This window comes from Coptis chinensis, chromosome 4, assembly GCF_015680905.1.
Source record: "Coptis chinensis isolate HL-2020 chromosome 4, ASM1568090v1, whole genome shotgun sequence".
Classification (NCBI taxonomy): domain Eukaryota; kingdom Viridiplantae; phylum Streptophyta; class Magnoliopsida; order Ranunculales; family Ranunculaceae; genus Coptis; species Coptis chinensis.
In genome coordinates, this window is record NC_141459.1 from 22,599,300 (window position 1) to 22,671,388 (window position 72,089).

General features: G+C 37.4%; 1 protein-coding gene, 1 long non-coding RNA gene, 1 other non-coding gene and 1 pseudogene across 5 annotated transcripts; 1 reads left to right on the forward strand and 3 right to left on the reverse strand.

Annotated features, from left to right (window-relative positions):
- Positions 1 to 33,352: 33,352 nt before the first annotated feature.
- On the forward strand, positions 33,353 to 38,393 carry LOC147502663 (uncharacterized). 3 transcript variants are annotated; one of them, XR_015220035.1, is made up of 6 exons: positions 33,353 to 33,487; positions 33,566 to 33,617; positions 36,647 to 36,710; positions 38,028 to 38,090; positions 38,179 to 38,217; positions 38,297 to 38,393. It is a non-coding gene; the product is annotated as an uncharacterized LOC147502663 (long non-coding RNA). The 3 variants fall into 3 exon arrangements; XR_015220036.1 differs by lacking the exons at positions 36,647 to 36,710; positions 38,028 to 38,090; positions 38,179 to 38,217; positions 38,297 to 38,393 and adding exons at positions 36,058 to 36,217; positions 36,305 to 36,355; XR_015220034.1 differs by lacking the exons at positions 33,353 to 33,487; positions 33,566 to 33,617; positions 36,647 to 36,710 and adding an exon at positions 37,419 to 37,446.
- A 6,844-nt stretch (positions 38,394 to 45,237) lies between these two features.
- LOC147502664 (small nucleolar RNA R71) lies at positions 45,238 to 45,343 on the reverse strand. The gene has a single exon (XR_015194057.1). It is a non-coding gene; the product is annotated as a small nucleolar RNA R71 (small nucleolar RNA).
- Positions 45,344 to 49,988: 4,645 nt separating this feature from the next.
- LOC147502665 (alpha-1,3-mannosyl-glycoprotein 2-beta-N-acetylglucosaminyltransferase-like) lies at positions 49,989 to 57,835 on the reverse strand. Its single transcript, XM_086607499.1, has 12 exons — positions 57,677 to 57,835; positions 57,547 to 57,598; positions 55,715 to 55,816; positions 54,958 to 55,120; positions 54,767 to 54,871; positions 54,121 to 54,529; positions 53,730 to 54,004; positions 53,074 to 53,136; positions 52,947 to 52,985; positions 52,695 to 52,867; positions 50,450 to 50,510; positions 49,989 to 50,305 (listed from the first exon to the last, which is right to left on the reverse strand). The coding sequence occupies exons 8-10, from the start codon at positions 53,125 to 53,127 to the stop codon at positions 52,727 to 52,729; spliced, it is 234 nt and encodes a 77-aa protein (XP_086463625.1). The 5' UTR covers positions 53,128 to 53,136; positions 53,730 to 54,004; positions 54,121 to 54,529; positions 54,767 to 54,871; positions 54,958 to 55,120; positions 55,715 to 55,816; positions 57,547 to 57,598; positions 57,677 to 57,835; the 3' UTR covers positions 49,989 to 50,305; positions 50,450 to 50,510; positions 52,695 to 52,726.
- LOC147502666 (serine/threonine-protein kinase GRIK2 pseudogene) lies at positions 56,230 to 57,122 on the reverse strand (annotated as a pseudogene).
- Positions 57,836 to 72,089: the final 14,254 nt, after the last annotated feature.

Genomic DNA, 72,089 nt, shown 5'->3' on the forward strand with positions numbered 1-72,089 from the left:
GAGTGTAGTAGGGCATGAAATCGAGCCCGAAGTTGATTGATTCGGCGAAAATGGAGGCGAAAAACGGGAATCGGGTGTGAAGGGTGCGTGATGGAAGTTAGATGTAGTGTGAGTTGTGAGTGTAGAATGTATGAAGTTTATATAGGTTTTAAGTTGCTAAAACGGATCGGGAAGTTGCCAAAAAGTATTAACGGCAGTTTCCGGAAATCCTAAAATTTCCAAACCCGAAAACGGAAACAACTCATTTTCTTGATTCTAATTCAAACCCAGTATCTTTTAGGTTGATTTTATGATTGAATGTACCTATTTAATATAGATTTCATCCTACAATGATTCTCAATCATAGATATGCCTAAACGGCCATATTTTCACCTTACTCCGCAATAAATTCTAACACTAGGGTTATATAAAAATAAAGCTTGAATTGATAAAACTACCCCCAAACAAGTTGGGAAGGTGGGATCAATATGAAACAACCACACATACTGAAAATAACCCCTTGTATTAAAATTTTCATTCGAGTACCTTTCACTACAAAATTCAAATTACTTAAAAAATAAAAGTTACATTACAATAAAACAACAAAAATAAATAAAACAACAACCACTATCAATCCTCACACTCTCTAAACACCTCGCCATCGGTGGGCGGAGGGCACACTCTCTAGTGGTGGCTCCCGGGCTCCCGAAGGTCCAAAGAAGATAGTCGTCCTTCGTCGACGACGCCATGCCTCAGAAGCCGAGTCCTCGGCGAGTCCGTATGAGGTGGGAAGCGTGCAAGCATATCCACTCTAAAATTGGGGGCTTCCCATCCATACCGCTTTGTTCCCATCTCTCATCATCTCTCCAGGTGCGGATCTCGAAGTTGTGATGAATAGTCGCCTGTCGAAGTCCGGAGGTCCGCAGACAGATAGTGTTTAGTGAACGATGCCCCTATGAAGCACGGCTATGCGTCGTGCATCGACCAACACCTCTCGGAAGGCATCCGTATCAAAGCAAGTCACGCCCTCCTCATCATCCTCCTCCGAAGTCATCCTCATCCTCTTCCTCTACCTCATCCCGTTCCCTATCCTCGGGCAATTGCGGTGTTGTTGGACACACTCCCTATAGATACGCGGGTTACGGTGCGGGGTAATGTAAAAATCCTATCGACGGAGTCGCTTTCATCTTCAAAGATGATCTTGGTAATTAACACGGAAGAGGTGCCAAAGACTTTCCGACCCCTAATCATCATGCAAGAAAAACTCAAAGATACAGAAATCGTACTTACGCTCCGGAGTACCCATAAGATGTGGAGGCAGGTCGGACCGATGTCAATCGACCTTGTCCTTCCCTAGGACATTCCGAATTAATCCAGCCGAAATGTAACCCACCGGTTGGTCCCGAGGGATGTCCGGCGAACACAATGGGAGTTTGTATTGTAGCTCCCATTGATGACGATCACGCCCATCAAAGGCTCTACCCCGTCAAACCGGGGCTCTGTAAAGTGGCATCCTAGATGGATTCTAGGCGGAATGCCTAGAATCTCACAGCCAAACGATCGATGAGTCAACTCCTTCCTCTTCTTCCTTACCAACACAAAATCCTACTCCCCTCCAACTCTCTCGGTGTTGTAGAACCGTCGGACCAAGTCTTCGTGGTAGAAGGCTTCGGTCGAAAGTACCATAAACTACTCCAGTCTCTACTAGCCATTTTCGTCACCGTAAAAAACGGCGAAGTGGTCGGCAAATGAAAACTTGCTCTCGGTAAAATTCGGGCGTTGTTGAGCCATTTGAAGTTTGAATACGGTTTGGGGTTTGTAGAAGGTGTAGGAGTAATGAGGAAAGACCTTACCGATAAAAACGATGGTGGTGGTGGTGATGTAGTGGCGCAAAGACCAAATTTTGATTTTTCGGTGGTTTTGGTGGTTTGAATTAGTGGTGTTTGTGGTGGGTGGAGTTTGGAGTCGATTTGGGTTGGGATTTGATTTTGGGTGGGTTTATTGTATTTTCTTTTTAATTTTTATTTTGTTTTAGGTTTTGGTTTAAGCTTTGGCGTTAATGGCGGAATGGAGGAAGAAGAAACGCGAATCGTGGAGGTAAAGAGAGCGCTGAAGCGTCCGTGTGTCCGGGTTTGGCCCCAAGCCCAAAATCGAAATTTTTGATTATTTTTATTTTTTTTTTCGATTTTTTCGCGAACTTCAAATCAAAATTGCCGCTTCGTTACCGGTCCGATTTTTGCGAATGAGATATGGAAATGATCAGGAGAGAATTTCCTATCCAATGATCCATAAAACACTCTATTCCGACTTCAGATGACATACGAGATAGTGGAAAATGCCTCGAAGTGCGTGCATGACGTAAGTTATGCGAACGAATGAACTCTAAATTAATAGATTATGTCAATCCGAATCGTAATACAATAAAACGGCCTAAGCAACTCTAATGGGACATAAAACATTTTAGTACGGAAACACGAACACCCCACCCCCAAACAAATTTTTTACGATGAAGCTTAGAAAATTTGTTTTTAGCAGTGGGTCTTTTAAAGTCAGATTCCCGAGACTTCCTAGATTACTATGTGTATTTTTATTTTTTATTTATTTTTTATTTATTTATTTTTTTATTTTAGAAGGAAAAACAATAAGCAATAAAGACATAATTCACACCATAGAGAAACATGACTCAAAAATCCGAGAAAAACATGCAAGAGTGGAAAACGTGAACTATGTGAACCGTGGACTTAGGATCCGGTACTTACAGCCACACACTCCATAGGGAGGGCCCGGTTACCCTAATGGTGCACTCACCAATATATTAAAGTGAAAGGAAGTGCACAAAACACAGAAATTGAGTCGTTTATAGTCAGATACTCGAGACTTTACCTAAAACATATGTATGAACATGCAGTTGATCATATATCAACAACCGAAATAGTTGTGGATCATTCCATAAATAAATATCACAGAAAACATATCCAAACACAATCAAGCACCAAGATTTCCTAGGACGCTGTGACCTAGTGGAATCCAAACTAAGTCGGATAACCCTATTGTGTAACCTATCATGCACCTTCTTTTTAATTTTTGAATGCGTGGGTGTTTTAGTAAATAAGTGTGGAAAAGTGAATGGTTGTGGAGAATATGGTGGATATGGATAAGTTGTAGAAAAGACAGCCTGCATAACAATGAGGATGTGGTTTTAGCAACCGAACTCATTCATCAGGTGTGGTAGGGACTGCCTCAATTCTGAAAATGAAGGTGTCAAATAGTTTGTCCTTTCAAGTATCCGTTTGCTAGGAGGATTTAAAAAATTATGAAGCACAGGAGAAACAAAAGGATCGAGTGCAAACTCGAGATTCCTTTGAAAGGGTGGAAGGAGGGGAATCGAGGTGGATGTTGTGCAAGGTAGATCTTGATAGGGTGAATCGTCACCTACCGAAGAAACTCATCAATTCCTCATCTAGATTGGTCATATCCACATTACTATGGTAGTCCTCTACATCTTTGAGAAAGTCATCTATCCCGTCCTCATCAATAATATGTGTATCGACTAGTGTAGGGATGAAAATGTTGGAGTCTGACTTTCCAAAGGAAAGAATTTTGGGCATATGACTATCAGGGAACGTGTTGTTGAAATAATCTCGGCTAAGCTCTCGATCATGCTAACCTCTCCATCCATAGACGAATCGGGTAATCGCGGTCCTTGTTTTTAAAACATTGACTTCAACAGCAAGATGGCCAAAAGACATGGACATTGAACCATCACGGCAATTAATGAGCGCGATTGGCGGTTGCCGGAAAGGACGCTTCTAAAATGATCGGGACAGAGTCGTTAGCGACTTCTCAGATCGAGGACTACAAAATCAGCCGGATAGTAGAAATCCCGAACTTTTACCAAAGACATTTTCGACTACACCCTTAGGATACTTAATAGACCGATCAGCTAATTGCAACGCCATTTTAGTGGGTTGCATCTTGTCTAGACCTATTTGTCTATACAAATAAAATGGGAGTAAGTTAACACTAGCCCCCGTGTCTAATAACGCGGTCGTCAGATAGGAATCTCCTAAGGTGCATCAGACAAGAGGATCGACCAGGGTCCTTTGTACTTAACAATTCCATTATGTTCAGATAAGGTTGGGAATTGTTCCGTTAAAAAAGCGCTTTTGGTATATTTGTCTTACGCCTAGTAGTACACAATTCCTTAAGAAACTTAGCATGATGTGGTAGCTTTTAATAGCTTTGAGGAAGGGAAGGTTTATAGTTAGATTCTTGAAAACGCCCCTAATCTCCTCGTAATTTGTATCCCTAGTTAACATGGCTAATTTTTGTGGAAACGGTGGTTTCGTCTATATTTAGCAATGGTATCACCCCGGATGTTTAACCGTGGCTTTCTCGTTTCTTAGGTTGTGTTGAATCGGTACCTCTGGTGGTAGGCTGGCAGCTCTTCTTCTATTTCGTATCTAGTAAAATAGTAGGTGTAGGGGTTATTGGTGGGGTAACTATAGGCATAGTTACCTTGTTATCAACCACTCTTCCGAACGGAGAGTGGTGATGGCATTTATCTCACCTACATTTTCATATTCATTACTAGTATTATCGGTTACCTCAAAGGTCGTGGTTTGTTGTTTTAGGATTAGGTATTGCGTGACTGCAACACACCTTTGGTTTGGGCTTTATCTTGAGCCAACTGTTGGGTTAAATTATTAACGGATTGTAGAATTTTGTTGGTTAGATTGAGCCATGGTTTGGAAAAGTTTTGGCTCACTTGTATGAAAGTGTCAAGGCGATCCGGTTGTGTGGGTGTAGTAGTCACGGGTGGTGTGGATCGAACTATTTCACGGAATTATTTATGGGTGGATTTTGATAATTATTATTGACCGAACGATACCTCTATTAGCATTATAATTATTATAATTACCTTGACCTTGTGCTTGACCTTGTCGAGGTTGCACTTGGTTGTTATAATTATTAAAATTACCCCGACTCGCCCTTGTCGTGGGTGGAGCTTGGTTAAAGCCGTGCGTGGGCCTAACATATTGATTATTGTACCCTTGAGGTGTGACTTGTTGGTTATTTCTCCAACCGAGTGGGATTTTGTCTCCGCGGGCGTTAGGTTCACTATTAATGGAACAAGCCCTGCTCATAGGCTATGTGACGTGGGAGTCGGGATGCTCGTAACTCCAACGTAAACTACATGGGTTTGAATTTACATTCATGACGGGATTGCTTTTTGTTGTACAGAAATGGCCTCTACCTTTTTGTGAGGGATTCAATTAGAGTTTTAAGCTCGGGATCTGATTTAACCTCAAACATACTGGTAGCCTTAACTGTTGAAGAAGAACTAGCGGAGCGGGAGTAATCGTCACTACCTCCCCAATTATTATTACGCTTAGTCTGGTCCTCTAAAAATTTATAAGCCTCCGAGGCTCCTTTGCTTAAGAAACTACCCCCATTCATTATGTCAAGGACTTCTTTATGGTGATGTTGAAGTCCTTTGAAAAAGGCAATTTAACTAACGGTCTTTTGCTAGGTTATGGTGTGGACACTCTATAAGCAGATCGGTGAAACGATTCCAAGCCTCGAAAATGATTCATGAGGATTTTGTCGAAAAGAAATGAATCTTGGAAAGCATCTCATCCGCTTTAGGGGTGGGTAAAAATGTTTCATAAACAATTTGAACAAGTTTAGCCCACGAGTCCACAGTAATTAGCGCTTTGGGCAAGTTAACCAAGACGCCGCCTTTATCGGGCTAAGGTGAAAGGGAATACCCTTAATTTAATTTGTTCCGCATCAACCGTAGGATGGTGGAATGTTGTTAGGACTTGTTCAATCCTACGCGATGTAGCCGATAAGGTTTTTCATGGTCTAAACCATGAAAAACGGGTAACAAATTAAAAATATTTGAGGGATTCTCAAATCCCACTGGTCCGCTAGAACGATGCAAGATTTGGGGCTATCGCCAAGGCTTTGTAGAAGTCCGAGAGAGGAGTCTCTTTCTTCCCCATTATATCGTGGTGTGTGTGAAATAGTAGCTAGAGGTGTAGTGTGTGGTATACTAGATAGACTTGTTTATTGTTGTTGTTGTATTTACGCTAGGTGTTTTGTTCGACTGGACCTTAATCTCATGCAAGACTAAGTCGAGCTTAACTAACATGCAACACTCCAAACAATTTCGATATACTAGTATAAACCTCTAATAGGAGATGCGAGGGTGTGGAAGAAAGGAATACCGACAAGGCCCTTGCTTCGCTTTATGAATAACGCCTTGTTTACGCTTTGTTCGTGTATAGAGCAGGTTAGAACACTGAAAAATATGAAAGATCAAAGTTTGAATCAAAACTATCGAAACGAAAAATTTAACATGGCTGGTCGCGCCAGATAGGGCTGTCGCCCGAGTAATTTTCAAATTACAGTGTTTTTAGCGCGGTCGCTCAGTGTAAATTTGAATTAATTGGTGGTTTGAGCTGGTGGTCGCTTTTGGTATGCTGGCGCTGCCATTGGGTAGACTAAATTCCAAGAACTTAGCTGGTCGCGCTCCTCTCATGGAGGGGCGCTCGTGATATTTTCTCGCTGAATTTGTCAAAGCTGAAATGGGCAACCACAAGATGAAACAAACCAAGGGTGGGTGGGTTTAATGGGACTTAAAATGACTACTTCTACTATGAAAACAATGCTAAAGTGCAACTAAGATGGCAATACGCCATTTGATAAATGTAAAATGAATAGTTTACCTATTTAAATGAACGATGAATTCAACCGTAAGTAAACTAAAACCGATCTTTTATCTCAATTATCAAAGCTTCTACTCTCGATGCGAATTCCACTAAGTGGAGTAGGAAGTTCGTTCCACTCCTAGTTCCCTAGCATGGATTGTTTTCTAAGTCTAATTAGTCAGTCTTAAGTCAATGAGAGCTTTACGAAGGGGAATTATACTACGATGCAATATGAAATTGATTATTTGAATTTAAACTACGAATGCTACGGAAATACGATTGTTTGAATCTAGATAAAGAAATCAGAGGGGAATTGAATCCACCTCGAATCCAACTTAACAACCTAGCGTAGAATGTTGTATCTCAATTCTCACGTTCTTACGGCGAGAATTTTGAGTTCTAATCCCTAGTGTTCATGGCATTCCTACCGGATACTAACTAGCATGTGAGGTCGTCCACCCATTCTCATGGCTTAAACACGACCTTCTAGAGTGGAATAGATTCTACAACCAATTCTATACTAACCACTGAGTTTTCATCAAGGCTTCATCAACCCCCTCTAATGGAGGTTTTAGCCTTGAGTCATTACGCAATCATTTCCATTTAGATTAAAACTAAACATAATATAGAGCATTGAAATTTACTGAATTAAACAATAATGAAATCTAATTTAATGACTAAAATGAAATAAACACAAGAATTGAAATTAGATCTAGAAATAGAAATGACAAAAATCGAAATTAACTACTAGCTATTTATTTATTAATACTAATGAAGAACTATGATTCTAATATTTTAATCTAAGACAAGAATTTGATTTGAAACTAAACTTAAGTAAAACAATTCAATAAAACTAGATCTAGAAGCTATTTTAATGGCTACTTTCTATTTTAAGCTATCTACCCTAATTCCCTACTAAATAATCTACCATTAACAAAGAGCTAAGCTTTTGTTTTTATACATCCAGATCCAAAAATCGTGCATGGGCTTGGAGCCATGTTTTGGGCCAGAGAATCAAGCCCAAAACCCAATTCTTTCAGTCCAAAAAGGCCTCTTCAACTAGATTCGGCTTCAACAGACTTTTCGTCCACTTTTGCTCCTCTGATTGGGTCAAGGCTTGGACCATTGCAAAGCTCTTTCCGAGCCGGTCGTTTTGACGTAAGGTAGGCCCAATTCCGAGGTCTGAGTCCAAAGATATGGCACTCGAAGTTCTGCTGACTTTTGCTCCTTTATCTCGCTAAAGTGGCACATTTCTGCACATAATGGACTTTGAAGCCTGAAATGCATAACAACACGTAATCAGTATTAACTCTTACTTATTCTTCACATAATTGGTCTAACAGTATGATTATTAAGGGGTTAAAACTACAGTTTTGGGCTCTTATCATCAGCCACCACATTTTCAACTCCTTTTTTATCTTTAATCTCTTATGTGAATTCTTGTAGGAGAAGGATCCATCGGATTAATCTCTGTTTAGCATCCTTCTTCGCGAGAAGGTACCTAAGTGTTGCATGATCGGATTAATCTATGACGAAACTTGTCTAAAGCATAAATAATGGCTAAAAATTCTTTTTTGGTGGTTGTATAATTCTGTTGAGCTTCATTTAACATTTTACTTGCATAGTAAATAACCTGCTGCATGCATTATCATGTTTTGACCCAAGATGGCCAACAAAGATAGTCGCTAAGGCCACACATGAGTTCGAATGGTTTCGACCAATCAGGAGGTTGAATTATAGGAGCCGTTATTAAGGCGTCTTTCAAAGTTTCAAAAGCCTATATGTATTCTGAATTAAACTCAAAGGGTGTATCTTTTATGAGAAGATTGGTTAAAGGTTTAGCAGTTTTTGAGAAATTTGAATGAATCTTCTATAAAAACCAGCATGGCCTAAAAAGGCTCATATATCATGGATATTCTGCGGATTAGGTAGAGTAGAAATTTTATCTATTTTAGCTTTATTGACCTCTATACCATTTTTAGAGACTATGTGACCTAACAATATTCCCTTTTTTACCATGAAGTGACATTTCTCCTATTTGAGGACTAGATTCTTTTCCTGACAACGCGTTAATACTTTAGAAAGGTTGGATAGACAATCGTCGAAGGAATCCCCATAGAGAGAAAAATCATCCATAAATCTCTCCACCATATCACTAAAAATGTGTAACATGCAGCATTGAAATGTGGCAAGTGCATTGCAGAGACCGAAGGGAATACGTGCATAATCATAGGTTCTGAAAGGGCAAGTGAAGGTGGTCTTTTCTTGATCAGTTTCATCAATTAAAATCTGAAAATATCCTGAGTACCCATCCAAGAAACAGTAATAAGCATGTCCTACTAGGCGTTCAAGCATCTGATCAATAAACGACAAGGGAAAATGATCTTTCCTTGTGACAACATTGAGCTTCCTGTAATCAATACTAATCCTCTACATGATAGGAATTCATTCTGGAATTAACTCTCCATCTGCATTACGAACCATAGTAATCCCAGATTTCTTTGGTACCACATGGATAGGACTAACCCATTCGCTATCAGATATTGGATAAATGATTTCAACATCTAGTAATCGTAAGATCTCTTCCCGCACTACTTCTTTCATAGCTGGATTTAACTGACGTTGTGGTTTACTAGAAGTTTTAGAATTCTCTTCTAGATGAATTCTATGAGTGCAAATATTTGGATCAATTCCTTTTATATCATCGAGAAACCAATCAATTGCAGAACGATGTTTTTAAATAACTCTAATAAGATGCTTTTCTTCCTTTTTTTGTTAACTGGGATGAGATTATTATGGGATGGGTGCCAACAGAATCAAGATAAATGTATTTTAAGTCAGGAGGAAGAGTTTTTAGGTCAGTTGTGGGTGATTTGGGGTAAATGTGGTTTCCATGTGTTTTGTTCTTCCACAAAGGAACACTTGGGGGCAGTGGGTTTTCTTTATGTTTGGGTAGATCATCATCCGAATTGTACAAGGGAACGGATGCCAAGATGTTACTAGTCTCTTCCATATAATGATCTATGTCAAAATTAAAGTCTCCAAAGAATAAGAATTGATGCACATCATTTTCTGGGAAAATTTTGTCGCAATATTCTTGGACAACATCTTCTATCATACTCACTACTCCTTCTAATTCCTCTTCCATATGATGCATCATCATCTTGAAAATATTAACTTCCACTGAAAGATCTCCGGAAGACATGGTCATAGATCCATTACGACAACTAATAAGGGCGTTGGCTGTTGCCAAAAAGGGACGCCCTAGAATGATAGGTATTGAATCATGAGCTACTTCGGTGTCAAGGATGACGAAATCCACAGGGTAGTAAAAATCTTTTACTTTAACTAAGAAATTTTCAACTATGCCTTTTGGGTATTTAATTGAGCGATCGGCTAATTGTAATGTCATAGTTGTAGGTGCAAGCTCACAGAAACCGAGTTGTTTAAACAGGTAGTAAGGAAGGAGGTTAACACTTGCTCCAAGATCGAGCAGAGCAGTAGTTGTGTACTTATCTCCTATAGTGCAAGGAACGGTTGGATGACTAGGATCTTTATACTTGACGATTCTATTGGTTTCTGTGAGGGATGGAAATTGTTCTGTAAGGAATGCATCTTTTGGAATGTTAGTTCTTCTTTTGTTGGTGCACATATCCTTGAGAAATTTGGCATGTTTGGGTAAATGTTTGATGGCATCTAGAAATGGTAGATTTATGGTTAGATCCTTGAATGTCTCTCTGATTTCATCAAAATTTTCATCATCCTTGGGTGTCATCAGGTGTGCTAGAAATGGTGCCTTTGGTTTATATTTCTTAACTAGGTAAGGTGTGGGAGATGATGGTTTAGGAACTAGAATTTCTATAGGGACATTGGGAGGTATCAGTTTTTCAGATTCTTGTTCTAGTAATATAGGTATTGCAACGGGTATTTCTATAGGTGCAGGATTTTTATTCAAGATTACTTTATTGTTAACTATTTTGCCCGAACGTATAGTTGACATGATTTGTGTTTGTTATTTCATCAAAGATAACATCATCTCTGATGTTTTATCTAATGGGACATTAGTAGGTTGGGCAACTGGAACTAAGTCTCTTTGGTTGTTGATTGGTGGATTTTGGTAGTTCTGGTTAAAGTTAGATGGAACCATTGCTCTATTCAGATTGTTGTAGGTACCTTGTCCTTGTCTGAACTGATTGAATGTAGTTTTTGGTTTGACATGATTTATGAACCCTGGAGGTGGTTGGTTTTGTGGATTAGTATTCCATTGAAAATTTGGGTGTTGCCTCCACAGTGCATTTGGTATGTTGATATCACAAAATTCTTCTAGTTAAAGTGATGTTATGTTGTTGAACAAGGGACAATGGGTAGATACATGATTTAGATCTAGACAGAAAGTGCATGGTGTTATATCAATGTTCATGACTAGTTGGGGAGTATGGTCTTTTTGTTTGGTTGCAAGGGAATCTATCTTTCTTGTGAGGGTTTCGATTAGTGTTTTCATCTCTGGATCAGATTTCACCTCAAATATACCATTGGCTTTAGAAGTACTGGGCTGGGATGTTCTGGAATTATTTGTGTCGTCCCAATGAGTACTCATTTCAACTTGGTCTTCTAGAAAGGTTAGAGCTTCTGTAACACCTTTATCTAAAAAGTTTCGATTATTCATGATATCCAGTGTGACTTTGTGTTCTTGGAGAAGACCTATGAAAAAATATTGGACAAGAGTGGATTTTTCTAGTTTATGATGAGGACATGAATGGAGCAGGTCAGAGAATCTATCCCATGCTTCAGAGAATGTCTCACTCAGACTCTGTCTGAAGAACTATATCTTGCTTACTATCTCCTCTTTTTTCTTCGGTGGAAAGTACTTCTTCATGAAAGAGAACACTGCCTTTTCACATGTATCGAATGAATCAGGCTTCTACGATAGAAGCCATGTGTGGATCTTGCCAGCTGGAGTGAAGGGAAACACTCTCAGTTTAACCTGAACATCAGAAATGCCATGATGATTGAACGTACTGCAGACCTCATGTATCCAGCGTAGGAGTTGGTATGGTAACTCGTGTTCGAGACCATGAAAGACGGTTAAGACATTGAACATGTTCGGTGGGATGCGGAAATCGCTATTGAGCTATATGAGTCGTATACAAGATGGAGGATCCATCTTGTAACGGTGTGTAGAAACTAGAGAGAGGCTTAAGGCTCTTCAGTTCATCCACCATCCTAGTAGTTGGGGGATGAAAAAAAGGAGAAAGTCGAGATCTACGTGCTCTCCTACGTGGGTAAGTTTTAAACACGCTAAGCTTTGTATAGCCTGAGCTTAGTCTCATGCACGATTGCGAAACTATTTTAGAATCTACTTACATGCGCACACAAATGTATTGGATGCTCAAACAGCGAAATTCATTTGTACATTTGAAGTTTTTGAAAAGTTTGCATGCAATGTTTATAGATTAGATACTATGCCCTGTTTGAATTTAACAGTAGGTGCGAAACTGTATTTTGGGAACTACACGCATCGAGGGAGAAGATCACTACTTTACCAGATGGTGTGCCACCAAGAATCTCACCCACGGTATTTCTGAGGGAGGGGAGTGAGGAAGGTGGTTGGTTCACTGGAATCTGGTAGTTTACTACTCTCTTTGTTTGTGCTAGATGTTTGTCTTAATGGATATGACTAAATTGGCTATGCTTGATTGATTTTATCTTTTTAATTTGGTCTATGTAACAAACATTTCACGCAACGTTCATTCTAAAGTGGGGCTTAATCCCACTTTTTGTTCTGTTAGGGCTCGGGTTTAGCCTTATCGTTAAATGTAAAGACGAGACTAAAATGTAATTCACACAATCATCCAAGCATGCATAGTAACTCACAAGTATCCTCTTACACTTTGTAGTGAGGAGGGTTAGAAATTACCACCCAAGGTGTGCGTACACGACCCTTGGGGTGAAGGCGGCATGGTGGGGTTGACGAAGTGTTTGGTGTCTTGCGTGTCAACCCCGCATTCGAGCTTTTCCTAACGGTTACAAATTTATTCTAACTAAGACCCACAAGTCGGGTCAAAATGTTGGCAAAACCAATAAGTTGCAATTGGTTGCCTTCGTAGGCCTAAAACAAATTTGCCTTTGTGGGCTTAAACTATGAAAGCCGTAAACACGAAAATTTAATTACGTTTAACTAATTAACTATTCCCTAATGATTAATTAAACAAAATACATAAAAGCTTGGAAAGTGTTCGTCAAAGATTGGAACTCCAACCCCCAAGTTGGGTTGTGATGTGCGAGTGTGGTACTACTCTTTCGTGCCTCGCACATCCAACCGGTCCAAGTTGGTTGAATCCCCAACTCTTGGTAAGTAAACTTAAACCAAAATACTAAACTTTCAAAACTTAAACTATTTTGTATTTATCCTAATTTTTATTTTATTATTATTTTAATACTAAAAAAATAAAAATAAAAAAACATAATAAAGATAATGTTAAACTATGATATTATCCTAAAAATCTAACGTTTTTCAAATAGTGAAAATTAACTAATTTTTATATGTTTTTTTACTTTTTTTTTTTAACTAAAATATGATATTATCCTAAGGTAATCTCTTTCCTTTTCTTCATACTTTGATGACAAAGCATATTTTTGTTTGGGGGTGGTATAGTAATATTTCGCAAAAACTAGGCATTTATTATATAGCATTTCTTATATTTGATAGATTTTCTATATTTCTTTCTTTCTTAAAATATTTTGAAAAGACCAAAAATATTTTTTTGTTTAGTATTAAAAGTCTTGTTTTCCTTTTTATATGATGAATAAAAGGTTTAGAAGTCTCATTATAGCAATGGAGTAAAGATTAGTTCTTCGAACTCAGACTAATATACATACAATAGTTTCTACACCTTTTCATGAATGGTATGCATTAGCATTTGATTGTATATAGCAGTGAGTTTCTGAGACCAAGGTTAGAACAGTTAAGTTCTATTTCCTGTGAGAATCTAGCCAAAAGCCTAATCTGAATGATTATTGAGTGATGACATAAGGATGTCCGGATAGAAAGATAACACGTCCACTTGCTTGATCACTATGCCATATCCTAGGAGAGAATTTAGGCCCTTTTTGGATCGATATAGCCAAATAAACGTTAAAAACCCAAAAAGATAGTTTTTCTCTAGTTACCCCCCCTTGAGCCTTCACCAATTTCTAAAAACCTTTTTATTTCTTCGCCATCAATCCCTGAACCGTTACTACACACACAATAAAAAGCTTACCCAGTTGACGAGTTGAGAATTGGATGAAATGTAAAAAGAGAAGAGAAGGCCTTATACAAAAATAGAATAGTTAGAAGCTTTAAAAAAAAAAAAAAAAAAAAAAAAAAAAAAAAAATCAAAGATGGAAATCTCCCAAAAGTTCAAAATCAAAATGAGTTGATTTCAAAAGAAACAAAAACAAAGTTAGAACTCCCAAAAATCAAAATCATATGGAGTCACAAAGCCAAAGGGCTAAAGAATGAATCACAAATTCGGAAGCAAAAGAACAAAACGAGGTTCTTCTCTAGTTACAAATATCTTGAAGACCTAATTTCTCAACTTATCAAAGTTTGTTTTTTCTTCCTTTTTATTTCTAAACCACTACCTTAGCCCCCGTAATTCCTAATAAAATACCTCTAGCTCCACTAGGAATAGGATGGTGTGAAAGTAAGTGGATATTGTGATTAATCGACCCCGATTTCTTTGGACATCATTCAAGTATGTGAGGAATATAAGTGCCCTCTACACTTGAGAAAACGAAACTTGAGTGAATCTATCAGAGAGTTGTGATTGCAACACACCCCTGTGAGAACCCAACTTAAGGACGCTCTCCAAAAGTTTCGAAAACCACTCTGCTTTTCCATTTCACCGCTCATGTTTTGCACGTTTATCTTTAGATGATTAAACTACTGTATATATATTATTCTGAGTTCAAATGAGTTTTTCTTTATTCCCCCGCTAATGAGATGTATAAACCTCTGAGAATAAATAAGGAAACGAGACCCCTTGTACTAAATAGAGGAAATTTGTGAGTGCGTTCTCTAGAAAACTCTCACAAGGTTTAAGCTCGTCCACTAGGTAAGTCCTAGTGGTTTAAGGCCTTGTTGCTTATGGTCAATGCAATCGCACTCCGCGAAACGAGACTAGTATAATAAATCACACATTTGTGATCTTAGTTTTTTCTCTCTCATATTTTGCTTGAGGACAAGCAAAATGCTATTTGGGGATAGTTGATTAGTCTCCAAATGTACGTTTTATTACCTTTATAATCCTTCAAATATGACTTTCTTATGCTTAATGAACAGACAACTTATAGCTTTTGCTACCGTTTGCAAGATACATGCCATTTAGGACGCGTATTCTTAATACGTGCATTTTAGCACAAAAAGAATGGCTATTTACACTGCTTAGGAAGATTCCAGCTTATGAGCAAAAGTGCCATAAAGTCAAAGTCAAAAGTCAAGTCAACTGTCAAAGTCAAAGACTCAAGGACTCATGGCTGAAAGCTACTGACTCAAGGACCTAAAGCCAAAATCAAGACTTCTATTATATGGGCTTAGGCCAAAAGCCCACAAGATTGTTTCTAGAAGGAAGGGCATAATTGTAAATGGTGTCCTATATAAACAAAAGTTGTAGAGAAAGAACATTACCCTAAAGCTAATCTTTGGTCATTAGGAGTAGATTTAATGTTTTAATTTAAATCGTTATTTACTTGTTATTTACTTGTTTTCCATTTTTATGTTCTTCAAGCTTTAGTGTTTTCAATACAAGTTCTTAATCTTTTCAATACAAGTTCTTAGTCTTTTCAATACAAGTTTTTCATCCTCTCTTATATACAAGTTTTCTCTACTTATCTCATCTTTGATTAAATCCTACAAACACAAGTCATACTCATTTGACAAGTTCAAATGAGTATAACTTTGTGAGCAATATAACCATCCAATCCATTTTCATACAAGTTTCTCCATTAAAATATGTTTAAGAGTCCAAACTACGCTAGATAAGAACTTTTTTTTTTGCAGGCAAAATGTGAATATATTAATATTAATATAAGGTTACATGATGAGTCAACATTAACCAGTTACAGAAAAGGATCCCACCATATTGCAAAAAGAGTGAACATACTCTAGCTAAATCTAAAGTACACCTGATCAGGACTCTCGATTTTGGGCACAAAAGATGGACGTGATGCACTCCATTCCGATGCATCAAAATCCAAAGTCGCCCCATGCTTTTCTTTGCCGAAGTCAAGACTAAAGTTAGCTTCTCTCCAACTATGTGTTATCCCGTAGGATATCAAGTTATGAGTGGCTCTTTCCCATCTAGTCTTAGGTTTCCATGGAATGTGATCATTTGCAAAAGATTGGGGCAACCGATTGGGAGTCAGTTTCTATCCATATTACCCTCCAGCCATGCGCAATGGCTATCTCTGCTGCTAATACAATCGCAATGCTTTCTGCTTCATAATTGGTGACCACCCCGAGACCTTGTGCCTGAATGCCCAGTAAGTTGGATTGGTAATCTCTGAATGTTAAACCAGCGCCTCCTCTTCCCGGATTTCCCAGTGAACATCCATCACAATTGATTTTAATTTCTCCTTGTTCCGGCGGGTACCAGCTGACCTGTTGAACTGCACTGAACGGCTTTGGCTTGCATTCGATGTCTAATGAGTGTAGAATAGCAAGTTCGGCAGCAGTGTTGTACATGTAGCTCATAGACAGACGCCCAGTGACTTGAATGCCCTTCCTAACCCGGGTTCTTTTATGTCCCGGAGCTGAATCAAGGTCATTGTATCTTTGGCAATTTCTCATCTTCCAAATTGCTACTAGCATGCTTAGAACTGCCGCAGTCCATAACTCTCTGATCAATGGACTTGCAAGTCTTTTTGCTTTAAAAAGACCCTTTAAGTCTATCTCTCCTGCTGCTAATATCGGATTCAAATGGAATAACTGAAGAATCCATTCCCAGAGTGCTTGAGTGGTGGGGCAGCTCCATAACAAATGGTCGTAACTCTCCTCCTCTTCTTTGCATCCCTTACACCTGGAGACCAGCGGAATGCATTTACTCTTCACCTTATCATCAGTCGGGATGATTCTTTGCAGTATTTTCCAAGCTATTCCAGCTGTCCTGGGGTGCACATAGCTGTTCCAAATGATAGTACCCCACCAAACAGCTGCCCCTTTCTCTCTGATGGTGTCGAAGGCTGAGGTCACCGAGAATATGCCTTCCTTATCCGGTTTCCAAATTCTACTATCCTCCATCCCAGTACTTGGTGGCAGCAGCGAATTGAGATCTATCCCTAGCAGTGTGAACACATTGATCAAACTATCTGGAAAGCTCCATTGATTGTTCACTATCAAATCTCGAACTTTTGAGGAATGATTGCTCCAGTCGAAATGTGGATGCAGTGCTATTGCCGAGTTTGGACCAGCCCAATCATCTCTCCAGACGTCTAGAGAGCTACCCGATCCAATAGACCAGCCCATATGCCCTTTCATTTCTTCCAACGCCCATTTCAGCCCTTTCCAAATGGAGGAGCATTTGTGGCTAGCCAGCCACCTTCCGTGCTTCAGTTTGTATTTCTGCACCATATACTGCGACCACTAGTTGTCCGTCGTGATCATATGCCATGCCAATTTCATGAGCAATGCAAGGTTCAACTCCTTCAGGGGTCTTAAGCTGTCACAGCCCGAATTTCTAAACAATTAAAAAAAATAAATAATTGAAATATAAATATCTCAACCATCACTTGGTTCAATTGTCTAAAAACCCAGGCTATGACGGGGGGATACAACACATGTCAAAACCTAAAACCCACATAATAACAGGATCAACTTAACAACAAAAATCTCCAAATTCCTCAACTATCACTTTATTAAAACTTTCTTCCATCCCAATACAAAGATAAACAACTTTAAGAATAACAATTTCCAACATTGTATTCTCATGTCATATAAAAAGAAAACTACGTTATTACATACTTCCAAAAGAATCAGACCTAAAAGAAAACTAACGGACTGCTCCAGGCACGAATCCCAATCACACGCCGCGGTTCCACTTCCTTCCACCTATGTTCCCAAGAACACACCCACGTTGCCAAAACAAAGCAAACATGGGTCAGCAAAATGGAATTTGCTGGTATGAGTAGACTAACCACATAAAACCATTTCAAAACTTTTCTTATCCAACTAACACTTTAACTCTATCATGACCTAATCATTCTCAAACTTGGAAGGCAATGTAGTTAGTCATTATCTCAACCTAAGCATAGTTCTTCCCAAGCAAAACTTCTATTATCTTAACTCATTCTAATATCTCGTTTTAATATCTAAATACCGGAATTAAAACTTACCGATATCCACTGCTGTATAAGGGTAGGACCGCGTCCCTGCACAAAAATATTATTAAGTCTTACCCTCCTGCAAAAGAAAGTTAGCAATTTTATATAATATGTGTAGATATCCTATAGGTATTCCAATGCAAGCCCAAATACACTCGCATAATCAAATTAATTTCTCTTATTAATTAATCAATTTCTTTTCTTATACACATATTTCACAACCTATGTACCTTAAGTCATTCCGCATACATTCAAGGGAACCTAACCTTACATTCCCATACACTCAAGGAATACAACTAACCCGCAAGGCGAATACCTTAGTTCCTCTCTAGGGTAGTCCAAACAATCGGGTCATTCATGGCACATTCAATGAATACCCATAGATAACGCTAACGGGCCATTTATGGCACATTCAATAAATGCCCACCTAATATATGACATCAACAGTCATAAAACTTAATTCTAAAAATTTAGACGTGGAGAGTTCTAAAAGAGTGCGGTAAATTTATTTACGCATTATTGAACTTTATTGCATGTATCATTTCAGAGAACGAATGAGTATCTTGATAACTGTATTTTTGGTTTACGCGTTATTAATTTCATGGATGTCTAAGTGTCATAACGTTGCATATCATAAAATACTGCAAAATCACATAGTAGTTAATACACGTACACATGTATATATATACAGGTCTTAGCCTAAAGCCAAGCATGCTAATAGCCTTAGACCTATCCGAATAGCCCAAATCATAATCCGAGTTAAAAAGTCAAATTGGGTCAACTGGTCAAAGTCAACCCCGGGTCGGCGGTCAACTCGGGTCAAAGTCAACACCTCATTGTCAAAGTCAAACTGTGCGTTTCTATATTCAACGGTGTTCGGGGTCATTGCCATGGTTCATGACTAAGGTCAAAGTCATGGCTCGTGGCTCATTTCGTGACTAAGGTCATGGTTCGGACCCAATCGCCAAGCCCAAACCTTAGAACCCGAAAAGTCTCAAACCAACTTATTTATTCCACTGACCAATTGGGGTCATAAGGACAACCCACATAAATTAGAAACCGTCCAAAGAAAACTAATTAAACCGGTCCAAAACACAAATGGGTTCGCCCAACCATCGAATTGAACTCGCCCAATCAAAACAAAATAGAACTGGTCCAACTTAACAAAATAGAACTAAAGCCCAACAATCTAAACCGGCCCAAGAGGAACCGACCCAGGCCCAAGCCCAACTAACTAAACAGATCTTATGTTACCAAACAAGATCGGGAGCACCGGATCGTGCTCTCGGTCATCTTCCCCACCAACACTAGCAGCTTAGTTTCTAGCCACCACAAACTTTCACTTGCCCCCACTCCAAACCGTTCGGTTTTAACCCTCATGCAAAACCCAATAACTTTAAAAAAACCAAAAACCCCAAATGTTTGAATCTAGATTTACCCAAAACTAGATCTAGTTCAAATTCGGACCGCCAATAATGGCTATCGAAGCTTCCAACAGCCCCCCATCAAATTCCAACATTCAAACATGCATTAACAACCCACAAATCAACCAAAAATAGTTCAAACTGTTTTATTGGCGGAGGTTTGGTCGAACCGCCATTAATGGAGCTTCGAGCTTCAACAGCCCTTTCCAGCACCCATTCGACAGCCTCATACATTCTACACTATCCCACTTCTCAACAACAACCCAATTCAAGCCTACAAATAAAAAACCAACCAACAGGCGACGCCCTTAGTGTCGGATGCGAAGCTTCGACAGCCCCAACACCACACCACCAATGTCAATCTCGACAGCACCCAATCCACTCAACAACCTACTTCAAACACCACACCCCCGACATCCATCAACAAAATTCCAAACCACAGTAAATAAAAAAGAATGCAAACAGTGCAAACAAGGAAAAAAAACGATTTCTCTATTGGGCTTTAACTGCCCTTAACGCCCATAAAACTTGGACAGTAAATTCCACTTTCCGAGTTTTAACCAGAGTTTAACTAGTTTTCATAACGACAGTTTAACAAGTTTTCACATCAACAGGATGAATAATAATGACAGAAAGAGCAGAAACCATGAGTGGAATCTTTGAACAGTAAAGTTAGACGTGAATAGAAAAACTAATCTACTCACCTGTAGCGCTCTCCGAGTATCAGCTAGCTAACAAAAAAAAAACTCTTCCTTTTCTTCTTTCAGTAAAACTCCCATTTTTTTTTCTAAAACCCTCGCTGTGTTTTTTTTCCAAAAACTCTACGTGAGAAAACTTCCCGAAAAACAAGGGTTCAAACTTATCTACTTACTTACGGGCTTTTATCCGTAACTTCTGGGTACCCTATATCTGTTTTATCTATTATCTATTTTCATTATTATCTTTATTATTATTATTATTATTAGGAAAACAAAAAATAAAACACGGGGTGTTATATAAGCCTAGTCCCCCTTCTGCCTTTGGCTTACACACTTTCGCCCATTTTAGCGTGATAGTCTTTTTCTTCTTCTTTGGGTTTCGGACCGGATGAAGTTTCGATGGCTTTTTCCCCTTCCTTTTATGCTTTGTCTCGGCCATTTGTAGATCCCCATGTTGTACACCGGTATCTTCGTTTCAAGATAGGATCGCGGCAAGGACCACTCTCCCCTGAAATGAAAGTAACTTTCCTGCCCATCCACTTGCTCTCTTTTTTATCTTGTCAACTAGAATTTGCATGCTAGATTGTGTGACACGACCTTTGAATAACGGTACCCCCAGGTATACTTCAGGCAAGGAGCCTTCCTTCATGTCAAAAATTGCTTCCACCTTTCTTCTTTTGGTGCCTGTCATGCTTCCGAGGAACACCTTACTTTTTTCTTTGTTTATGAGCTGTCCAGCCGCTAGTTGGTAGTCATTTAGGCAATTTCTCAAGTATCTGAGTCCTTTTAGACTTCCATTTGCAAATAGGATGATGTCGTCCGCAAACAGAAGATGTGATGGAGAAAATGTATTCCCTACAAAAGCCATAGGGATGGTTTTGCCTGAAGTTTGCAGCCTCACTATGCTTCTGCTTAGAGCATCCTCCGCAATAGCAAATAGAATCGGGGATAGTGGGTCTCCTTGCCAAAGGCCTCTGCCAGTGCCAAAAAATCCACATGGTCCACCGTTTATCAAAATAGAGATCTTTGCACTGCTGAGAATGGCCTTGATCATTTCGCGGAACTTCGGGCAGAATCCAAAACTCTCCAGTACCATAAGCAGGAAATCCCAGCTTAGAGAATCAAATGCTTGGGATATGTCCAATTTGATGACTGCGTTCCCACCCCATCTTTTTATATGCATATCATTAATAAGTTCTGAGGCCATCGCAATTGCCGTACTTCCTGTTCTCCCCTTCAAAAAACCATGTTGCTCACAACAGATGATGTTCGTGACAAAAAAGGTTAGTCGGTTAGCCAAAATTTTAGTAACAATCTTAAAAAGGAAGTTACATAAACAGAGAGGCCTATACTGACCAATCTCCCGGGCGTTTGGACACTTCGGAATCAGCACCAGAAAATTTGCGTTCATTCCTTGTGGGATGATGTGGTCAGTGAAGAAAGACATAATGGCTCGACAAACGTCAGTGCTTACTATGCTCCAACAATTCTGGAAGAACATGCCTTGAAAGCCATCCGGCCCTGGGGAGCTTTGTGGATCCATACCCATAACTATGTCTGTTATTTCTAACCTGCTCGGTATGGCTATTAGCATTTCATTTTGTTGACCAGAATCGCTTTGTGGAATGAGGTTGAAGCTCCCCGGTTTCATTTGCACGGAATGGCCTCAAACTTGGCTTTGTAGGCTTGCACCATGTAGTCCTTGATCAGACCTTGGTCGTGCAAAATAGTACCTTGAGCTGTCTTGATCTCCTCAATAAAATATTTGGCCTGCCGCATTCGTTCTTTAGCCTGGAAATAAGCCGAGTTTCTATCCCCTTCAAGCTCCTCTTTGATGCTTGCTCTTTGTTTCCACATAGTGGCTTCCGTGGTCATGAGGTTTGAGATGAGTTTCTCCATTTCCATTTCTTGTAAGTGCAGCTGGACATCAAAGGCCTCCTGCTCTTGTTGTTTTTGGATGTCTTTGAGGGATTTGTTTTGCTCAAGCAATTTTATCTCTAGTGCCCCAAGATGTTGCTTTATGCGGGGCCTTTAGAGTACCCCTTGAGTCTTTTGAGCTTTGCGATCACAAGAGGCAATTGGACCATCACACATTGGCTCACTCGGCTTTTAACTTTACCAAATTCATAAACCGATTGTGTTTCAAGCCGGATCTTTCTAAACCGAAAAGGCACATTTTCTGGCTTAGTGTTTTTGTGACACCAGCCCATTACTGGAGAGTGATCAGAGAACTTGCGTTGCAATATCTTGCATCTCCAGTTAGGATTCTCTAACAGCCAGCTGTTGCTTACAAGTGCTCTGTCTAGCTTTGCCAGAATCCGCTTCTTCCCTATTTGCCTATTGCACCAGGAGAAGCTATGCCCCAGAGTAGCAGTGTCCAAAAGGGCATTATTGTTAATGAAATCCACGAACTCATTCATTGCTCTTTGGTTCGGATACCTTCCACCTTTCTTCTCAGATCTTGTGGTAATGGAGTTGAAGTCGCCAATTGCAAGCCAGGAAGTGTTTAGTGCGCCCACAACCCCAAGATCTTCCCATAAGGCTCGTCTTTGTATATAGAAGCATTTGGCATGCACAAAGGAAATGAAGTGCTGATTCATATTTACAGTTATATGCTGATCATTAATGACTACCACATTCACTGCCATGTCATTCTTCCAAAAAACCCAGATATTTCCTATTTTGATTCTCCGAAAGTGGTTTGCGCATAAAATTATTATCGTATCCCCCGTTAATCACCCATGAAGGAGTAGCGATTGGGGGAGCTATAAGAGGCTCTACCAAACCAAGCAAGTCTGGCTTATACTTCTGTATAATGTCTTCTAAGTATAACTTAGGAGAAGTTCTTCTCATTCCGCGAACATTCCAGAATAGGACATTCGTCATTGATTATGCAGAGCTATTTTTCCTCACCCTAGTGGATGGAGGAGAGTACTCCTGCAACATCCATTTCGGCTTATACTTTTTCTTTACTGTCATCTGCCATGGCTCTTCCCCAGACTCTTCATTCTCATCATCCGCTAGGTCCGCCCAGTTAACTGATCTCAACAGTGAATTTGCCTCATCTATTAATTTGGATCTGTTTCCGTCTCCCAAGGATGTATTCTCAACATGTCCTGTCGATGTTGATGATTCTGAGTCAAATCCGCTGCCATTCGCACCCTCATCTGCTTTGCGCTCTTCCTGCTGAGCTGTTAAGTTGGCCACTCTTTGAGTCGGTTCAGCGCTCCAATTTACCACCCTATCCTCTGGAAAAGAATTTGCCTCAATAGCCTCTTCATGGGTGAAGTTAGACACTATGTTGGAGGTAGGTCCATGTGCCGGCTGAGACGCGAAGCTCTCACCCATAACCTTGGTGTTCACCACTTGTAATCCGACAGCCTCGTCCAAATTTGTGCGGAAAATGGGAGCTAAGATAGATGGTGGTTCTTTATGCTGGAACGATGCAGGCATCCTCCCTACTTTCGACAAAAGCGATGCTGTTTCCGCAGGTACCTTAGCCCCAATAGCTGCCATGCTTTCCACCCCTCTTACCACACAGGACTCTTCCAGAAGAGCCTTTTTTTCAGTCCTTTCCTTATCAGTCTTCTCACCTGATGCTAGGTGAACTAGCACATCCTCAACTGATATCTCAGTTCTACATCCTGCCTGATCATTCCCATCCATTGACATCGCCACAGCTGAAATCACTTTCACACCCTCAGTACAAGAAATCCCCGTCATGCCATGCAGAAGTGTGTGGTTTTCGGGGCCCCTCTAGGTAAAGATTCACTGCTGTGGACTGCTCGTTCACTCCCTCTGCATCACCTAACGTTGTGGTGTTGCCCTCTTCAGCGGGCAACAGCTCCTTCTCACCTGCTTCAAATGATAGCCTCTCCACAGAAACTATATTGTCTGTTGTAGAAAGCTTCTCTGTAGTGGATAGCACCACTACTATCCCCATGTTATTCTCCATTATATTTCCCATTTGTGTGGTGTCCTCCTGGGAAGCCACAATCTGATCATTGTCCTCCACCGTGTGTATCTCATCCACGTCAAGCCCCTCGAACCGGTTTTGCGTCTGCACTTCTTTGGGCTTGTCCGTGTTTTTCACTTTCCACCGAGACTCCCTTGCTTTGTCGGGCTCTCCAAGTGGTCTTGTTCCTTCCATGTCTTCTTCGCCTTTTTTCCCCACCGGTTCCAATGTAGTGGGATTGACGTCCACTACTCCCTCCTTATCCTTGTTTCCATTGTTTTTATTGTTCCTCATATCATTTCTAAGCCTCCGGCATTCTGTTACCAAATGTCCCACAACTTTGCAATGTGTGCACATTTTTGGTAGTTTGCCCACCTCGACGCTTTGCCGAAGTTGGTAAACTTCGCCTTTACATAAATTTGATCCCGCGCCGGTTCGGATAGGTCCACATCAACCAATATATTGGCATAGTATCCATACTCTCTGTTGAGGGTTTTTTCATCAATTTGCATAGGATACCCCACTCCCCAAGCAATGGACATCAAAGTCTCCGGCTCCCAGTATTCCTGACCAAGTCCAGCAATCTAATCCAAACCAAACCATGAGACCTTTTTTTGGGCTGGGGATTGAAGTTTGTAGTCCATTGGCTGATTCTCATAGGCATTTTGTCAAAGTCCCACGATCCTTTCGCCCAAACTCTGTTTTGATCCTCTCGCGATTCAAAAAGCGGATAAACAAAAACCTTTCCCAATGGGTGTGATCAACCAATCGCCACGATGGATTCCAAATTTGAGATGTAATGACTCTCACTCTATCCAAATGACTTTTTTTTTCAAATCTATCCTTCCCACTAAACAATGCTTACAAAATGTCAAGCCTTTTTCATGAGCCTTCTCTGGGATAGTGATTGCTGGGTAATCCCCCATCTTTTCAGGGGTTGGTAGTTCCTGAAATTCCACCGGTTGCCTAATATGGAGCTTTGCGGCATCCGCGTAAGAAACTCTCGTATTCTCTGCTTGAACAGCGTCAGCACCCTTCTCAGAGAGAGTTGACAAATTATGATGCAACATCGAGGTTGTCGACATCTGATTGTTTTTCTCAAATTCGTATAGGTCCATGGTTGTATGCCTTCTCAGAACACGCACTGTATATCAGTGTGGGATTTCACCTGATGGGCAATAGAACCTAAGAAAAGAGGAAGCAGAGAAGAAGTGCCAGTATCACGCTTTTGGAACTCACACTGTGATCAGCGAAGGGTTTGACCCAAAAGCTTTGGTTTTACCCGCCTTCCAGAGCTCTCACTGTTAAGCAGTGGAGGGTTTTACCTGAAGAGGAAGGCTAGATAAGAACTAGTGTTTCCACCATTAGAACTTAAGAACCATAAGAAAGGTTAGAAAATAGTAGAGATAGTAGTTTCCATCCATCAAACCCATCCTCTAAACAAAGAATTCAAGATAATGAACATGACAACCCTCAACACCACTATTATCAACACATCAAAGGTGTTTCTAGAAGAAAGGGCAAATATGTAATTGGTGTCCTATATAAACCAAAGAGATGCAGAAAATTAGGCATCCAATGTTTTTAGGGTCCAAACCGTTTGGTTTGTAGCTTTATTTTCATACCCTATAATTAATCTTTGGTCATTAGGAGTAGGTTAATATGTTTTATTTAATAGTTTAATTTGTTATTTACTTGTTTTTCATTTTCATGTTCGATCTTAAGTTTAGAAAGAGGTTTTCCAACCATCAACCCCTTTCCTCCTAACAAATGATCTAAGATGAACAACACACCTAATACCCCCACTTTCTACTTCTTCATCTTAGTAGTAGTGTTAGTTTACTTTTATGTTTTGGGCCTTTGAAGGCAAAGTTGTTTAATTATTAAAAACCCAGATTGTGGGCTTTTTAAGTGGACCTTTTTTGTAACCTAAAAAAGGGAACGCTAAAACGGTTGGGCCTGATTCTCAGATCACGCGCCAACCAACGTTGCCTTCTTCTCAAACAGCATGTAAGCACGCTTGAGAGGTAAATTCTAAATCTCTTCGAAGCCCATGTAAGAGGATACCTTGTGTGTTCAAGCATGCTTACGTGATTGTTTGAATTTTAATTTCCATACTGTAATTTAAATTCACGCATAAGGCTGAACCTGAGCCACATAACAACCATTGGGAAGTCATTCCCCAATGTAGATAAATCAGACGTTGCTTGATTCTTGAAGCACTAGACCAAACAAACAAATTAAAATCAATCAACTAGAGCCTAAAGTAGTTACGCTCCTCTAGAAAAAGACAAAAATATAGCCACGAGGATTTATAGTAATCAGTTACCAGATTTCGGTATACCAACTACCTTCCTCACTCCCCTCCCCCAGATTCATCATGAGTGAGATTCTTGGTAGCACACTACTTGGTGAAGTGATTGCTTACTCTTCTGAGCCGTGTAGTAGATCCATCCTAGTTTTGTGCCCAATTGTTTGTTTGAATAGGGCATAGTAATCTATAGACCAAGCAAATATTTTCAAAAAAAAATCCAAAAAATAAATTTTTGTTGTTTGGGCATCATCCTTGATTGAGCATTCATGGCTTATCAATATGCATCGCAACCGTCATGGAATTACAATGCAAACCCAGAACCTTATTCTTTTTGCGGTAGTCCTTATCACTGGTTATCTCATTATCCATCATATACCAAATTCAAGTTTACTACGGGAAATCCTTATGGTTACGAACTTCAATTTTCAAACTTCCCTAATACCCCATACACTTAAGAGTTTTCTAATCATGTCGACAATTCATGGAGTTCCACCACAAATAGTCAACCACCATTCATATATCCATATAGTCAGTCAGTGTGCGGTTTCAAGCAAAACCCATTATCATTCATATCAAATTCATATCCCACTCCACCATCTACCACGGACCAACTTTAGCAGGAAATGGCCAAGCAAACAATACTAACTCAGCAAATAGCAACTACCTTATGTTTTCTCCAATCCAATTCAAATAATGCCACATCTAAGACTGATATTCTTCCCACCAGTCCAGAACCCAACCAAAAAGAGAGACAATGTGTTACTATAACAAAACCAATTGCTAAAGCCCATCTTGATAATCATGACCATTTAAAAACCCATTATCCTCCACCTGACTATTGTGTGAATTCCAGATCTTATGATAATGACTATATGCCTGAAGTCACAGTTTCTCTCACATGCCTTAATGCATCATTACCCATAAATGAGAAAACTCTGGCAGAAGAAACTCAAGAGCATGTATTAGACTCGACACACTTGAAAAATGGCATTGAGAAAATTTATGAAGATCTAGGCAGAGAGGACAAAGAAAAAGAAGTGCTTAGAAAAGAGAGAATAAAATCTATGGTGGATAGTGGATTTCAATTTAGTTTGGTCGTTAAAGACTTATCGATAGAACAAATTTGTGACATTCTTACTATTGCAAATATGAACCACAATCTTGTGGAAACGCCAAAACTAGATGAAGAATTATTTGAGTTCTCGAGATCATGTGAAGAACCACCACCCAACCATCACCATCCCAAATTAACACCTCTTGAATTCCAACCTCCATTCATAAAAAATCCACCAATTTCTAAGGACGGCACCACGAAACCATTTCAAAGAAACCTCAAATTCGCATTTAAGCCAATTGCCTCTGAGATCATTCATAATTTTCTAAACCTTCCTAATAAAGAGACTTTGCCTAATATACAAATTAAAGAGTCCATCATTTCAGTAGTAGAGAAACATGGTATGTCATATTCCACATCATTTGAGCCTCATGAAGGACTAGACTTCTACTACCAACCTCTCACTCTTTTGGACAAGTCAACTATGACGGGTTATTGAATAAGTTCTATGATGGGTTACATAAACTTTCTCTTATCATTCTGCATATTACACTCCACATGCATCATCTCATTCTGTTTGGGGGTGTATGCTTTTATATGTTTTTATGGATTGATCCTCAGCTGTTTAGGCTATTAGTTTATAGTGAGAATAAAACTTACTCATATAGGAGAGCACATCATCCTAGACAATCTCCAATTTCTCGTCCTCCACCTACTAAGATGGCCGATGAAGTAGTGCAAATTGAAGAGCCTCTCTCCAACTTCTACACACCGTTGTAAGATGGACCTCCATCTTGTTTACGACTCACACCGCTCACGAGCGATTTTCACATTCCACCAAACATGTTCAATCTTCTACCCATATTCCATGGGTTTGAACATGATTTATTGTATGAACATCTACACCGGATACATGAAATATGTAATACGCCGGATCAAGTGAAGCTACGAGTGTTTCCTTTCACTCTAGCTGGTAAGAGACACGCATGGCTTCTTTCTCAGAATCCTAATTACTTTCGATACTTGGGAAAAGGTTATGTTCTCCTTTATGAAGAAGTACTTTCCGTCTAAGAAAACAGAAGAGATAAGAAGTAAGATACAGTTCTTCAGACAGAGTCCAAGTGAGATATTTTCTGAAGTATAGGATAGATTCTCTGACCTACTCCATTCATGTTCTCGCCATAAACTAGAAAAATCCACTATTGTCCAATGTTTCTTCAAAGGTTTTCTCCAAGAATACAAAGTAACCCTCGACATCATAAGTAATGGTAATTTTTTGGATAGAGGTGCAACCGAAGCTTTAACCTTTCTTGAAAACCAAGCTGAAAAGAGTACCTATTGGGGTGATATAAACAATTCCAGAACAGCCTAACCCAGTTACACCATCAACTAGCGTCCAAACAGATAAGCCCACCAAAATAATGTTATCTGTCATGTAACAATAAACCTAGATTCTAGCATATATGCAACAATCTGTAAACTTGTTAGCCCAAGACAAAACCCAAAAAGGTGTGTTCCCAGGACAAGCTATTCCACACCCTAAACCAACAAACACAGCCTTTGAAGCAACAAGTGATGCGAACAAAGTTGGAGCGCTAAAAATTCTTTCATGATCATCATATCTACGAGGATTAAATCCACTTTTCCACGATGCATTCACTGCTTATTGCATTCCACCTTTTTCTTTAAATGGAATACATCAATAAGGTAACTGGACCCTCAATTTTGAGTGTGTGGTTGTAAGTTCCAGAGCCTTAGTCTACATATATCTCGCATATACTCTGTAAAACACTTTTTACTCGTCGTTTGAGTAAGTGTGAGCATGTGGAGCGAGTTTACAATTTTTCTTTTCTTTATTTTACATTTCTTTTTCAAAACAGTTGTTTTTTCTCAGTTCTATTAATGCTGGATTCTCGATACATCAATAGTCATGTGATTTTCGAAAAACAAAACGGGCAACAGATTCTACACAGATCAACCCCTAAAATAACGCAATCTAGGGGCAGTTTGATATCAGTTTTGCTTATTAAGGGTTTGCCTATATCACCGCGCTATTCGCACGGGTCAATTTCATGTCTTGTGCAGTAAATCTCCCAACTCGCGTAGCTGAAGCTCTATCTATCTAGATTTGGGTTCCCCCCAGAACCGACACAAAAGTTTCCTGAGATTACCTGCTATGGTTTATTTTCAAAAAGTTTCATTTAGAATCATAGCTTTTGAGTATGAGTATCTTAAAACATCTCTCCATATTTTCAAAACTAGAGGATATAAAAATGAAAGTTATACGCCTTGGAGTAACCAAAATGATCTTGGATTCACGTATAATTTTATCTTCTTGTCAAAACCTTTATATGGTTAGAGATATCTTTTGCTTGAGAAAACCAATGGAAAAAAAATAAATAAATAAAAATGAGGTGTCTCCAAACGAGAATTAAACAAATAGAGTAACCCAAAGTGATACTATTCTCTATTTAATTCTATCTTTTGCATCCACCTCTCTATTTGTCTCGAGAATCTGACGTTAAAAGACTCAAACTTGTACAAATTTTCAAAAATTCTTCCTTTCTTCTAAAAATCATTTTTCTTTTCTAAAAATCTTTTCCCTTATCAAAATCTTTCTTTCTAAAAACTTTCAAAAACTTTCAAAAATGTCTTCTGTTACGAACAAAAACCCTTCACCTAGCAAGACTAGATAGATCGGTTTCAATGATTGTGTGCAAGCACTTCCTAGAGAACTGCAACTGAAGATATGGACACATATACCAAAAACCATTCCTGGTTTAGGTAAGAGTTCATACACACGTAAGAGACGAACTATGAGAGAAGGTTCAAACTATCAAAAACCAATTTGTCCTGATTTTCAATCTTATAGTGAAAATTCAGTTTTTAAGGTTTTCATGTGTCAGCCGCCTGCGCACCGAGCACAGCTGAAGAGAGTAATCCAACCATCTGGTTGGGATTGACTCAAGTTTTCAAAAACTTCTAAGTCTTGGGAATCTGAATTAAAACAGCCCACCTTTTAAAATTTCAGTTCAAACTTATTCAAAAACCAAAAAAATTAATTAAAAATTTTCCTTCTTCTTTTTGTATATATTTCCTTTCAGTTCATTTCCGTTGTTTCCTTTATTTGTTTTTCATCCACTGTTGGATGTGAGTGTACCCTATACCGTTGCGTACTATTTTCAATGTTGATCATTTTGGTACCTCACGGGTCAGGATCGGTCGAGTAACGAAGCACGGATCAGCTTTCGAAGTTAGTAAGGCACTAAGGACATGATCAGAATTACCTAATTTCATTTGGGCTTGGGCCAAAATTTGAAAATAACTTAAAAAGGCACGTGCCATCAAAACTATTTATAACTCGCGACCACCCCTCTACCAGTGCTGGTCACTAAGATCATGCAGCACTAGCGATGTTCGATACTACAGACACTTTAGTGGAGGTAAGAGACGCTACTAGAGGTCCTATCTTTGCCCATTGCGTCCAGAAACTCTGGCATTCACCTGCCGCCAGAGCCGCCAAGCAAGCACGCCCTACCAAGTCTGTGGACTACTTGACTGAAGGTGCCACTCAATAGTTCACTCAGCCCATGGATGGAATTCATTTCCTCTATGAGGGCCAGAGGATTCTAGACCAGCACATCCACCACCTTAGGCAAGGTCAGTAAGTTATTAGAACGGCCCAACAGAACCTCAGAGAGGAGCAGCAGTCTTTCTAGCAGGAGCAGCGACATTTTCAGCACAGTGTCACAAGAACACTGCAGAGCATTAGATATGCACTCCCACGTAGCGATAGATATCCTAGGACCCGACGTCAGCTAGGAGAAGGATCTTCTCAACGCACGGATTCTGACTAGGCAGCTCCTTAGTGTCCGTATAGATAATTTATAGTTTATATTTTATTTTAGTTTGTTTTCTTTTTTATATTTATAACTAGTACTGTAATTTTAAATTTATTTGCTTGTTTTATATGTTTCTCTTGTGGAATTTGGTATATGAGTAGAAGGCAATACAAATACATCATGCCAAAATTTTCCATTTTTCTTTTCTGCATTGCATATGTTTTCAAAAATACAAAAACCTAAAAAATTCATAGTAGAATAACTATCCCTAGTACAATAAACCATGTATTTCTCGTTCTATATCAAACAACTAACCCACGCCCCAAAATTATTTGGGGGTGACATATTTTCATCGTGAAAAACATAATACAGGTGTATTGCCATTTTTGCTCATGTTTCTATGGTAATCTTTTTCCTTATCTCTTCATACTTTGAGGACAAAGCATATTTCTATTTGGGGGGTGGTATAGTAACATTTTGCAAAAACTATGTAATTTTCTATAGTAGTATATTTCTTCCTTTCTAAAGTTTTTTTGAAAAAGAATAAAAATATTTTTCTATTTAGTATTAAAAGTCTTGTTTCCTTTTTCTATGATGAATAAAAAGTTTAGAAGTCTCATTATAATAAGTAAGGATTCGTTCTTTAAACTTAGACTAAGGATTTGTTCTTCGAACTTAGACTAATATACATACAATAGTTTCTACATCTTTTCATGAATGGCATGCATAAGTATTTGATTGTATATAGCAGTGAGTTTCCGAGACCAAGGTTAGAACAATTAAATTTCATATCCTGTGAGAATCTAGCCAAAAGCCTCATCTGAATGATTATTGAGTGATGACACAAAGGATGTTCGAATAGAAAGACCACACGTCAACTTGCTTAATCACCACGCCATATCCTTGGAGAAAATTTAGGCCCTTTCTGGATTGATTTAGCCAAATAAACGTTAAAAACCCAAAAAGATAGTTTTCCTCTAGTTACGCCTTTTGAGCTTTCACCAAATTCTAAAAGCCTTTTTATTCTTTACCATAAATCCTGACCCGTTACAACACATAATAAAAAGCTTGCCTAGCTGACGAGTTGAGAATTGGATGGATATCAGAAAAAGAGAAGAGAAGACCTTGTACAAAAATAGATCAGTTGCTTTGAAAAGAAAAGAAAGAGAAGAAGAGAAACCCATTAAAAAACCGAAACTCTAAAAAAAAAATCAAATGAGTAAAAAATTGAATCTCCCAAAAGTTTAAAATCAAATGGGGACGATACCAGAAACAAAAGCAAAAAGAAACAAAAGCAAAGATAGAACTCCAAAAAAATTCAAAATCATATGGAGTCACAAAGCCAAAGGGCTAAAGAATCACAATTTAGAAGCAAAGAACGAAACAAGGTTCTTTTCTAGTTACAAGTATCTTGAAGACCCAATTTCTCAACTTATCATATTTTTGTTTTTCCCTTCATTTTTCTTTCTAAACCATCACCCTAGCCCAGTAACTCCTAATAAAAGACATCTAGCTCAATTAGGAATAGGATGGTGTGATAGTAAGTAGAAAGTGTGATTAATCAACCACTACAACAATTTTATGATATGACATCACTTGATCAACGTCAATTCTAAAAATATGATGTTGTATATAACATTAGAAATCACTTTTCTCAAAGGTGATGTTAGTAGTTGGTGGTAATATTGTTTTAACGTCACTTTCTACAAAAGTGACTTAGAAAAGGTCTACAACATCATTTTTAGAAGTGATGTAAACGTTGTGATGTCATTTAATCTTTTAAATCACTTTTTGCATCACTTTTTATAAATGATGTGAAAATTTGAAATATTAAATCACTTTACAAGTGACGTCTAGATTGGAATAGCAAATCACTTTCAAAAGTGATGTCTAGTGGTAGCTATTTGATGGACACGCGAGCCGCTCTAGGCCCATTAGGCCCATTAGACAAAGGGGCTTTTTAGTAGTAGCTTAATTAAACGAAAAACTCTAAGTTAAGTTTTAGCTAGGCCGAAGAAACTAAAAAACTTTGAAAATAAAATCTTAACCGCGAATAAAATTTCGTTTTCCCGCTGCGATTAGAACTCATTAACCTAGGGCGGCTAGGTCAGTTATGAAAAATACAACTCATCCCGTCGATTCAGGTACTTATTAACTATTTACTTCTTTCTCTTCAAAGCCCTCTCGTAGAAAACTAATATTATCTATTTTTGTGACAAAAGCACAATCTTTTTCGGTGGATTTTTCTGGAAATCAAAAGAACAAAGTAACCAGGTTTGTCTCTTTCATTAAAGCACAATTTTTCTTCCTTCCAAACTTTATGGTTCCATTTAAATTTATCATAAATCACTTGTTAGTTCTATTAACATTTTAAAGGTTTTCAATTTCGCTATAATTAAAAAGTCGCCAGTTTATATATGTGTTCTGTGGTGATTCAAGTGTTATAAAGCGTTAACAATACATGATATCCTATATTGTATATGAAGTCGGCAAGTCTTAAAAAGTAATGCTTAGTCCTTAATATCGTAGAAATGTTGTTGTTAATATGTTTTTAATTACAGATTAGAATTATATATATCTTATAATTCTAGTTCTTTAGTTTTATTTATCTATTTTGGGTTTCGGCCCCGCTAAGTGGGCATCAGGTGTAGATGTACCCTCGACTTGTGCATCCATAGTTGTGGTCCGGACTAGTTCAACATTTAAAATTACTTATAAAGAGCGATGTTTGTGTCGTTAAATCGAGACGGCATCGATTTCATCACTTACTTCATACCTTTACGCGAAAGTGGCATCCTTTGGAATAACACCGGGCCCCACTAATTTTCAGGTGTTACTAATGTTTGACAATACAAAAAATTACATACCGGATATAACAGAAATGGGATGTTGTAGTTGTTTTGGATTTATAAGGAAGACTAAAAAGAGATCAGTGAAGGGGGGTTGTGGTTATGGGAATAATAGGAGGATTTCACAAGAGTTTTTGTTAGATGACGATGATAATGTGGAAGAAGATATGGATGGTGGGTTTTATGATAGTGAAACTACTAATATACAACATGAACATGATAGTGATGGGGAGTTGAAGTGTGGAGGAGTTAATAGGTCTGAAGAGATTCTTTTGTCCAGAATTAGGCATGGAATGATATGTAGGGAAGTGCGTGTTAAAGAAACTCATCAACTTGTTCGCTCCGAGGATGAAAACGGAAACAAAATGGTCAATGAGTATGTTCGAGAATGTAAGATTGGGTGTGGTAGCTATGGTAAAGTGGTTCTGTACCAAAGTAAAACAGATGGAAAGCAGTATGCTATTAAGGCTTTTCACAAGTCACATTTATTAAAGCAGCGAGTGGGGCCTTCATAAACTGCCATGACTGATGTACTTCGTGAGGTTCTAATCATGAAAATCTTGGCACATCCAAATATTGTCAATCTCCTTGAGGTGATTGATGACCCCAACACTGATAACTTCTACATGGTTCTTGAATACGTTGAAGGCAAGGGGGTTTCTGAAGGTTCTGGTTCGGGGGTTGGCTTAGGCGAAAGTACCGCTAGAAAATACTTGCGTGATGTAGTTTCGGCTCGATTCAAGTAAAGTTCGTCTTGAATATCTTTTCGCGGTGTTTGTCCACATATTTTTCTTGATTGTTGGTCAAGTGTTTATTAATAAAATAAATGGAAAGAATAAAAAACAAAATTAATCTTGAGGATACAGAGAGTATGACCGCTTCACTAACAAATATTTCACCCGTGCTCCTTACATTACATGTCCTGTTTTTTATACTCTATGAAGATCACTTGTCATCATGTTATAACCGAATTCTTTTTGAGTGTCAACCAATTAAGCCTCGATCTGTGATTGAAGCCGGTTAACCACTAAAAAGGCTGATTTGTTTAATAAGAAGAGGGAAAAAACAGGATTTTAGTTTGGGAGTCATTATCATGTATATAGCTTTTCGGGTTTGATTAAGAGAAGAAAGTTGATTTTCGCTTTTGGTGCTTTTCCCCCAAGATCAATTATGTTTCAGTTGGAAAGGAGTCCTACCTTTTAGAGGTCCCAGAGAGTTTGGCGAGGGAGCATTCCACGGGACTATGAACTCGGTCATCAAAGAAGGTTAGAAATAGATTTCTGTTATTATTTTTTGTTTGTTTGTCCGCTAAGATATGTTATTTATCAATTTGTATCTTTCTTTTGTAAAAAAAGAAACCGAACTTCATTAGTTGAATCTTTTTTTTGCATTGTTATTCTTTTAATTTGGATATGCCTACTCCAAAGGCAATTTTGAGGCTTCATGTGCGAAAATAATCGAGAGGAAGTAGCTTTTGAGCATGGATTGTGGGGGTTCTTTATTTCCTTTGAGCATAGCATACATATTTTTATATTCAAGATGAAGAAACTACTATTTGGCGGGGGGGAGTAATGTCAATGTTAAGATATTTAATCTCGGGAATTTGGATTATGTTGGTGGTTGGGACATTTTGATGTTGTAGCCAATTTGGCAAGATGATGGTGTTCAATTTCCGTTCCATAGTACCTTGCTAAGGAAGGGGCCTTATGCCTCTTATTATGAGTTGGGAGGCAAATGATAAATGGGTAGCGGTGCAAACCTAGTTGGGCTGTGTTAGCTTCATGTGGACATATATACACCTCTCTTTTCTTTTTCATGTATCACATGCTATTGGCTGATAGCGATGTAAATGTTTTAGTCATCAGGGATTCTTCAGGTACTGGACTCCGCAAATTAAAAAGTTAGTTGGGGAGCATACTCAAGCTGAAGCCGAGAAAGAATCTAAACTTAAGAGTATACTACAAAGATTGATTGCACGTTTCAGTGATTGATGATTGTTGGGGTGAACTTGATAGGGACTCTCGTGTACCGTGGGTTTGTCTAACTATGTTTATTGCACATTGCACGTGTAAAACTTAACAGAGTAAGATCTAAATTTATGTTTGGTTGTAGGGAAATTTAGTTCCTAAAGCTTCAGCCTTCCCTTGGGCATTAAAGGCGTTTTGCATTATGTCCATATATATCAAAATTTGAAGCTAGGACTCTACTCAGATGCCGGGTACTAATTTTCAATATCTTTCCTAGAATTTCTATTTGTCTTTTGTCAGTTTTTTACAAGTATATTTCCATTCTAATTAATTTCATGGAGAGTTGTCTAGATCATACTTTAAATGACTAGGATTTCCTCTAATAAAACGTACGCGATGAAAGATTTACTTAGTCACCTATGTAGGGTCCTCAGGTAATAAACTTTCTTGAAATCACTATTGAATACTATACTTTATTTTTTTTCAGGACCCCCAAACCTGCAGCAAGGCTTCTCAGTGCATATGTTCCTCTTTGATGTCTGACTGTTTTGGTAATGAATGTTGGATTTACTTGTTGAGGGTTACCTTATCTCCTCCCGTTGGGAACCTGGGATGTCAAACATCATTTCTTTTGAGTTTATTATCAGAAAATACTTGCTATCATATACTATTTGTCTCGATTGTTTTACCGAATAGTAACTGGCAGGCGCAGTGTGGTTGTGTTAGTATGATGACCCAAGTACCCAACCCAACTAGGAACCTTAGTTGTAAATATTTACATGTGTTGAGAGACTGCTAGGGTTCCTTAATTTGAAAAACATAGTGCTCCCATCTGCCGAAGAATCAAAATCGGTATGGGTGACAAGTTTGGTTTCAAAAGATATCCCCGGATCGTGATTAGTGAATACAATGAGGAAAAACACGGAAATATTTATAGATAACTTTTTCTTGTTTTAGGTGTTCTTTATACTAAAAATAATGAATTTCATCTTGTGTTTTCTTTCGCAGTGAGCCTGTTTTGTATAATAACCGGTGTAAGAATCCCGACTCCGTTGAATACAAAAACTTGTTATATATGTTTCATAGTATCGGGCCGCATTCGCATGCATTGTGCATTATTTGATAGTTTTTGCATGATACTAATATCTAGGAAAATATGTAGCCACGTTAATTATAAGTGTAAAATAAACTTACCGGGATGGTGGCTAAGATTAAAAGAGAACCACAAAGGTCGTCGATAGTTTATAATGCCCGTGTAAGTGTGGGACTTACAATTTTGGTGAACATGTATGTATCTTTACTTGATATGCAAATCTAAAGAACTGTCATTTTATAAGCTAATCGAGAAAAGGACTATCCCATATTGATGCTTTTCCTTTTCCATTTCCCGACTAGTTAGTGATATTTCACTTTACATAATTATCTGCATTAATACATTTTATGTTCATTTGAGACTGACATATGTTGGTCTCTCAGAATCATTTGGAACACAAGGTTCTTTCAAATAGATGCTTGATTCAGATTAGCATGTGACCCAACACTTGATCTCTTGAGGTTCTCAAATAGTAAAGTCCAAAATGTTTAATCTCCCATTTTCTCAAGGAAATTTCTAATATGCAAACCTCTTTTTGACCGGAAGACTCTAGAAAGATATAGCTTGTCTAATCAATATTCAACTAGCATATTACTACTAATCTTGTCTCTCGATTATAGAAATACAGTTGTGTTGATCAACTTTAGACTACTTCAATAGTGTGAATGCAGCTTGTTTTCATTATGCCTATATTTGGCTTTTGTTCCTTTGTGTTGTACTTTATAGAAAAGTCTTTTGAGTTGAGAATCACCAATTACTTTATTTTGGGTTGCAGGGTTCTAGTATGGGGCAGTTCTTCAAGCAATACCTGGAGCCTATTAAGATGAATGACGGTCATGTGAGCAATTTTTGTTTTTGCTATCTTATTATTTTCACTAGTCTTATATATATACTTGTTTGATTCTATTTTTTTGTTCTTTTCAAAGGTTGATTGGAAATCAATGGATCTGAGCTATTTGATGGAGGTAAATTATTTCACAAATGGCACGCAGTGAGAGTGTTACTCTTATTTTCTTGTAATCCATAAATACCTTTTTGGCGGAGGAAAATTACGTAAGGCACTTTGGCAACATTGTGTCAAATGCAACACCTGCTCATGGAAGTGATGTCGCCCTCAAGGCATATAATATTGATGGTGATGCGATCCAAATAAAAAGACAGTGCAGATTTTGAGCACATAGCTCGTCGGTTTGGAATATTTGAAGAATGGAAGGTAATCCATTCTCCTATTTTGCATTCTCTATATATCTTTCTTGTCTAGCTTTCTTTCTTCTCGATAAAGTTCCTCTTTGAGATTGACACTATTTATACAAGTCACCGATTGACTAAGTGAAAATATTTGGCCTAGAGTGGGCAGATTAAATTGTTGAGTAATCTAGCCGAAAGTAACGCAAATCTTTGTGCGAATTCTTACATGAGTTGAACTTAGAATTCTTTTGTCCGAATGTGAAGTTCAGCTCTCTCTCACATGAGTTGCAGCCTCGGTGTTTTACTTGGAATCAAGTAGGGGTTTTGGTATGTTTAAAGCCCACGTTATAATCGAGGATCACATGAATAGTTGACATCAGTTCCGGTTTAAAGTCTTGGGTGCCTTAGGATGGGTCAAGAATCGCTATCGGTCCCCGAAGTTTACATAACACGAAGTTCAAGAATCACTCAAGTCTTTCTGCCAATGTATGATGAGTTGTTAGGCCTTGTTAAAGGTTGCCCATTGAAAAGTTTTTCAGCATCACCATCAATGTGAAAGAAAAGACCTCGTATCCTTCAACACTTGAACGAGTTCATGATCGGAAAGAACAACAGTGTGAAAACAATGGTAACAACATGCTAAGAAAAAAAAAACCACCTCGAAATCATCACCATGACATTATATACTTTTGCTTGCTTTTTGACTATCTATTGTCTTTCCCTCATGATCTTTACTTGTGAGCATCTTCTTGATTCTTTCCATGCTCTTATTATATGCAACCTTTTCTTTATTTTATACAATTTGTCATTTAGCTCCCATGAATAAGTAACATTATTTTCTCACTTGAGCAAAAAAAAAAAGAAAAAAACTCTTTGTTAAACTACGACCAGTTTAGTAATATAATCTTGACCTTCCATTTGACAAGAACAATGCTACTGCAGTTGATTGTTAAATCACGACTTTTTGAGTTTATTGCTCGCAGCTAATTCAGCCTGGGTGAAACTTGACTAATGAGTCACTTTCCGTGAATGAAACCGAAGTTGAACTCATCTTGAATTTTGATCCTTTCTCTTGTACGGTGAACCAAATAATGTGGGTGATGCAAACCGAGGGGTTGGGAATGGGGCATTTAACGAGTTTGACGTAAAGTGACCTACCTGCCAAGGAATCTATCTACTTCTATAGAAATATATGAATTCAATATTAGTACCATTGGCTTTTTATAGGCAGAACACATCCCTTCCTTATGTTTGTGTACCTGGTTGAACATAAATGCATCTGAAAAAAAAAAGTATATACATGGAATTAAAATGAAGAAGAAGAATCGATTGAAATGAGTATGTCAAAATTGTGTTGTCTCTATCCTTCTCAATTCTACACTGATGTATAAGACCGAGATGAATGTGTGCATTCAATTGACAATGACAATCCTTCCACAATTTGTTTAGTTGGGACCGATATCCTTCTTTTTGAGGACACCGGTTGGAGAAAAAAAATTCGATTTGGTGCAGGTGCAATTGCGCTTTTTGTGATATGGTCTTCTTTCTATCTCCATATCAAACATTGATATGCTTCATCATAGACAGATTGAAGTAGTGCTCCTGCAACTCCGGTCTCCATTCTATTTCATCCGGAGACTAAAGGTAATGTGATTATTGGCGTTAGGAGGAGAGAGAGTGTGAATGCCGCATAAGTACTCATCCTTGATGTTGCATAAGTTTATAAGTTTATCATATTTTAGAATTCAATATAATGTTCAAGGACAAAAGAAAATCTTGTATTCATTGCTCGGCCATAAGACTAATGTGTATGCTCGGGCACTTCGCCCTTGTTGTTTTCTAAACCAACTTCAAACTTTAATATTAGATGAAGTACTACACCCCTACGTAACATAACTTATTCTTCTGATCTATTTGTTTAGTGTTATGGTTTTATGACCGCAATTTGAATCATAAGTTGGCTACTCGTGTGTGTGAGGGCTGCAGAGATACTATGCTTATTAGACCAAATCTCGCTGCTTTTTTTTTTTTTTTTATATGAAATGGATGTTTATTGGATATTGTTTCATTTGTAAAGTTTGTCTCATTATCTGCGATCGTTCTTACTATTGTTTTTTAGTAATTGTACTTACTTTTTGTCACCATATTCATAACATTTCTTATTTTTGCATAAGTACTCACCCTCGAATCGCTTGCAGGCAATCTTAGAGTGGGGAACAAAGCTACAAGCTATTATAACACATATGGCGAAATGAATCCGTAAGCTTTTTTTGTTTGCCATTAATTTTAGTGTTACTTTCCCTTGAATTGCCCCATCACCCATTTGCTTGTTTTTGAGTAGATGAAGTAAGCATTTCTTGAATTTTTGTCTACCCTTACTATCAGATCGATTATCATTGTCTAGGCAACATGGACACTTACATCTGAAGCTACTGACTTGTCAAGGGAGTTTGCAGTATATCCGTCTTGCGAGCTAGGCTTGATTGCTTAAACATCGGGGATACAGATACAGATGGTGCCTTTGTGATATTAGTATTTCTGGATTCAGACATCTTTTATGGTTTTGTTAAGTTTGTGACCGATATACATAGTTACTTGCTGATATGTTAGACCACTAGTGGCTTTTGCCTTGTGACCACTTATAATTCAGTGAATATATTTGTTCTTTTCTTGGCGCACTGGAAAGCCAATGCTTGATATATACAAGTATATTTGCTTGAATATATTTTGTTTGGAAACACAATCTAGCTCTGAGCATAAGAGAAATCACTTGGTACCATGGGCATTGTATATATGAGCATGCGGTATTAGATTTACTTACAATGTTGAATTGGAACATTGTGTGTCATGAACTAGTCCCTGGGTTGAAACTGAAACCAATTGAATTGGATAGTAAACTTGATATTAATAGTTGTTGCGGTATTAGATTTACTTGAAGGTGCTTGTGAATCGCATCGACAAAGATCGTAGTTGGGAAGAATCATATGACATGTCATGGTTGCTCGAGCTTAGAAGTATATTTCCTAGAGTGCAGCTAAAGATTTAACTCCTTCCAAAGAATTTGAGTCGCAGCATCAACAATGGAGGACTATATTAGTGTCATATGTATTTGTAATTGGGGATGAGTTGAGGTGATATATGTAGATGTACAGTGGTGTATACATTTCATTTTTATTTGATGATTAATGAGCAAGAAAATGGTATACTAGGCTAAATATATAATTTTTTTTTTTTAAATTTCTGAGCAATACGACATCACTTTTAAAGTGATTCGAAAAGTGTTTCACATCACTTTTCAAGTGATGTGCTTTTTTAAATGATGCGTCACTTTTTAAGTGATGTCAATAGTCCTTTTCTAACGTCACTTTTTTTGTAATGTCAATAGTCATTCTTTAACGTCACTTTTTAAAAGTGATGTCAAATTGATAAATATTACGTCACTATAAAAGTGATTTGTATACTTACAACATCACTTTTTGAAATCACTTTAAGAAGTAATGTCTTATGTTTTCTCCTACGACATCTTTCCAAAAGTGATTTAAATTGTTACAACATCACTTCTAGACATCAATTTAAAAGTGATGTTAAAACACACAGACTTTTAACGTCACCGCTATTAACATCACTTTTGAAAGTAATGTGAAATAGTTATAACATCACTTTTCCGGTGATGTAAAAACATAAAATTGTTGTAGTGAACCCCGGTATCGTTTGGACGTTATTCGTGTATGTGAGGAAAATAAATGTCTGCTGCATTTGAGAGAACAAAACTTGAGTGAATCTATCTGAGAGTTTGTGTTTTAACACATCCCTATGAGAACCCACCTTAAGAACGCTCTCCAAATGTTTTGGAAACGACTCTGCTTTTGCATTTCATTGCTCATGTTTGCACATTTATCTTTAGATGATTAAATTATAGTACATATGTTATTCCAAGTTCAAAGGAGCTTGTCCTTATTCCCCGCTAATGAATGTATAGATTTCTGAGAATAAATAAGGAGACAAAACCCTTTGTACTAGTGATCTCCAAATGTGCATTTTATTACCCGTATATTGGTGCATTACAATCCCTCTTACACTTAACGAAAAGACAACTCATAACTTTTACTACATTTTTCAGGTTAAAGAGTATTTCAGACCACTTATCATAAAAGCTAAATCTTAACACCAAAAGGAGCCTTAATCACGCTTATTATAAAGACCAGTAGCCGCTATGGAAAAGTGCTGAAAAAGTCAAAGTCAACCGGTCAAAGTCAAAAGTAAAAGCCTTCATATCAGAAAACCAGAGATGGAGGCCCTTATCTCAAAATATGATGACTTTTCTCCCCTAAACCTACCTTGGTCATAAAGAAACCAAAAAGCAAAAGCAAAAGTGAAAGTGTGAGGTGTCTAGTCTGTAATGGAGAAGGGCAAATCTATAAATGGCAAAAGTAGGGGTATATAACCCAAAAATAAGGAAAAGAGAAACCATCATTTATCTTAGGATCCAAACCATTTGGTTTGTTTAATTTCTTGTCTTGTTTTTCAATTCATGTTTTTATTTTCTTGTTGTTTTATTTCATTTCAATCTTGTTATTTACTTGTTATTTATTTCAATCAATCTTGTTTACTTGTTCTTTGTTTCAACCTTTAAACCTTGTTCACTTGTTCTTTGTTTCAATGTTTTAATCAATCTTCCCTTTCATGTTTTCAAGTCATTTCAATAGAACAATCAAAGCTTTCAAGTTTTCATTAGCTTAGAACCATTCTAATTCTACAAGAGTCTACCTTTCTTCTTCATATCTCCCTCACTCAAACTTTAAACAGTTTAGGATGAACCTCAACTTCTAAAACAAACTCTTTTGAAGTATACTCGCTACAATCTAAAGATTCAAATGGCGCTGTCATCATGGATTGAAGGAGTGAGAGTGATTAGTTGAGAATCTAAGAAGGGAGCATCATTCTCATCTCTCCATTTCTTTTCTTTTTTTCTTTTTTTCTATTTTTTGTCATTTTACTTTATTGTTTCTCTGTACTGAGATATTTTTTTTACAAATCAGGTTGCGGGACAACGAAGCTGGAAAGGAGCTGAAGACACACACAAAAACCAACAACCGTTCACCAACGCCGGCGGGCTACCGCGCGGGCTTGGCAAGGGCGACCACCAAGGCATCTCCAGGGAAGGGTGTCCAGTTTTTTTGCAGTCCAGTTGATTTGTGATGAATAGTTATACTCCGAGCCCTGATTTTGTAATAGAGTAGGAGAAAATAGTGGAACTTGTTTCTAATAGTTAGTGATAAAAAGAGAAACAAAAAAAAAAATGGTTTTGATTGATTTCTTATGATGAACATGAGTTTAACTTGGTTTAAGTTATATACTTACCAAGGGATTAGTGTTTTAATTGCCTTGGGAAGTTCAAGTGTGTGAGGCAAGTTGTGGCTCACACACTTTAAATCAACTTGGTAATCAACACTCTAAGTCCATTTGACTCAAGTTAATCTAGGTTATTAATCTAAAACTAGTTAATTAGATTAGTTTAATCTTAGTTTAGTTTTAAGTTTGGGCCCTTAAAGGCAAAATTGTATAAATTGTCAAAAACGTAACTTGTGGGCTTTTTAAGTGGGCCTTTATTGTAACTTAAAACATAGTAAAGCTCGAAAGGTTGGGCCTGATTCTTAGATCAAGCGCCAACTGAAATCGCCTTCTCCTCAAGCAACGTGTAAGCACGGCTTGAGAGGTAATTTCTAAACCTCCTCGAAGCCCAAGTAAGAGGATACTTGTTTGTTCAAGCATACTTACATGACTGTTTAAAATTTACTTTCTGCATTGCAATTTACATTCACAAGATAAGGTGAACCCGAGCCACATAACAACCATTGGGAAGTCATTACCCAATGTAGGTAAATTGGAAGTTGCTTGATTCTTGAAAGCCCTAGACCAAAATAATTTAATTAAAATCAATCAACTAGAGCCCAAGTAGTCACGCTACTCCAGAAAAGGACAAAAATATAGCCACGAGGATTTAAAGTAATCAGTTACCAAATTCCGGTGGACCAACTACCTTCCTCACTCCCCTCCCCCAAATTCATCGAGAGTGACATTCTTGGTAGCACACCACTTGGTGAAGTGACTACCTACTCTTCTGAGACGTGTAGTAGAGCCATCATAGTCTTGCGGCCAACTGTTCCTCTTAACAAGGCATAGTAAAATATAGACCAAAAGCAAAGTTTTCAAAACTCCATACTTGCAAAAACGAATTTTGATTGTTTGAGCATACATTGCACTATTTGCGAATGTTAAGATAATTTTGGGGTCTTGCTAAAAGTGTATGATACTGCGTTCAAGCACTTCTAGTATTACCAAGAATAAAACTTACTCACGTAGGAAAGTTCGTCGACCTAGACAATCTCCTGTTTCTAGTCCTCCATCTCATAAGATGCCTGACGTAGCGGTGCAAGCTGAAGAGCCTATCTCCAACTTTTACACACCATTGCAAGATGGGCCTCCATCTTGTATATGACTCACACCGCTTACGAGCGATTTTAGGATTCAACCGAACATGTTCAATCTTCTACCCATCTTCCATGGGTTAGAACACGAGTTACCGTATGAGCATCTACTCCGGATACATGAAGTATGTAATACTTTTCATCATCCGGGCGACACCTACGATCAGGTGAAGCTACGAGTGTTTCCTTTCACTCTAGCTGGCAAAAGTCACGCTTGGCTTCTCTCACAAAAGGCCGACTCTTTCGATACATGGGAAAAAGTTATGTTCTCCTTCATGAAGAAGTACTCTCCGCAGAAGAAAATAGAAGAGATAAGAAGCAAGATATAGTTCTTCAGACAGAGTCCAAGTGAGACATTTTCCGAAGCATGGGATAGATTCTCTGACATACTCCATTCATGTCCTCACCATAAACTAAAAAAATCCACTCTTGTCCAATGTTTCTTCAAAGGCCTTCTCCCAGAACACAAAGTAACCCTCGACATCATGAGCAATCGTAATTTTTTGGGTAGAGGTGCAACGGAAGCCAGAACCTTTCTTGAAAACCAAGCTGAAAAGAGTACCCATAGGGGCGACATAAACAATTCCAGAATAGCCCAACCCAGTACATCTAAGGCTAGTGGTATTTTTTAGGTGAAATCAGATCCAGAAATCAAAACCCTAATAGAAACCCTCATAAGAAAGATAGATGCCCTCACAACCAAAAAAAAAATATAAAGCTTCTCATCCTGTCATAAACATAAATACCTTACCATGCAATTTCTGTCTAAGCTTAAATCATATAGATGCCACCTGTCCCTTGATCACAAACCTATCATCACTTCAGCCAAAAGAAGTACGTGCTTTAATTGAACCAAATGCACCGTGGAGACAACATCCAAATTTCAAATGGACCAACATTCCACAAAACCAAACACCACCAAGTTTCAACAAACCAACAAATACCTTCAGACAAAGACAAGGACAAGGTACCTACAACAATCAGAACAGAGCATTAGTCTCATCCCAGTTTAACCAGAACTATCAAAACCTACCTATCAACAACCAAAGAGACCTAGTTCCCGTTACACCATCAACTAGTGTCCAATCAGATAAGCCTACCGAAATAATGTTATCTGTCATGGAACAGCAAACCCAAATCCTAACATCCATGCAACAATCTCTGAACTTGTTAGCCCAAGATAAAACCCAGAAAGGAGAGTTCCCAGGTCAAGCTATTCCTAATCCTAAACCAACAAACACGGCCTTTAAAGCAACAAGTGACGTGAACGAAGCTGGAGTGCTAAAAACTCTTTCTTAAAGATCCCATCTACGATGATTGAATCCTATTTTTCGATGTATTCCTTTCCTTTCCATTCCATCTTTTCCTTTAAAGGGATACATCAATAAGGTAACTAGACCTCTCCACTTGGAGGGTGTGGTTGTAAGTGCCGGAGCCTTAGTCCACAGTATATCTCGCATATTATTTGTAAAACACTTTTTACTCATCGTTGGAGTAAGTGTGAACCTGTGGAGCGAGTATACAATTTTTCTTTTCTTTATTTTACACTTCTTTTTCAAAAATGTTTGTTTCCTTTGTGCTGTTAATGATACATTCTCGATACATCAATAGTTAAGTGAATTTTCAAAACGGGCAATGGATTTTACAAAGACCAACCCCTAGAACAACGCAATCTAGGGGCGGTTTGAGATCATCTTTGCCTACTAAGGGTCGCCTATATCACCGATAAGGTAGGGAATTGGGTCGGGTAGACCCGAATCCGACCCGATCCGATTACCGAATACATAGGGTTCGAGTGCATTTTTGTATCCGTTTATTTATTTGAGTCGAGGTCGGGTTCGGGTTTGGGTTTGGATAAAAATTTTGGGCTTTTTTTGAATTTTTAGTGTTATCCGATCGGGTTAGTCGGGTTTGAATATTAAGTTTCGGTTTTATTCAGGTTCGATTTCGGGTTCGGATATGGTGAAACTATTCGGGTTCAGATTCGGATATAGCCATATCCGACCCGATCCCTGCCCTAATCACCGAGCTATTTGCCCGGGTCAGGACATTCCATGTCTTGCATAGTAAATCTCCCAACTCGCATAGCTGAAGCTCTGTCTGTCTAGATTGGGTTCGCCACAAAGCCAACACGAAAGTTGCCTAAGATTATCTGTCGATCATATTTTGTTTTCAAATAGTAACATCTAGAATCACTACTTTTGAGTACAAGTTTCTTAAAATTTCCCTCCATAGTTTTCAAAACCAGATGATATAAAAATGAAAGTTATATGCCCAGAGTAACCAAAATGATACCGGATTAATGTATAACTTTATCTTCTTGGCAAAACCTCTATATGGATAGAGATATATTTTGAATTAGAAAACCAACTAAAAAAAACAAAAAAAAAAACAATGCGTCTCCAAACGAGAATTAAACAAATAGAGTAACCTAAAGTGATATTATTCTCTATTTAATTCTATCTTTTTGCCTCCACCTCTCTATTTTGTCTCGAGAATCTGACGTTAAAAGACTCAAAAATTTTCAAATTTTCAAAATTTTCCTTTCTTAATAATCTTTCCCCTCTCATTTAAATCTTTTCCCCTTCTAAATCTCTCTCGTTTCTGAACGTTTTTCGCTAATGTGAATCACTCACTGTGAGTTGACTTGAAACTCAGTATGTAGGTCGAATTTTGTAGAAGACCATATTTCTATTGCACATGCAACTATGTGAGTCACTTAACACCATTGTCCATACTGATCTCAGTAACTTACCACAACATTTCCCATTTCCACGTTTGTTTGGCACTTGGCAAATGGCGATCACTTCAATATCCACTTCAAAGTACAGGATCTCCGCTTCTAACATAAAAATTGAACTTCTTTCAGTTGAATACGTATTTTCTTCTAAATTTTTACTAAAGGGCTCATGCAAAGGATCTTGCACCTTTTTTGCTACTGAAATATAAAGACGAAATGTAAAATCGAGTGAAGCCAAGAACAGATTACCTATAAGAGAAATTCAGGCAATACAGAGTAATCAAATAATCATGCCAAGTCAAAGGACATCTACTGCAAAATTTTCATCATCGCGAATGCGCTCATAGACGATATCTATGCAGATGAATCATATCTATGCAGTCTGCCCCATAGGAGGACTAAGGTTCTGCCTAATGCTCCTATAGAGCTTTCTGTGTTTTTCTTCTACATATTAGTTGTATGCATCTCCTAGAGCACATACTTGTTGCTACATTATTATTCGTCAAAGAACTTGGTCTGGATTTTCATAAAGCTTGGTATCTTTGCAGGTTAACATTTTGGGCTGGGCATGTATGTGTGCTTCCGATCCTCTTAAATCTATGTCTAGCTTCATCTATAAATACAAATAGCTAATTAATGTAGTCTTCCTATAACTTGCTCATCTTAAATCTTGGGCTCATAGAATCTATGAATTTGTAATACATTCCCCTGCCAGCCTGCAATAAGCTAAAAAAATCCATGATACTTGGAATCTAGGGCCCAAGTCAGATATTTACAGCTAGAAATATCTCATTTGAGTATTGTGATTATGTAGAAATAATCTCTGAACAATAATTGGTTCAGAGATTAAGAGCAAGATTGTTTATCTAAGATAATTACGTATTTGACTTAGGTCTTTAATAATTGGTTGAGATAACTACGTATTGAGATTATACAACGATTATTGTTATTGAGATTATGTGGTTATCAGATTTTTGTTGACATACAGTTAGCCACATTCTAATCTTGTTGTATTGAGATTATGCAATAAAAATCACATAATTATTGAGATTATGTTTCTTGCACGTGGCTTGATATGTTTTGACTTATATAATCTAGTTACAAATATGAAATTTGTAACTTCACACCAAAATCTCAATTCTCCCTAAAACTTCATCAAGGTTATAAATATGACTTACCCCCCCCCCTGGTTCCATCATTTGTTGGTTCCACCCCTTTGCTCCATATACTAAGAAGTAATTAACAACAAAACCTAAGAGGAAAGTACTCACACAAAGGAAAAAAAATGGATAAAAGAGAAATATACCGAAAAATGGTATCAAGAGAGCCAAAGAAAGTATGTTCACTACAACAATTTTATGTTTTTACATCACCGGAAAAGTGATGTTATAACTATTTCACATTACTTTCAAAAGTGATGTTAATAGCGGTGACGTTAAAAGTCTGTGTGTTTTAACATCACTTTTAAATTGATGTCTAGAAGTGATGTTGTAACAATTTAAATCACTTTTGGAAAGATGTCGTAGGAGAAAACATAAGACATTACTTCTTAAAGTGATTTCAAAAAGTGATGTTGTAAGTATACAAATCACTTTTATAGTGACGTAATATTTATCAATTTGACATCACTTTTAAAAAGTGACGTTAAAGAATGACTATTGACATTACAAAAAAAGTGGCGTTAGAAAAGGACTATTGACATCACTTAAAAAGTGGACGATCATTTAAAAAGCACATCACTTGAAAAGTGATGTGAAACACTTTTCGAATCACTTTAAAAGTGATGTCGTAATTAAAATAAAAAAAAAAAAAAAAATTATATATTTAGCCTAGTATACCATTTTCTTGCTCATTAATCATCAAATAAAAATGAAATGTATACACCACTGTACATCTACATATATCACCTCAACTCATCCCCAATTACAAATACATATGACACTAATATAGTCCTCCATTGTTGATGCTGCGACTCAAATTCTTTGGAAGGAGTTAAATCTTTAGCTGCACTCTAGGAAATATACTTCTAAGCTCGAGCAACCATGACATGTCATATGATTCTTCCCAACTACGATGCTGTCCAGTAACGATTCACAAGCACCTTCAAGTAAATCTAATACCTGCAACAACTATTAATATCAAGTTTACTATCCAATTCAATTGGTTTCAGTTCAACCCTAGGGACTAGTTCATGACACACAATGTTCCAATTCAACATTGTAAGTAAATCTAATACCTGCATGCTCATATATACAATGCCCATGGTACCAAGTGATTTCTCTTATGCTCAGAGCTAGATTGTGTTTCCAAACAAAATATATTCAAGCAAATATACTTGTATATATCAAGCATTGGCTTTCCAGTGCGCCAAGAAAAGAACAAATATATTCACTGAATTATAAGTGGTCACAAGGCAAAAGCCACTAGTGGTCTAACATATCAGCAAGTAACTATGTATATCGGTCACAAACTTAACAAAACCATAAAAGATGTCTGAATCCAGAAATACTAATATCACAAAGGCACCATCTGTATCTGTATCCCCGATGTTTAAGCAATCAAGCCTAGCTCGCAAGACGGATATACTGCAAACTCCCTTGACAAGTCAGTAGCTTCAGATGTAAGTGTCCATGTTGCCTAGACAATGATAATCAGTACAGTAGTAAGGGTAGACAAAAAATTCAAGAAATGCTTACTTCATCTACTCAAAACAAGCAAATGGGTGATGGGGCAATTCAAGGGAAAGTAACACTAAAATTAATGGCAAACAAAAAAGCTTACGGATTCAGCTCGCCATATGTGTTATAATAGCTTGTAGCTTTGTTCCCACTCCTAAGATTGCCTGCAAGCAGTTCAGGGGTGAGTACTTATGCAAAAATAAGAAATGTTATGAATATGGTGACAAAAAGTAAGTACAATTACTAAAAACAATAGTAAGAACAGTACTGCAGATAATGAGACAAACTTTACAAATGAAACAATATCCAATAAACATCCATTTCATATAAAAAAAAAAAAAGGCGCAAAGCAGCGCGAGATTTGGTCTAATAAGCATAGTATCTCTCGCCCTCACACACACGAGTAGCCAACTTATGATTCAGCTGCAGTGCATAAACCATAACACTAAACAAATAGATCTGTAACAGTAAGTTATGTTCTGTGGGGTGTAGTACTTCATCTAATATTAAAGTTTGAAGTTGGTTTAGAAAACAACAAGGGCGCAAGTGCCTGAGCATACACATTAGTCTTGTAACTGAGCAATGAATACAAGATTTTCTTTTGTCCTTCGAACATTATATTGAATTCTAAAATATGATAAACTTATAAACTTATGCAACATCAAGGATGAGTACTTATGCAGCATTCACACTCTCTCACTCCTAACGCCAATAATCACATTACACTGAGTCTGCGACTGAAATAGAATGGAGACTGGAGTTGCAGGAGCACTACTTCAATCTGTCTATGACAGAAGCATATCAATGTTTGATATGGAGATAGAAAGAAGACCATATCACAAAAACTGCAATTGCACCCTGCACCAGTCGAAATTTTTTTTCTCCAACCAGTGTCCTCAAAGAAGGATATCAGTCCCAACTAAACAGTTGTGGAAGGATTGTCATTGTCAATTGAATGCACACATTCATCTCAGTCTTATACATCAGCTGTAGAATTGAGAAGGATAGAGACAACACAATTTTGACATACTCATTGCAATCTGATTCTTCTTCTTCATTTTTAATTCCATGTATATACTTTTTTTCGTATGCATTTATGTTCAACCAGGTACACAAACATAAGGAAGGGATGTGTTCCTGCCTATAAGCCAAACTGATGGTACTAATATTCGGAATTCATATATTTCTATAGAAGTAGATAGATTCCTTGAGCAGGTAGGTCACTTTACGTCAAACTCGTTAAATGCCCCATTCCCAACCCTCGACCAATTTGCATCACCACATTATTTGGTTCATTTGGTACAAGAGAAAGGATCAAAATTCAAGATGAGTTCAACTCGGTTTCAAATTTCACCGAGTGACTCATTAGTCAAGTTTCACCCAGGCCTGAATTAGCGAGCAATAAACTCAGTCAAGTCGTGATTTAACAATCACTGCAGTAGCATTGTTCTTGTCAAATGGAAGGTCAGTATTATATTACTAAACTGGTCGTAGTTTAACAAAGAGTTTTTTTCTTTTTTTTTTTTTGCTCAAGTGAGAAAATAATGTTACTTATTCATGGGAGCTAAATGACAAATTGTATAAAATAAAGAAAAGGTTGCATATAATAAGAGCATGGAAAGAATCAAGAAGATGCTCACAAGTAAAGATCATGAGGGAAAGACAATAGATAGTAAAAAAGCAAGCAAAAGTATATAATGTCATGGTGATGATTTCGAGGTGGTTTTTTTTTTCTTAGCATGTTGTTACCATTGTTTTCACACTGTTGTTCTTTCCGATCATGAACTCGTTCAAGTGTTGAAGGATACGAGGTCTTTTCTTTCACATTGATGGTGATCTTTGAAAAACTTTTCAATGGGCAACCTTTAACAAGGCCTAACAACTCATCATACATTGGCAGAAAGACTTGAGTGATTCTTGAACTCGTGTTATGTAAACTCGGGGACCGATAGCGATTCTTGACCCATCCTAAGGCACCCAAGACTTTAAACCTGAACCCGATGTCAACTATTCATGTGATCCTCAGTGTAACGTGGGCTTTAAACATACCAAAAACCCCTACTTGATTCCAAGTAAAACACCAGAGGCTGCAACTCATGTGAGAGAGCTGAACTTCACATTCAGACAAAGAATTCTAAGTTCAACTCATGTAAGAATTCAGACAAAGATTTGCAGTTACTCGGCGAGTACTCAACAATTTAACTGCCCAGCTCTAGGCCAAATATTTTCACTTCGTCAATCAGTGACTTGTATAAATAGTGTCAATCTCAAAGAGGAACTTTATCGAGAAGAAGAAAGCTAGACAGAAGAAAGATATATAGAGAATGCAAAATAGGAGAATGGATTACCTTCCATTCTTCAAATATTCCAAACTGACGAGCTATGTGCTCAAAATCTGCCTGGTCTTTGTAATCTTGGATCGCACATCACCATCAATATTATATGCCTTGAGGACGACATCACTTCCATGAACAGGTGTTGCATTTGACACAATGTTGCCAAAGTGCCTTACGTAATTTTCCTGCCAAAAAAAGGTATTTATGGATTACAAGAAAATAAGAGTAACACTCTCACTGCGTGCCATTTGTGAAATAATTTACCTCCATCAAATAGCTCAGATCCATTGATTTCCAATCAACCTTTGAAAAGAACAAAAAAATAGAATCAAACAAGTATATATATAAGACTAGTGAAAATAATAAGATAGCAAAAACAAAAATTGCTCACATGACCGTCATTCATCTTAATAGGCTCCAGGTATTGCTTGAAGAACTGCCCCATACTAGAACCCTGCAACCCAAAATAAAGTAATTGAGTGATTCTGAACTCAAAAGACTTTCTATAAAGTACAACACAAAGGAACAAAAGCCAAATATAGGCATAATGAAAACAAGCTGCATTCACACTATTGAAGTAGTCTAACAGAATAAACTGGAGTTGATCAACACAGCTGTATTTCTATAATCAGAGACAAGATTAGTAGTACGATGCTAGTTGAATATTGATTAGACAAGCTATATCTTTCTAGAGTCTTCTGGTCAAAAGAGGTTTGCATATTAGAAATTTCCTTGAGAAAATGGGAGATTAAACATTTTGGACTTTACTATTTCAGAACCTCAAGAGATCAAGTGTTGGGTCACATGCTAATCTGAATCTGAAGCATCTATTTGAAAGAACCTTGTGTTCCAAATGATTACAGAGACCAACATATGTCAGGTCTCAAATGAACATAAAATGTATTAATGCAGATAATTATGTAAAGTGAAATATCACTAACTAGTCAGAAACAGGAAAAGGAAAAGCATCAATATGGGATAGTCCTTTTCTGATTAGCTTATAAAATGACAGTTCTTTAGATTTGCATATCAAGTAAAGATACATACATGTTCACCAAAATTGTAAGTCCTGCACACTTCTGGACGTACAAACTGTCGACCTTTGTGGTTCTCTTTTAATCTTAGCCAGTCATCCCAGTAAGTTTATTTTACACTTATAATTAACTGTGGCTACATATTTTCCTAGATATTAGTATCATGCAAAAAACTATCAAATAATGCACAATGCATGCAGAACAGCCAGTACTATGAAACATATATAACAAGTTTTTTGTATTCAACGGAGCTGAGGGATTCTTACACGGTTATTATACAAAACAGGCCTGCAAGAAGAAAACACAAGATGAAATTCATTATTTTTAGTATAAAGAACACCTAAAACAAGAAAAAGTTATCTATAAATATTTCCGTGTTTTTCCTCATTGTATTCACTAATCACGATCCGGGGGGATATCTTTTTGAAACCAAACTTGTCAGTCCATCGATTTTGATTCTTCAAGCAGATGGGAGCACTATGTTTTTCAAATTAAGGAACCCTAGCATCTCTCAACACATGTAAATATTTACAACTAAGGTTCCTAGTTGGGTTGGGTACTTTGGGTCATCATACTAACACAACCACACTGCTACCGCCGATTACTATTCGGTAAAACAATCGAGACAAATAGTATATGATAGCAAGTATTTTCTGATAATAAACTCAAAAGAAATGATGTTTGACATCCCAGGTTCCCAACGGGAGGAGATAAGGTAACCCTCAACAAGTAAATCCAACATTCATTACCAAAACAGTCAGACATCAAAGAGGAACATATGCACTGAGAAGCCTTGCTGCAGGTTTGGGGGTCCTGAAAAAAAATAAAGTATAGTATTCAATAGTGATTTCAAGAAAGTTTATTACCTGAGGACCCTACATAGGTGACTAAGTAACAGTCTTTCATGCGTTCTGTTTATTAGAGGAAATCCTAGTCATTTAAAGTATGATCTAGACAACTCTCCATGAAATTAATTAGAATGGAAATATACTTGTAAAAAACTGACAAAAGACAAATAGAAATTCTAGGAAAGATATTGAAAATTAGTACCCGGCATCTGAGTAGAGTCCTAGCTTCAGTCCCTTGATATATATGGACATAATCGCAAAGCCTTTAATGCCCAAGGGAAGGTGAAGCTTTAGGAACTAAATTTCCCTACACCAAACATAAATTTAGATCTTACTCTGTTAAGTTTTACACGTGCAATGTGCAATAAACATAGTTAGATTGACGTGAAGTACACGAGAGTCCCTATCAAGTTCACCCCAACAATCATCAATCATCAAAGCGTGCAATCAATCTTTGTAGTATACTCTTAAGTTTAGATTCTTTTCGGCTTCGGCTTGGTATGCTCCCCAACTAACTTTTTAATTTTGGAGTCCAAAGACGAAGAATCCACGATGACTAAAACATTTACATCGCTATCAGCCAATAGCATGTGATACATGAAAAGAAAAAGAGAGGTGTATATATGTCCACATGAAGCTAACACAGCCCAACTAGGTTTGCACCGCTACCCATTTATCATTTGCCTCCCAACTCATAATAAGAGGCATAAGGCCCCTTCCTTAGCAAGGTACTATGGAACGGAAATTGAACACCATCATCTTGCCAAATTGGCTACAACATCAAAATGTCCCAACCACCAACATAATCCAAATTCGAGATTAAATATCTTAACATTGACATTACTCCCCCACCGCCAAATAGTAGTTTCTTCATAATGAATATAAAAATATGTATGCTATGCTCAAAGGAAATAAAGAACCCCACAATCCATGCTCAAAAGCTACTTCCTCTCTCGATTATTTTCGCACATGAAGCCTCAAAATTACCTTTGGAGTAGGCATATCCAAATTAAAAGAATAACAATGCAAAAGAAAAGATTCAACTAATGAAGTTCGGGTTTCTTTTTTACAAAAGAAAGATACAAATTGATAAATAACATATCTTAGCGGACAAACAAAGAAAAAGAATAATGAGAAATCTATTTCTAACCTTCTTTGATGACCGCAGTTCATAGTCCCGTGGAATGCTCCCTCGCAAACTCTCTGGGACCTCTAAAAGGTAGGACTCCTTTCCAACTGTAACATAATTGATCTGTGGGAAAAGCACCAAAAGCGAAAATCAACTTTCTTCTCTTAATCAAACCAGAAAGCTATATACATGATAATGACTCCCAAACTAAAATCCTGTTTTCCCTCTTCTTATTAAACAAATCAGCCTTTTTAGTGGTTAACCAGCTTCAATCACAGATCAGGCTTAATTGGTTGACACTCAAAAAGAATTCGGTTATAACATGATGACAAGTGATCTTCATAGAGTATAAAAAACAGACATGTAATGTAAGGAGCCTGGGTCGAAATATTTGTTAGTGAAGCGGTCATACTCTCTGTATCCTCAAGATTAATTTTGTTTTTTTATTCTTTCCATTTATTTTATTAATAAACACTTGACCAACAATCAAGAAAAATATGTGGACAAACACCGCAAAAGATATTCAAGACGCAACTTTACTTGAATCTGAGCCCAGAAACTACATCACGCAAGTATTTTCTAGCGGTACTTTCGCCTAAGCCAACCCCTGAACCAGAACCTTCAGAAACCCCCTTGCCTTCAACGTATTCAAGAACCATGTAGAAGTTATCAGTGTTGGGGTCATCAATCACCTCAAGGAGATTGACAATATTTGGATGTGCCAAGATTTTCATGATTAGAACCTCACGAAGTACATCAGTCATGGCAGTTTCTGAAGGCCCCACTCGCTGCTTTAATAAATGTGACTTGTGAAAAGCCTTAATAGCATACTGCTTTCCATCTGTTTTACTTTGGTACAGAACCACTTTACCATAGCTACCACACCCAATCTTACATTCTCGAACATACTCATTGACCATTTTGTTTCCGTTTTCATCCCTCGGGCGAACAAGTTGATGAGTTTCTTTAACACGACTTCCTACATATCATTCCATGCCTAATTCTGGACAAAAGAATCTCTTGGACCTATTAACTCCTCCACACTTCAACTCCCCATCACTATCATGTTCATGTTGTATATTAGTAGTTTCACTATCATAAAACCCACCATCCATATCTTCTTCCACATTATCATCGTCATCTAACAAAAACTCTTGTGAAATCCTCCTATTATTCCCATAACCACAACCCCCCTTCACTGATCTCTTTTTAGTCTTCCTTATAAATCCAAAACAACTACAACATCCCATTTCTGTTATATCCGGTATGTAATTTTTTGTATTGTCAAACATTAGTAACACCTGAAAATTAGTGGGGCCCGGGTGTTATTCCAAAGGATGCCACTCGCATAAAGGTATGAAGTAAGTGATGAAATCGATGCCGTCTCGATTTAACGACACAAACATCGCTCTTTATAAGTAATTTTAAATGTTGAACTAGTCCAGACCACAACTATGGATGCACAAGTCGAGGGTACATCTACACACAATGCCCACTTAGCAGGCCAGAAACCCAAAATAGATAAATAAAACTAAAGAACTAGAATTATAAGATATATATAATTCTAATCTGTAATTAAAAAAACAGTACAACAACACATTCTATGATATTAAGGACGAAGCATTACTTTGTAAGACTTGCCGACTTCATATACAATATAGGATATCATGTATTGTTAACGTTTATAACACTTGAATCACCTGAGAACACATATAACTGGCGACTTTTTAATTATAGCAGAAATTGAAAACCTTTAAAATGTTAATAGAACTAACAAGTGATTTATGATAAATTTAAATGGAACCATAAAGTTTGGAAGGAAGAAAAATTGTGCTTTAATGAAAGAGACAAACCTGGTTACTTTGTTCTTTTGATTTCCAGAAAAATCCACCGAAAAAGATTGTGCTTTTGTCACAAAAATAGATAATATTAGTTTTCTACGAGAGGGCTTTGAAGAGAAAGAAGTAAATAGTTAATAAGTACCTGAATCGACGGGATGAGTTGTATTTTTCATAACTGACCTAGCCGCCCTAGGTTAATGAGTTCTAATCGCAGCGGGAAAACGAAATTTTATTCGCGGTTAAGATTTTATTTTCAAAGTTTTTTAGTTTCTTCGGCCTAGCTAAAACTTAACTTAGAGTTTTTCGTTTAATTAAGCTACTACTAAAAAAAGCCCCGCCTGTCTAATGGGCCTAATGGGCCTAGAGCGAAGCACTGTGTCCATCAAATAGCTACCACTAGACATCACTTTTGAAAGTGATTTGCTATTCCAATCTAGACGTCACTTGTAAAGTGATTTAATATTTCAAATTTTCACATCATTTATAAAAAGTGATGCAAAAAGTGATTTAAAAGATTAAATGACATCACAACGTTTACATCACTTCTAAAAATGATGTTGTAGACCTTTTCTAAGTCACTTTTGTAGAAAGTGACGTTAAAACAATATTACCACCAACTACTAACATCACCTTTGAGAAAAGTGATTTCTAATGTTATATACAACATCATATTTTTAGAATTGACGTTGATCAAGTGATGTCATATCATAAAATTGTTGTAGTGGTTGATCACAAAGTTATCAAGATGAAGTTAAGGTTGCATCACATAACTTTTTCTAATTGGGCAACAAATGAACTCCTCTCCAAACCAAGTTAACCCGGAATAGCAGATGAACTATATAAGAATATTAAACCCACAGCTTGTTTGAAACTCTGAACCCTTTATGGGATCTGCAGATTGATAAGCTAATTTGAGGTCTTGTAATAGAGATGAGGATTTATCACATTAAAGCAAGGACAGTGAATAGATCGTAGCATGAGCTAAATAGGATAACAAATTCTGCCCATTGCCCGGCAATTCATAATATATGTGATATCCAATGTAGTTTACACTTCCACTAAAAAAAATATATAAATGAAGGACGCAAACCTAAAATTGATAAGAGCCAAACAAAAAAAAATGATTTGCAAATCTGAACTTAATGAATAGAATGGTGACGGCTTGGGTATCCTAAAAACATAAGTTATCAAAAAGAAATAGCATGCTTCATCTGAGACAAATTAAGCAAAATATCTTAAGGCCGCCGTTGGATTTTTCACATGAGGAAGACAATGAGATATATGCTGTTGCATAGATGCTATTGAGGATGATTAATGTCAACAGTGAGCGGGTGCAGTGTAAAAGCATGGCCCTATTTCCAATAACGAACTCTTAGCATTCAACTGAAACAAAAAGGGCATGCAACTCTTAATAAGCCATTAAGAATGATAAATAACATCTATATCAATTGATTATCCAATAGTAGAATCGTACCGCCCACTACCATGTCATGCTTCTCTGTCATTCGCGTTACAAAATTATGATTCTGGAAACCAAACAAATTGTGTCATTCGCGTTATCAAATTATGTCATTGCTAGTACTATTTCCTACATGTGATATCAACATTTAGGTATTCTAAAGCACTTTATTACCTTTGTTACCTTCGGCTGCTAGTGACAGCAGCAGTGACACATTCATTGAATCTCACGGAATCTACAATTATCCAACTCATGAATCCCAGTAATGATAGCACCCCCAAGGTGATGCAATATCAACTATGAGTTACCCCAGATCCTTTTCTGAGTGAATGGCCATGTCCGCTACTCCCGAAATATGTCTCATATAAGCAGCACTGCACTAAGAGCATAGATCAAGCTCTTTCTTGACCTATATTACTGCTTTCAGAAGACCTTTATCTTCATTTGCATAAAAAGAAGCACTTGTGATCCTTCACATTGTTGACTAATGCTGCCCAGATAGAGTCACTGTTAGCCAGAGTTGTTTCATTCCCAAAATCTAGAGACAATGTCTGCAATGTCATCCATAACACGTATTTTAATATAGAAAGTTACGATGTAATATATTGGATATAACAACTTCTGATCCATTAAAAACCATAGATCAACTTACTTAGCCCTTGTTAAAGCAACATTAGTACGATGGAAATTGGATAAAAAGCCGGTGTCTCCACCACTGTTTGATCTGACAGTAGAGATTATAATGATGTCTTGCTCACCACCTTGAAATTCGTCAACAGACTTCACCCTTACATCAAAGTCCTCAATGTTCTGGTACATCATATCTTTCCAAATTTCTCTTGAATTGCAGCAACCTGAGCGGCATAGGGAGATATTATACCGATGCTAATCTTTTGCTTGGATACTTCCCATGCTGTAAAAAAAAAAGCAACAATGTATGAAGTCATTAATATCAAAACAACAGGCCGGTAAATAACTCATGTATACATGTGGAGAATAATTTAGTACCCTCCTTCGGTCCTAACTCCAACAATGAGCAAAGCAAGGAGGGAAAATGGTAAATATAATGTGTAACTAGATAACTGCTAAGCAAGGGGGTGAGAGAGGGAGAGATTGGTTTGTGGGTGGGGAGAGAGAGAGAGTTAGGGTTTGGTTGAGAGGGAAAGGGAAGGAAGGAGGGAGAGGGAGAGGGAGAGAAAGAGAGGGATAGGTGAGGACAGACAGACAGAAACCTACAAAACAACCTTTTGTCCCATGTGCCCCCGCTCCTCCCAAAAACGTTCGCTCCACTCATTTGATTATTTGTTACCATACGTTTTTTAACAAAACAAAACACCTTGGCTGGGCCTGAACTGACAAAGAAACCACTACGCTACTTACAATTTCATGATATTTAGCCATCAAATTTATAGATAATATATTACAAATAATAAATATAATTATTAATTATATATATATCTTCAGTGACCCACTGGTTTAACCAATAACCCATTGGTTAAACCAATAACCCAGTGACCCACTACCTCCACCGGGTTAGTGTTTGGGCTGGGTATGATAACTATGGTCAAAACATATAATACCTTTAAAAAGACTTCGTACAATCCTGAATATAACAACTACTTCTACCATGTTTTTCCTCCTATGACCAACATCATCAACTTCTTCTCTTCCATTGTACATACTTATGAATGAGTAGGGACCAAACATAGAACCTGGAAGATAATGTTTTTCATAGCTCTGACTTTTAACATTTGGAGCATCCAAGACCTTCTCTTGATAGAACTTCGAATTTGGGAAACAACTTATTTTAGGATGCGCGCATTCGGTACTGCATATCAAGAAGGTGCTTTGGACATCCCATTGAGCTCAATCTCTCAAATAAACTTCTCAATTCATTCTAACAAACAAATGAAGGAGAAATAAATAAAGGGTTTACATAGGGTTAACTAGTATTACCCCCCTACTAGATGAGCCAATTAGGATTTTCCCCAACTAGATAGGGAAATTAGGGTCTCCCCCCTGAGTATACACAAAAAAAAAAGTCAACTTGGTTGACCGTAATTTTTTTTGTGTGTACTTAAGGAGGAGACCCTAATTTCCCCATCTAGTTGGGGGAAATCCTAATTGGCTCATCTAGTAGGGGTAATACTAAAAAATTCATAAATAAATAAATAACTTACATGAGTGGATTGGTGATGTCATAGTTGTCAACCAGAAAGGCCTAAGAAGAGAAGGCAAACAGAGAGAGAACGCCAATTTGGAACTAATGTACATATATAACATTGAAACTCAAGTTAGAAATTCATAATTGGCATTTCTTAAAAGAATGCATATGTATATATAATGTAATTCGATGAAGAACCAGTATGTACTGAGTACCCAACAAAATTAAAACACATAAATATAAAAACATAATACGTTTGTTGTAACGCCCGTATTTAAAATACGTATTTATTTATTTATTTAAAATTTGGTTGGATTGGATTTGGGATATGTGGGCCTGATTTCTGGGCCCGAGTCTGTGTTGGGCTTAGGTTTCAAACCCAGGTGTATATTTATATTTTTCCAGAGAATAGGGTTTTGAGATAAAAATAAATGAAAATGGAGGCGGCTCTTTTGCTAGAGAGTTGGAGCGCAAGGATTCGGACTACGAGGGATTCGTGGAGCTTTTAATTAAGGTGAGTAGTTATGTTTTTCTTTTTCATCGAAACTAGAGTTTTACGTCTACGAATTAAAACATTTGTTGCGAATAAAAACATTTACTGCCGAGTTTTTCTGCTCAGTTTCTATGTGCTGCCATTATTCTTCTTTCGATATTTTTCTTATCGCGCTGTAGTGTTAAACTTGCCAGATTGTTAAACTTGTTACTTATATATTGTTTGTTGGTCTTAACTACTGAATTATTGAAACTGTTGGAACAGTTTGAACTCTGGAGATTTGTTAATGGAGGCGCGATCCCCTGGGAATCGTACTGCCTTTATTATGTTGTTTGTGTTAGTGGGGTTATGTTGTTGAGTAATCAAACGAGTAAACAAATCGAGAAATTCATTGAAACAAATCGGTGGATAAACTGTTGGGTGGTATGAGAATAGCGTGGGTTTTGATGTTGGTTGTTGATGTTTGGGTGGGGTGTTGTTGGGAGTTTTTGAAGGGGGTTAATGGGTGTGGTTGGAAGCTTGAAGCTTTGACAAGCGCTGATGGCGTCGCCAAGCCAAAGGAACCCAAATCGTCCTGATGGATTGTTTGAACTTCTTTGTTGTGATGTTAAATTGTTGGCTGTTGATGTTTGATTGAATTGCTGGATTGGGTGGGGGCTGTCGGAGCTTGTAGAAGCCATTAATGGAGGACGAAGATTTACAGATCCACTTTGGAGGGAGTGAGATCGAGGTAGCGAATCGAGTGGGGGCTTTTGTTAAAGTAGTTGGGGTTTTTCCCCTGATCATTTTCGGTTAGGTTTGGAATTTGTGGGTGGCTGATCTGGTGGTGGCTGGTGGTGGAAGAGTCTGCTAGAGCTGGTGAGGAAGATGACCGGTTGGGCCTTGGGCCGAAATCTGTTGGGGTTTGGGCCTTAGTTGTTTTGTTTGGGCTCGGTTTAGTTTAAGTTGTTTGGGCCAACAGTTCATGTCACACCCCGAGACCCAACAGACATCCCGAGGACGCGAAGATGAATCTCGAGGCGGTCACTATCCTAATTCTACCGAAATTTCGGCGGAGTTTCCTTTGTTTAATCAACGTTTTGTATACTCCAAAACCTGTCATAACCTGGACATCGCATAATACAAACTTCCAACAACCAAATCTATATAAACTAACTTTCTAAACAACAGTAATGTATATGTACATATCCACCAAAGGTTTACGGTCACCGTTACTCAATTACATCGCGGATTACATCAAAATGAACTTTACAACCAAAATGAACTATACTATCTCTTATCCAACAAAATGAGATAGATACACCCTATACGACAAAATAACTCGACTCTGTCCCTCGTCAAGCATAGGGGAAACCACCCAAATCCCCATACCATCATCATCGGTGGTAGGGATAGTCTCCTCCACAACGGGCTCGGCTGAAATGTTAAAGTAGGATGAGCAAAACAACTATGCCCAGTAGAAACGCACATAACCAATAATAGAATACTTATAGTAAAACATTTAAAACATGCAGGTTTCCATAATAATATCCAAATATCGTGACTATATAATACCTCACTAACTAGCAGAAATCATTTCAACATGCTTCGTTAATATTCAAAATATAGTTTTCACAACATCATACAACTATTGTGGCCGCTGCATCCTATTAGAATGGTGAGGGTAACGACCGGTATTTTCATTGATCCGCGGCATATATCTCGGTTCAGTACTTTCCAGTGTGAACCATGCATCGTTGTTTTCCTGATTTTACCACCAGGGAGCTGAAATGTCGTTGTTGTGTTCGTACACACAAAATCCCCAAAGCTTTTAGGGCTCAGGTGGGCCCTGTGACCACGACCCCCATACGGGCTGTCACCTAACTTACGGTGGTCAACTGTTCGACAACTGCAGACTGCTCAGGATCCTGACACACATCCAGGAGTGGACTAAACTCTCACTCCTCGCGTCTAAACCTCATCGAGGTAACATGTAACCTCACGCAAGCTAAGCACCATACAGCGTGACACGTACAAGCATGCATGGTTATCTAGAAAAGTAGAAAGGGAATTCCCAGACTACATCCTGTGATGCATCCCTTTAAAGGTGGCCCACCACCTCAAAAGGTGTACACCACAGTTGGAATCCTAGAGCGAACTGCAGTCTCCGGAAATGCGACAACAGTTCCTTCTTTATAGGAATTCACCAATTCTTTTCCAAATCCCCTCGTGATAAGCATAGTAATATATATACTCGTATTATTGATTATTTCCAAATACTATAGTTACATATTTAGTTTTTCTTTTAAAACTGTTGGTTATGTATGTGTGAGTTCCTGGATTTCCAACAATCGAGTAATGCAACCTATGACTCCCAAACAAGCCAGTCATAGTAAATGACAATCGATAATTCCCAAACGGTGAATCATCGTAAATAATAACGAACCATTCGTGGAACAATCTAGAACCTCACACATAGTTACAAACAACCGGGTAATCCTTACCCGCATTACAAAATCCATCTCTCTGTCTCCTTACTTAGACAAGAAACGAGAACCCTTCCCAAAACCAAATTTTCTCTTTTAACGAAAGAAAACCATCCCAATTACCCATATCTCACAAAACCATTTCACACGAAAGCTATCCATATATTTAGTTTATATTGTGGAAAAATACAAATGCAAAACATGAATACCATATATGCATGCATGGTTGATACGTAAACTATCCCTTCCAATTTAAACAACTCAAATCATGCATGAAAATAAGCAGGCTATATATTGGTATGTAGGTTCCCACCTTAGCAAGCTCCGTTCTCCTCAAGCCCACTTAACCGAATCGAGCCCGCTTAACCGAATCCACTCGTAATTCCTCTTATAACATCATATACCCGTAGGTTATTAGAATTTATCGAATGAATGAGAACTTCTTATCTAACGTAAGTCGAGAAGAATCTTGACGCTACGAATTTGGTCTCAGGAAATTTTTCCTCTAACTACCTTTAACAGAGCTACAGTCCATTTCTAGCACTGTACCTCACGTCAACACCAATCATATCACTTCCAATTTACAACTACCACAAATTCCACACCCTTCCATTTACATTAATTCTAGCAATATTTACTGTTGTATTCCTTATCAATCGTTCATTACTCAATCTACTCTTAAACAATTATAAACCGACATGAACTACTCAAAAATGGAGTGGATAATCAAAAATTCTTACCAAGTCAATAAGAATCACTCCTTAAGCTTTCTTCTCCACAAATTCGCTAAGTCATATCCCTCCAATTAGCTACTGCTGACATTAAAAACCACCCCATTGCAATTATCTTTCATCAATACAACCAACTCCATTGAAATCGAGTTTAAACTATTAATTTGAAACGAAATTAACTCACCTTTCGCGGAAATATGACGCAACTCCAAGAAATTTCGAATCCCCACACCCGTGCTTAGTGTTTTTTTTAAGAATTGGGTGTTTGATTTGAGGTTTAATCACTGAATTTTGGGTGAATTTGGGGGTTTTCTCTCTCCTAGGGTTTAAGAGTGGGCAAAATTGAGAGAATTGGGTGTGATTTGATTTGGGGGGATTTTGTTTTGTTTTCTTTACTTGTTAGCTAATTAAGGCCCAAGCCCAATTGTCTAATTTGACTTAGCGCCGTAATTATTTTTCGGCCCATCCAGCTTAATTTAATCTCCTATATTCTATCCCACCACAGGCTATAACGATAGTCCACTCATGCATGTAAGCTGTTAACTCGTGTCAGCTTCGAACGCAGAAAAGCCGATAACCGACATTTTTGTCAATTTTTCGTAGGTGGGATGCTTACCTATCGTGGTTTATGAGTCGGAGTTAAGTTTCATTAATTTATCTACGTTTGAAATGTAAACCCGACCGACCAATTACATAAATGTCCCTAGGTTTGCTATGTAATTTATGAAAATACCCTTAACGAGAATTTGAGTCTTTACAGTTCATTTGTTTTGGTTGGGCCGGTTTTGATTTCAGTTTTGGGCCTAAACACTAGTTAGTTGTTGGGCCGGATTAATCCTAAGTTTTGGACCAGTTTAGTTTAAGTTTTGGACCAGTTTTAGTTTAAGTTTGGGCCGGTTTCAGTTTAAATTCTTTGGGCCGAACCCATGTGTGTTTTGAGCCAGTTTCTAATTTGGTTTTAGGCCTGTCTATATAACTTAAAATAGATTAAATAGGGTCTTTAAATATTTAGATTTTTTGGCGTTGATTGTGGACTTTTGACTGTGTAAATTGTACTACGTTTTATGTTGTAAATTTTATGGACAAATGTAATAATAAAATGTTGTCGAAAATTGTATAAATTGGTTTGTCATTATCTAATTGAATTTGACGTGAGTAGTGTGTAAAACATATAAATATTGGCACGTAACAAGAGGGAAATTCTTAGAAGACTTAGATATATACGTTTTTACGAGAATTAAACTACATACAGACTTAGATTCATGGACTTTAGTATTGGGCTTTGATGGTGACTTGAGTTCACATAAATATATTGAATGAATACGTTACATGATTGATTACTATTATGAGTTGCTACTTAAATGAATTATAGTATGTATGAAGGCTTGAGATATTCTATATGGTGTAGTGCAATATATGATTGGCACGTGAAATAATAAGTTTTGAGATTTGATATAGAGATGCTTGGATATCGTGCAATGAATAGTATTGGCACGTGATAATGTAGACTTTATTATAACGAGAAACGTTGAGCTCCAGTACAATTAAATATACTGGCATAAGATAGAACAAGAATTATTATGAGTCATGAATGTATGACACTTGAATAAATTACGTAACGAAAATCCTAGAACCTAGCTGACACACCCCGAATTTCGACAGAATTCGGAAAAACAATATTTGTTCCCAACTCTTCGATTTTCAAGGTGTGATGCACTCTCAACTCCCAAAAACCCATAATCAGTTTAAATACGCGGATAATTAAAAACCAATATAATTTTTTAAGATAAACAAAAGTCCTCTTCATTTCAAAAATTCACAAAACTGATTAACTTACAAATCTCCTTTCAACAGCTCTCTTTAATTATAATTACAACTAAAAATACAAATTACATTTGTCTCAACTAAAATCTATTACACCTTAAGGGAAAACAAAACATATCCTGAATGCGACGCTAATGCAAACCACAGGCAGCAACCAACCTTCTTCAACACTAGACCTGTCAAGACTTATTAACTATGTTCATTTAATGAACACACCCGATAAGCAAACATGCAAATCGGGTCAGCATTATAAATAATGCTGGTGTGAGTAGCCCTAAAATACAAATTATACTTATACATATATATACACAATCCATAAGGCATTTAGTTCCTCCACCGAGGCGCCTTAACTTCCCACTAACCCCACAACAAAGCATACGCATAATAAATAAGGCATGTAGTTCCTCCATTGAGGCGCCTTAGCTTCCCAACCATAATACAAAGGCATTTAGTTCCTCCACTGAGGCGCCTTAGGTTCTAACTAAACTGAAAACCAGCCAAGCATATTTTATACTTACCGCATTTCATGCCCAATTACGGAGTGTGGTCGTCTCTGCACAAGTAATTAGTTTGACCCACCCTTCTGCAAAACTATATACAAACATATATTTAAGAATATATCATTAACCAACATATTACCATAATTATATTATTTAAGGCTTTCTTTGCGTGTCCCTAAAATCACGTCGTATCTATGTCTTACCTAGTTTCCCTAGCTACCACAATCGCTACCCAATGCCAAACATGTACATCCACATGCCTCCCCTCACAAAATGAACCACTCCGTGCACAGCTACCCTAAGCGGGATATCGCATACCAGGTAACCCTCACACGAAAGCCATTATGTAAGTACTGCCACTATTCGGCATAAAAATATCGCGCGTCTCGTTCTAATTTTGCGAAACGGAATAATCAAGCCATTATTCGGCTACGCCAAAACGGCCATTCAGATTCACTGAAATGCTAGAAGGGCCAATCAAATTACTTAAACTAGAAGGGCCATTCAGATTCACTGAAATGCCAGAAGGGCCCATCATATCACATACGCCCATCACAAGGGCCAAATCACATGAGTTGTGGTAGCTAAGTTCTTGGATTTTCTTTAGGTAATTTATTTAGGTGTCATACATTTATATCTCATAATAATTCTTGTTCTATCTCATGTCAGTATATTTAATTATATTGAAGCTCAACGTTTCTCGTTATAATGACATTCACATTATCACGTGCCAATTCTATTCATTGCACGATACCCAAGCATCTCTATTTCAAATATCAAAACTTATTATTTCACGTGCCAATCATATATTGTACTACACCATATGAAATATCTCAAGCCCTCATAAATACTACAATTCATTGAAGTAGCAACTCATAATAATAATCAATCATGTAATGTAATCATTCAATATATTTATGTGAACTCAATTCACCATCAAAGGCACGCATTATTTCCATTTATGCACAATATAAATAGTATATAAATAATTAAAATATAAGTCTATTCCACCAAATATCAAAATGAAACGACTTTAAAAGAAAGAACAACTCGAGTCCAACTCACAAGTCTTATAAGAATTCCCCTTTTGTTACGTGCCAATATTTATATGCTTTACACACTACTCATGTCAAATCTTAATTAGATAATGACAACCAAGGTTATACCATTTTCGACAATATTTTATTATTACAATTGTCCATAAAATCAAATATGTGAAAAATATGGAAAAAGTCAACATTCCACAGTCAATGGTCAACGGTCAACGGTCAACTGTCAATGTCGAAGTCAACCTGCCATTTCCATGTTCAACATGTTCAGGGTCATAGCCATGGTTCATGGCTAAGGTCAAGGTGCTTGGCTCATGGGTTCATGACTAAGGTAATGGTTAAGGTCATGGTTTGGACCCAACTAGCCAAGCCTATGACTCAACCAAAGATTCAAATAATGTTAGCCGGATGCAACATAAAAGCCAAACCAGAAACCGGCCCACACTACAACAAACTGGTTCTTTAGCGACAAAAGTTTTAGCGACGCTGGAAAAACGTAGGTAATGATTCCCTTTGGCGACGTTTATAAGCGTCACAAGTAAACTTTTGTCACGGTGTTTAAAACCAATATTTGGCAACATTTTTAATGTCGCCAAAAGTCATAATCCAAATTCTATAAAATAATAAAATTGAGAGTTAGTTTTCGGCGACGTAATGAGCGTTGGCAAAATCTTTTGACATAAGGCGACATTTTAAAACCGTCGTCCACTACAAGAGATGGGCCTTTTTGCTACGAAACTTTTTGCTACGCTTTACAACTGTAGCAAATAGCATCATTTGCTACACTTAGTAGCATAGCTAATCTGATTTTTTAGAATCAAATATATGTTTTGTACTATTTGCAATGGGTTGTGGGGTGGCAAAAGATATTTTGCATTTCATAAAATATTTTTTTACTTTTATAAATTTCATTGATACAGAATTTGCAACACTTTTAAGTGTAGCAAGTAGTTTATTATTTTTTCCACACTTTCAAGCGTTGTTAATACTCCAAATAGTTGGAAGAATTTTTTTGAAGGGACTACCTCTACCCACGACATTAGTTATGTGTTGCTGATGTTACCTGCACAAATTGCGAAAAAGCAGTTGCCCACCCTTTAAACCGTAGTAGATACTCTTTACAACCCACTTGTTTTTATTGGACTCCAGATTTTAGACTTTGGGTTTTTTAGCGCTGAAATTTTTCGACGATGGCGCCCAAAATTTCATAAAACTTAAAGAAACAAAAAAAAGAATCACGTTTCACTATTTTGTATTTTTTTTTCCATAGCTCTAACTTTTCTTCGTTTATTATCGGAAAAAAAAAAACTCTTCTTCGTTCTCTACCCACCGCCACTCATCTCCGCCCCCACATTTAGGTCTCCACCACGGCACCACTACCAGGTAATGAAACCCTAAATTTCTCCTCATCTGTTTTTTTCCATAATTCCAACTCTTCACTCTTTTATATTTTTTGGGTTTTATGTTTTTCTTCTTTTTATATGTTCGATCTTTTCAAGGTGGTTCATTTATCGGTGTTGCAACTCAGATAATTCATGTGACTAACGCTTGAAGCTTGAAGCTTTCAACCCATGTAATTTTCAAAAGCTTTCAAGGTGGTTCATTATCTCTTCGATGAATTTCTCATGATAGATCTTTGCAAGTTCTTGTTTGTATGGGATTGTTAAACTGTTAAGGTAGAATGAACAATTGGGTTGTTTGACATGTAATGGTATTGTTTAGTTAGAATGAATAGTTTTCTTTCGTCTGGGTATATTTTGTTTTGAACTGCTAATAGTGATGAAGTTCTACAATCAATAGATTTTTGCTATTAGTTAATATGGCCTGGTTTTCACCTTTCTATAATTGGGATTGGGATGCTGACCGGCCTTTTAGTAATTTTGTAATTTTTCTATTAGTTAACATTTTGTAATTTTGTTGGTCTTTTTGAGTTTTCGCTTTTGTTGCATATGGAGTTCTTGACGTATCTATATCTTTTGCACATTCTGTTTGATGTCTGTGCTCCTACTGTAACATTGGAGGTCATACATCCCATATTTGTTTGCAAGTCCAAATTTATTTTTGAGTCTTTTTCTTTCCTATATTGCTATCCCCCTTGGCTATGTATGCTATGAGCATCAGTGTATCACGTGTAACTTTAGGGTTCCTAATTTTTTTTATGCGATTATGAATCTTTGATCATAATGACTTGTGATATATGACTTAATTTATGATATTTCATCGGTCTGTAATAGAATTTATGAGGTTTCCTGGAGTAGTATTAACCGGTTGAAGAAGACCTGAAGCTTCCTGTTATCTACCCTCACCAGAGGAACTTGCTTCTTAACAAGGGCATCAAATATGATTGAATATAGGGTTGTAAGATGCTAACATCACCGTTAGCGAAGACACCTTTGTAGGTAGATCTGGCCATTACCACGACTTCAACATTCCGTTCTATGGAAATTATTGTTCCCATTTTTTAAGCCATTTCTCACTCTAGGGATCCATCATCCTGCTTCATATGAGATATCCCTTGGTAATGTGGAACTATAATTGTATAATTGGCCAGCCCCAGAGCATTATTTCTTTTTTTAGACTAGGAAATGGTGAAGGAAGATGCCTCCACATTATCAAGTTTAGGTTCACCTTTATCTAGGTAGGCATGATTAGCAATGTCGTCACTTCCTGAAGGAGTGGATGATGGCTATGTTATTGTTCTACACTAGTGGGATCTGATGTTGAATATGCTTGTTCAGTTTATTGGCTAACTGAACTCTCCTTGATCAGATGTTATTAGCCTGTAGCGTGTATGCATTATGCGGCAATGGGCTATATGTATTTCAGGTTGGGACATGATCACTTAGCTAATATATTTAGTTAAATATGCTTGACAAATGCCTAATAAATTGGCTAAGTGGGTTAAGGCAGTCTCGTTTTCTTATTTGTTATAGGAGTTTGTCATGTGGTTGTATGTGAACTAAACACGTATTTTAGGAATCTTAATAGTTTGGGATATGGGGGACTTGCTTAAGGTGTAATTTTCTACTATATTGCATTCTATTTTATTTCACATGACTTGTCCTTGATCTGTATGTTATAGCATTGAACTACTTGTAACTTTTGTTTTTGCATGCAAGATTGCTACCGGCCAATGAGCACTTAATTGACACTATTCCAGTGAGTATATGGGCAAAACAAAAAAAATAATGTAATCTTTAATCCTTCATCTTTTTTTATTTTGCCGATTGGATATCAACATTGCCAAATGGGTGTATGTGTATTTATATGTCTCTTGGTAGTGGTGCTGCATCATGTCTGGTGGCCTATCTTAGTTGAATTCTTGCTTTCTTAGTTGTGTTCACTGGATTTTAATTTTAACGTGACGAAACTATTATATTTTTGGTTTCACAATTTTTTTTTTTGGTGATCTAATGGATAACATCTTAATGTGCAGATAATCTTACGTCAAAAGAGAAGTGGTATTATTTTTTGTGAAGAAATGGTGATAAGGAATTGCAAGAGGCTTCCGATGAATCTAAATGCTATTGGTCAATTTTTTATTTTTTTTGTGAAGACGGTTTCATTTGCAATTTACTTGAGAGATGTTTAGAATTGTGTTTGTATAAGTTAATACTTTTATTAAGATGACTTTAGAAAAATTTTATGAAAGGGGATGACGTAACTCTCTTTTGTTTCTAATTAAGTGAAATGACTCATTTTTATTTATTGAAATTTTGTTGTGTATTACATATTAAATAATTGATGTTCTAGTTGTTTTATTTTAGGTTTATTTGTTGAATGGTAACTGGATGGTAGGAGGTCAGGTGAAAATTGTACAAATGGTACAAAATTAACGACAATATTAGTAATGAAAATAGTCTCATATCT

Coding starts and splice junctions, on each gene's coding strand:
- LOC147502665 (XM_086607499.1), bottom strand. CDS start 53,127: ATGGGGCAGTTCTTCAAGCAATACCTGGAGCCTATTAAGATGAATGAC. Junction 52,986..53,073: donor TTAAGATGAATGACGGTCAT/GTGAGCAATTTT, acceptor TTCTTTTCAAAG/GTTGATTGGAAATCAATGGA. Junction 52,868..52,946: donor ATCTGAGCTATTTGATGGAG/GTAAATTATTTC, acceptor TTTTTTTGGCAG/GAAAATTACGTAAGGCACTT.